Source organism: Barbus barbus (assembly GCF_936440315.1).
Source record: "Barbus barbus genome assembly, chromosome: 15".
In the NCBI taxonomy this organism is placed as follows: domain Eukaryota; kingdom Metazoa; phylum Chordata; class Actinopteri; order Cypriniformes; family Cyprinidae; genus Barbus; species Barbus barbus.
Genome location: NC_136743.1, coordinates 20821270 through 20893358, shown reverse-complemented (window position 1 = coordinate 20893358; position 72089 = coordinate 20821270). Strand labels below are relative to the sequence as shown.

Here is a 72089-nt window from a genome sequence, read left to right as displayed (position 1 = left end):
CCTGATGGTGCATCACGACGGCGCAGGATGTGCTGGATCACCTCAGTCTGCTTTTGCATTGCCAAGAACTGCTGGGCAAAGCCCTCGACAGTGTCGCCGAACAGCCCAGCCTGGGAGATGGGAGCGTCGAGAAAACGTACTTTGTCGACATCCTTCATCTCTGCCAGGTCGTTGCCCGGAGGGTGAAGTCAGTCACCGTGCGCAGCTCCTGTATCAACCCCGGGTCGGGACTACCCTCGTGCATTTGTTTTAGATCCTTAGCTTGGTGAACCTGCAGGATAGCCATGGCATGCAAGGCTGAGGCAGCCTGGCCCGCAACACTGTAAGCTTTGGCTGCGAGAGCGGCCGTCAGCTTACAGGCTTTGGATGGGAGATGTGGACGGTTCCTCCAAGTGGCGGCGTTTTGCGGGTACAAGTGCACCGCAATCGCTCTCTCCACCTTGGGAATCTCCTTGTACCCCCTGGCTGCCCCACCATCGAGGGTAGTGGGGACGGAGGAGGCAGACGAGCGCTTCTGGCCATGAAAGGGGCCGTCCACGACTTCGTCAGCTCCTCATGCACCTCCGGGAAGAAAGGCACTGGAGTAGAACGCGGTTGTGAGCCGCGTCCCGTACCGATAAACCAATCATCCAGCCACAGGCTGCCCTGGCAAGCATGGCCGACAATTCCGGGTCCGGTTCGGTAGTGGCGACCACACCCAAGATGGGCAGCCCTGCCAAACCTTCATCTTCGGAGGACGAAAGCCCATCCCCTGATGCTGCGATCGACATCTGATCCTCAGGCAGTGCACCGGATGAAATGCTGGCGGCCCCGAGGGACGTACCAGCAAAAATCACCCGGCAACCGGACGGGACGATCGAGTAAGGGGTGACGAGGAGTAAGAGGTCCGTGGGGACGTACCCGGCGGAGAAGCTCTTACTGTGACCCTTAGATCTCCCAGAGCGCCAACCGACATTCCTCTGCTCGAGTTAGAAAGACCGGGGCGGGTGGCGGCAGAGGGTGCCAATCTTTTCAGAAAAGAAAGGCGAGATCGCAGCGCCGTCATGTTCATACGCCCACAACAGGCGCATGACTCATCCACGAACACGTCTTCAGCGTGTTGGATGCCCAGACACTGAAGACAACGATCGTGTCCGTCATCCGCGGACAGGTAACGAACGCAACCTAGAGGACACAGACGGAATGGGATCTTGAAAAAGATGCGAGCCGTCCGTGATTTGCTCTTTTAGAATTTGCTCTTTCAGTTGAAGTGCCCAGGGGAATCGCTGCTGCGAGGGACTCTGCTGATCACACCGTAACGCCAACCGGGAACAAAATAAAGAGGTGGAAAGGCTTTGTGGAGATCAGCACTCTTCACATCCACTCGGCTCCGAAGCAAAAAGTGGATGCACCTGTCGCCCTTTTATACCCGTATGCACGGGGAGTGTCTCAGGTATGCAAAATCCACTAGCCAATTTCATTGACGTTTTCTCTTATCAGAGGTGATCGGGGCTCCCAGGTAATACCCTAATGTCGTCACGACATAACTCGTAGTGACCGACAGATAGGGAACTCTGTAAATACTATATACACACATTTAAGAAAATAAAGAAATTAAATAAAATTGACAAATGCATACAACAACATTTCAATACTAAACATTTAAATGACAACAATTCAAAATATTAAAACAACAAAAGGTATGAGTATAATAATGCTTCTAACATAACACTAAGCCAAACACCAAAAAAACCTGCATGTGTATGTACAGCCACACACATATACATACATATAAAAATTAATTCAATATACTGTATTATTTCATTTCCATATAGAATAAAGTACTAAAATAACTAAAATTAAATAAAACTAAAACTGAATAAACAACCTATACAGACATCAACACTGAGCCAAGCACACGTTTTAAAACAACAACAACAACTTACGTACACATAGTAAGAAATGGTTATAAAAATAGAAGTGAAACAAGTTGTAGGAAAGAGGAAAAATAAAAAGCGATACTTATATCCTTTGCCGGTGTCCCTGTCTGGTGAAGTTGCACGGTAGAGTCGATGGTCTTTACACTCTTCGGTCTTCACACGAGGAGGGCTTTACACGATGGCTGCTGCGGTATAATAACCTATTTTATACCTATCTAACAAACCACTATTTGAATTCAGCTGGACCCACTTTCCTGTTTATCACAAAAAATGGCCAAGCAAGTGCAGACACTGACAAGATACGCGATATAGCATGAGACCAAACGCGATATCAGCACGTCTCCACACAGTAAACAAAATAAGCGTTTCCTAGCAACGGCAACTGCGCTAAACACTGAAACAAGTAAATACATTTACGAGCTGTTTTTAACTTCCGCTGATAGACTGCTTCTCTTAAAGACTATTTAATTACACTGCCTTCTGCTGGCGCTTGAACACACTTTCCTGTTTATCACAAAAAATGGCCAAGCAAGTGCAGACACTGACAAGATACGCGATACAATATGAGACCAAACGCGATTTCAGCAACTCTCAACACAGTAAAAAAAATAAGCGTTATTTGTGTTAAAAATTTTATATTGTTGCGATCACATTCCATGATACCTCTCTAAGCTATGGCGGGAACATCCATATTTTCATCCATATACACGGGAAGTCGTGGCCTAATGGTTAGAGAATTGGACTCGTAAGCGAAAGGTTGCGGGTTCGAGTCCCCGGCCGGCAGGGATTGTAGGTGGGGGGAGTGAATGTCCAGCGCTCTCTCCGCCCTCAATACCACGACTGAGGTGCCCTTGAGCAAGGCACTGAACCCCCAACTGCTCCCCGGGCGCCGCAGCATAAATGGCTGCCCACTGCTCCGGGTGTGTGTTCACGGTGTGTGTGTGTGTGTGTGTGTGTGTGTGCATTTGTTCACTACTCACTGTTGTGTGTGTGCACTTGGATGGGTTAAATGCAGAGCACCAATTTCGAGTATGGGTCACCATACTTGACAATACGTCACGACTTTATTTTGTTACAAATGCATTTTCTAAAACTCAATTAAATATGTATTTTAAAAGAAAAAAATTTAACTATTAATAGTGCACAAATTGTGCTTACCCTACAGAACACAAACATGCAAACATTATGATTTATTGGTATGTAAAGTTTATTTCAACTGTTGCAAAGTAGAGGGACACCACTTGCCACCACAAATGAAGAATGACCTATATGGAAGGCTATTGCGCTGCAGTTTTGTTTGGAAATATTTTCATTTTTGGAGAAAAAAATTTTACTGGCAATTTTGCTTCTAAAATGTAAATAGGAAAATAAATATTGCTTCTAAAATGTAAGTTACATAAGGGATAATCAACGGCTAGCCGTGCATTAAAGGGTAGTTGCCTCCACAAAGTGCATTTAAAATCCTTTAATGCATGGCTAGCCTTTGATTATCCCGCTTATTCCATGCCAATTTGCCAAGTTATAGACAAGTTACAACTAGTATTGCTCTTTGCAGCATTCTGCCCGCTTCAAATCATACACAGAGATGAAATAGTGAGGTAAGACCACATTTATTTGAATGAATTATAGCATGTATTTCAATTAATTATCGATCAATAGTTTGAGAGACGGAGAGAGAGAGACGACAGTTGTGTTTACCTGCTTGCTGCATCTGCGCGTTTCTCTACTACAATCAATTACTTCAAAAACCGCTATTTTACCACCTTGTTGCTGGGGAGCATAATGTAGCGATGCAGGGGTGGACTGGCCATCTGGCAGACCGGGCATTTTCCTGTTGGGCCGACATACTTTTTGGGCCTATACATCTTCTCATACCATATTTGTCTGATCGGCCCATAAAACTCTTAGCAGCCTATAGTTTTTTTCTGCCTAAATAGTTGACGGCGCTGTGGTCTTTGTGGCTGTTTAATGTATTTGTCAAAAAAAATGTTGGTTTAGGATTTTTTTCCCCCCAGACAGACCGGCCCATGAGACATTTAATCAGCAGCCCATTGGTTATTTTCTTAATTGACATTGGGCTGACCCAATCACATCTTTAAAGAACTCCCCAGTCGAGTCTGGGGTGTGCGATATACAGTATATCTTCTGCAATAATAGGGTAAGTGTTGTTGTAATGATGTGTGATCTGACATTATCAAGTAGGCTATATCATCAAATCACACACACACGTTGATTTATTAATGTATTAAAAAATTCCAGGCATTCTAAATTCAAATCGACAAAAATGCTTCTGTATGCTTTTTATATTTATATAATATACATTTACATTTTACATTTAGTCATTTGGCAGACGCTTTTATCCAAAGCGACTTACAATTGGGGAATACAAAAAGCGATTCATCTGGAAGAGGCAATCAGACAGAGGAAGTGCTCGTAACACCAAGTCTCAGTCATTGTTCAAATAAGTACAAGCTAGTAAGCGGAGAGAAAGATAGAGGGAAAGAGTGTTTTTTTTTTTTTTTTAATTTAGGATGAAGTCAAGTACTGCCGAAAGAGATGAGTTTTCAGTTGTTGCTTGAAGATTTCCAGGGATCTGGCGTTCCGGATAGGGGTGGGAAGATTATTCCACCAGCCAGGAATGGTGAACCAGAATGTTCTGGAGAGTGATTTTGAGCCTCTCTGTGATGGTACAACAAGGCGTCGCTCACTAGCAGATCTCAGACTTCTGGAGGGGATGTAGGTTCGTAATAGTGAGTGGACGTAGGAGGGTGCTGAGCCTGTGGTAGTTCTGTACGGAAGCATCAGTGTCTTGAACTTGATGCGAGCTGCCACTGGTAGCCAGTGCAAGGAGATGAAGAGAGGTGTAACATGCGCTCTTTTGGGCTCGTTGAAGATCAGTCGTGCCGCTGCATTCTGAATCATTTGTAGAGGTTTGATTGTGTTTGATGGCAGACCAGCCAGAAGAGCATTGCAGTACTCCAGTCTAGAAACGACAAGGGCCTGGACAAGAAGTTGTGCAGCATCCTCTGTCAGAAAGGGCCTGATCTTTCTGATGTTGTGTAGTGCAAACCTGCAGGATCGAGCAGTCTTTGCAATGTGCTCTTTGAAGGTCAGCTGGTCATCAAAGATTACACCAAGATTTCTGACCGAAGATGATGGGGTAATCATTGTTGAGCCTAACTGAATCGTGAAGTCATGCTGTAGAGTTGGAGTGGCAGGGAAGACAAGAAGTTCCGTCTTTGCCAGGTTGAGCTGTAGGTGATGTTCTTTCATCCATGCCGAGATGTCCGCCAGGCAGCCTGAGATCCGTGCAGCTACCGTTGGGTCATCTGGTTGAAAAGAGAGATAGAGCTGTGTGTCATCGGCGTAGCAGTGATAGGAGAAGCCATGTGCATGTATGATGGGACCCAGCGATGTAGTGTATGTGGAGACGAGGAGGGGTCCAAGAACCGATCCCTGAGGAACTCCAGTGACCAGTTGATGTGGTTTGGATACCTCCCCTCCCCAGGCCACACTGAAGGATCTACCGGTGAGATAGGATTCAAACCAGCGAAGTGGAATCCCAGTGATGCCCAGTGATGAGAGGGTAGACAGGAGAATCTGATGATTGACAGTGTCAAAAGCAGCAGAAAGATCCAGCAGAATGAGGACTGATGATTTGGAATCAGCCTTTGCAGTTCGCAGGGCTTCAGTGACTGAAAGTAGCGCAGTCTCTGTTGAATGGCCACTCCTGAAATCTGACTGTTTAGCATCGAGTTTGTTGTACTGTGAAAGAAACCGTGAGAGCTGGTTGAAGACAACTCGTTTGAGTGTTTTCCCTATGAATGGAAGGAGAGAGACAGGTCTGTAGTTATCTAAAAGAGAAGTGTTTAATGTAGGTTTTTTGATCAGTGGGGTTACCTGAGCCTGCTTGAATGCTGTGGGGAAGATGCCTGTGAGGAGAGATGTGTTGATAATGTGTGTGAGTGCCGGTAAGAGTGTGGGAGAGATTGTTTGGAGAAGGTGTGAGGGGATTGGGTCGAGTGGACATGTTGTAGGATGGTTGGAGAGGAGAAGTTTGGATACTTCTGCCTCGGTGAGGGGACAGAAGGAGAAGATGGGAGTTAGAGCAGTGGATGTGGTTGATTGGAGGTCCTGTGGAGTTGAGAACTGGTTACTGATTGTTCTAGTTTTGTCTGTGAAAAAAGAGGCTAAGTCGTTAGCGGTTATCAAAGTGGTGGGAGGTGGAGGAGGAGGGGGACAGAGGAGAGAATTAAATGTTCTGAAGAGATTACGCATGTCTGGAGCGCTGTTGATCTTGTTGTGGAAATGTGAGGATTTGGCAGTGTGGACTTCAGTAGAGAAAGATGATAACAAAGACTGATACCTACTCAGGTCCGATGGATTGTTCGATTTGCACCATTTTCTCTCTGCCACTCTGAGTTTGGTCCGATTCTCACGAAGAACATCAGATAACCAGGGGTTAGAAGGGGCAGCCCGTGCTGGCCTGAAGGAGAGAGGACAGATGTCGTCTAGACAAGAGGTTAAGGTAGAGCATAAAGTGTCAGTGGCTGCATTTACATCCAGAGAAGAGAAATGGGTAGGCGAGGGAAGAGAGGAGGATACTACAGAGGAAATAAGGGAGGGGGAAAGGGAGCGTAGGTTGCATCTGAAAGTAACCGGTAAGGGAGATGGTGGCACCTGGGTAGCAAAATGTAAAGTAAATGTAATGAAGAAAGGGTCAAAGATATGTAGTGGTTGTATCAGAATGTTATCTGTAGAACAATTGAGTGTGTAAATTAAGTCGAGTTGGTTACCTGATTTGTGCGTGCTAATAGTGGTGAGGCGTTTGAGATAAAATGAAGTTAGGAGTGACTGGAAGTCTGTAGCATAAGGCCTGTCTAGATGAATGTTGAAATCGCCGAAGACTAAGAGTGGAGTGCCATCCTCAGTGACAGAGGACAGCAGTCCGTCCAGCTCATCTAGGAAGGTAGGTAGAATTTGGCCTGGGGGACGATAGATTACCACAATCTGGAGTCTTATAGGAGCTGTTACAGTAACGGCATGAGATTCAAATAAGTTGAGATTGCCTAGGGGAGAGTGGGTAGAGTATTTCCAATTGTTAGAAATGAGCAAGCCAGTGCCCCCACCCCGGCCAACTTGCCTAGGGGTGTGAGAGAAAGATAAATTGTGAGAGAGAGCAGCTGGGGTTGCCGAGTCTTCTGGACGAATCCAGGTCTCAGTCAAGCCCAGGATGCTGAGTGTGGAATGTAAGGAAAAAGCAGAAATGAAGTCGGCTTTGTTGACAGCTGACTGGCAATTCCAAAGACCTACAGAGAAAGAAAGGTGCAGTGGAAGATGTAGAGCTAGTGCGCAGGTTAGCAGGGTTACGTAACCTTCTGCGTGTGTTTTTAGAGCGAGTTTGAGAGAAAACCGGAATGGTTTGGAAACACATGATAGACGTGGAAGGATAGAGGATAGGAAAGTGTGAGGGAAGATAAAAAACGATACTTAAGTGTGTGCTCGGTGTTGTTGCTCGGTCAAAGTCGCGCAGGAAAAAGTCGTCTGTCTTTACACTCGTTGGTCTTCACACGAGGAGGCTGAACGCTTCCCGCTCTGACATCAAATAAATACAGTCTAAGAACCTAGAGTGAAAACAGCTGTGGCCGGCTTCTGATCAGCCCAGCCAATAAGGTAGGACTGCTAATAGCTCAAGACGAAACTAACACTTTGCACAATCACACAGGCTCATTCTCAGCTGAGGCGCAAATTATTCTAATTACCAGTAAGTGCAATCAAACAGAAAAACCAACGAAATATAGTTAACTTCTATATCTATATCACACAAAGAGTTCCGTTTTTCTGCAGATATCAGCATGAACATTTAATAATAATTTTATACAAGTTCAGTAAAGCAATAAGTGACTTACATTTTAGACGTATTGCTTGTTTTTGCTACATTTTGCCAACGAAAATAGTTTCAAACAAAGATTACAGCACTATTTTGCGTCTCTGAGCAATGGACGGTGTACTTATTGAATTAATCAGCTTTTTGAACAAATCAGTTGAATAAATGATTCAGTGATTCACTCATTAACACAGTCAAATGCTCTGTTCCTGAATGAATCAGTCGTTTGAATGAATCGGTTGAATCTCAATCACTCACTCATTAATGGTCACTTTCTGTCACCAAAGTCTTTGCTGTCACCTATTAGCGGTTTTAATTTCACATTTTGACTATTTTTTCATGTTTTAAATTATTTCAAATATCAGTATTCAACGTTTTATGTTAAAAACAACATTAGGCCTATTTATGCATCTGTAACTGCAGTTTAAATGCATCCATGTCCCCTGTGAGATACGTTAAACTGTGTAAATACATCTAAATGTTTTCTTATGTTGGAATGAAAGACACTAAGTACCGGATGAAGTGCTTCTTATTCTTACCCAAAAATACAAAATGGAAGAAAGAGTTAAAACTGAACACAATCTTGCTACTAAAGCCGTATGAATATTTTTTTATATATATAGTTATTTGATTCTTTTCCATTTTGCATTTACTTGTACTTTTACTTTCAATACTTAAAAGTAAAAATACTTTTCATACTTAAGTACAATAAATATCATATACTTTAAGACTTTTACTCAAGTAATATTCTAAACGAAGACTTCAACTTTTACCAAAGTCATTTTTTGGTAAGATACCTGTACTTTTACTTGAGTATGGCTTTCGGGTACTTTATACACCACTGCACACACACACACAAACACACAGGATGCCTTCTTATGCTTTTAAAGGTTCAGCCAAGGAGTTAACAAATTTGACTAAGTAAGTTTACAGTTTATTTAATGCTATACTATGGGAAACAGTGATCATCTGATCGACTATTTATCATGTCTCTTCCATTTCTCCCCAAACACACAGGCACACACAAGATGGATGTCATAACTATATAGGCCTATAGTTTTAGGATTCATCAGTGTGGATTATAGTTTTATTATATTAATAAATTACAATTTTTATAAATTTTTAATGTGTCAACTCTCATTCATTCTTATTATAGGCAACGGCTATTTGCACTAAGTGCAAATAGCAATAGATGCTATTTACACCAAGTGCAAATAGCATATTTTTTTGGCAGCGGCTATTTGCACTAAGTGTAAATAGCGATAGATGCTATTTACACTAAGTGCAAATAGCAATAGATGCTATTTACACCAAGTGCAAATAGCATATTTGTTTTAGTGACAGATGCTATTTACACTAAGTGCAAATAGCGATGGATTCTATTTACACTAAGTGCAAATAGCAATAGATTATATTTACACTGTTAAAATAACAAGATTTTCTGCTATTTATACTACTTATTGCAAATAGTGGCAATTATCTGCACCTCAGTATTGTAGTACATTATAAAACAGTACGCAATAATAACGTACTGAGTGTAAATTATAATTTTAATTCAAATTTATTAAATGAATGCCGCCTTATTGGGACAATAAAGCCCTCCCTACACCTACCCTAACCCTAATAGGAGCTGGTATACATATTCAAGGGCGTGCAAAGATGGGTAGTATTTTGATCGTATGTAGTGGGCCGGTCTGGGCCAAAATGCCAGGGTCGATTTTTTTGTCCCAGTCCAGCCCTGTAGCGATGTAGCATCTAGGCTGTCTTAATAAAAATCGTGGGGAAGCATTGTTTATGTGTGTGTGCAGCGCAATCAGAGATCTCCGGCCTCTCTCTCTCTCTCTCTCTCTCTCTCTCTCTCTGTGTGTGTGTGTACATCAACTAAAGCAGCGCATTAATATGGAACGGTGATTAAACTGACTTGGAACTACCTGTGCATTAAAAGGTTTTACTGCACACCTGCCAGCCAATCAGAATCCAGTATTCAGACAGACCATGGAATAATCAATATTAACTTCTTGTTTATTGAGCTGTTGTACGCAAAACACTCGCAATAGTGCTGTATTTGTTTTGCTTTTGTTTTTTTAATATTGTAAAAAAAAAAAAAGACCTCATATTGTTAGCTTACACAACATTATAGTGTCTTGGCATTTATTTAAGACTTTAGTAACACCGCACACTGTTCATATCAAAGTGTATTTATACAAAATTATTATAATAAAGGAAAGAAAAGGACGTGACTGTGATCTCTTAATTGTAATACTTTAGGTTGGGGTGCAGTTCATAAAGTGTCCACAAACGACTGTATTATTATATATAGGCTGTTTTTACTTTATTATGCACTCTTCTGTCTGAGTGAATAAAGCTGCTTTCGTCTGTCTTCGCTTTTTGAGATTTAAAACGTCTCATTATTTATGGACGCCTCTTTGTGATCATACAGCACAACACCACAGTGACGTTTGGCCAAATATGGTGACCCATACTTGGAATTTGTGCTCTGATTTAAAACCATCCAAGTGAACACACACAGCAGTGAGAAGTGAACAAACACACACAGTGAACAGTGAGCAGCCATATTGTTGCAGAGCCTGGGAAGCAGTTATGGTGCCTTGCTCAAGGGTCTCACCTCAGTCATGCTATTGAAGGTGGAAGAGAGCGCTGGTTATTCACTCCCCACACCAAGACTCGAACCCACAACCTTTGAGTTACAAGTCCAACTCTCAAACCATTAGGCCATGACTGCTCTAGTCATAATATTGTTAGATGCATTTTTCCATATCATCTTTCCATAAATCTATTACCTACGTGTTAAAATGACAAGAACAAAAAAACTTGAGCAAAATAAAATTACTGCTGTAATTATTTATATTTACATGTAATATGTAACAGAAAACAGAGGTTGTTGTCATATGTTTTACTCCAGTAAATATGTGACATCTAGCTCCAAACGCCCCTATAACATGGACACAGTTTGGTAAACTGAGACCACTTTTGTGTAGGTTAAACAAGACAAATTTCCAGGCAGCTGTATCGATGCCGCAGGGCCATGATGTCTTTGAGAGAATGAATGTTAGGTTGGATGGGAGATGGTGTGCTGGGAATGTTTTACATGCAGGAGTCGGAGAGTGTCTGCATAAAGATATTGATTACTGCTGGGATCACCGGGCAATGAGCATATCTCTGTCCAACAATGTAATCATCCAAACACCAATTGTAATTCACTAGATGCTATAGCCGCATCAAAATGAGCCGTGTAATGGAACCGGGGAGGGGGGCTGACAGAGGCTGAATGCATTTGCCCTCAGATGTCCTTCAGCTCATTAAAGTATCATAGCACAAAAGTTTATGCTCCCAGCTTACAATGCCAAACTAACAGGGAAAACATAACGATTAAGGTCATGGATATATGTTTATATATGTAAAATATGCTATTTACATATAGCCAACAGCCACACATCTGATTATGTATTTAATTTCTTTAGAAATATAGAGAAAACAGCGAATGTTCATATCTTTGATTAAACACATAGATCACTCATAAATCCATTAAATATTCTGTTATTATTTATTCACCCTCATATCATTTTAAACCTGTAAGAACAAACGTAGTGAAGTTCTTCAGAATCAGCACTTTTTAGAGTGTTCTATCCTAACGGTCTGAATGATTCGTTAACAAATTGATCTGATCTGGTTCAATTCACTGATTCAGTGTTCTGGACACAGTGTTTAGCAACCCGCTGGAGATGATTACCAATGACCAATTATTTAAATTTCAATTTTAATCAAAGGTATGCCTTCAGAAACCTTGGATTATATTGGAATATTTGTTTTTTCTTGGGTGCTTTTGCAACCCGTTTTCAGGCTTGAAAGCTCCGGTCCCCATTTTCTTTGTAATTGCATGGAAAAGAGTAACCAGTACATTCTTCAAAGTTTCTCCTTTTGTTTTTATCCTAAGAATGAAAGTCATAAGTTTGCAACAGCGTAAAATGGAATAAATTATTACATAAATAATGTTTCTTTTTGGTTGAATTAATCCTTAAAGTCTCACAAAATCTAATCTTTACTCATAATTACAAAAAAGGCATCAATTAAACAAGATTATTTAGACTTTATGCCTATAGAATTATTTGACCTCTGAAAAGTGTGTGGGGGATGGGGGGAAGAGATGCTCGCCTGTCATCAGCTCAATTGATCCCTTGACAGGCATCACCTAACAACAAGTCAATCCAAAAAAGTTGCAGGCAGCAGCAGATTGTCAATACTCAATCAAGAAATGCCTTCTGGTGGTTAATGCTCGGGCTTGATCCTGGATAATAATGATATCCAGCTTCAGGTGAGGGCGAGGTTGTGAAGGTCTATCCTCCCTGGGTGTTCTGAATTGGCAGCAGGAATTAATCCTCTGCACATGCACTCTGCCGACTGCCTCGTGAAACACAAAGTGTGGATTGCGTGACCAATGTTTGGACAAGGGGGGAATAATTTCAAGGCTTGGAATAGGACAGAACTTTGCATGTTTAAAAATGATAAGAGCAAAGTGTTGGCAGGAGAAGAAAAGGCGTAATTATTTTGCTGATAAATGGCAGGAATGTTGGCAAAACCCACCGACCTGCATAAGATGATTTACGAAATAATAGTGGCTTGGTGACTGAAAACGGTAGAAAACAGACCAGATATGTACTGAAAGGCTATAGTGATTGAACTATATGGAGCAACTGCTTTGCGCTGCTTACCTTGTTGTTTTTAGCTTGTGTGTGCTTGTTTGTGACTGTGTAGTAAAGCATAGCTAATCGTCTTCAGCATATTGCCCCTTTTTGATGCCCACTACTAAATCAAGAAGGCATTTTGCACCTAGAATCCCCTTTTTTCATTTGTTCATCAAATGCCTCTATTTCAGTAAAATGGAGCCTCTGTTAGTCAGGCCTGTCAAAGAAAAGTAAACAAACCTGAAACGCAGCTGTTCAAACTCACACAGAAATGCACAAGAGAACAGAGCAAAACAAACCACCAACACAAATGCTGTAAAGCAGAGATTGTTCTAAAAGTGCTGTCATGTGCTAGAGCGTTGGGAGTTTCGGATGGGATATGTCATCTATTAGCGCATACCACATCATATTACTTACATATTGAATATATGTATTCACTGGCAGCCAAAAGGAATTTTGATTTATTTTAATTTTTTTTTTTTTACATCGCTTATGCTCTTCAAGGCTGCATTTATTTGATTGAAAGTACAGTAAAACAGTAATATTGGGAAATAGTATTACAATTAAAATAATTGTTTTCTATCTGAACATATTTTAAAATGTAATTCCTGTGATGGTAAAGCTGAATTTTTTCTTCAGTGTCACATGATCCCGCCAAAATCATTCTAATATGCTGATTTGGTGCTCAAAACATTTCTTATTTCTTACATTTATCAATGTTGAAAACAATTTTTACTACTTAATATTTTTATAGAAACCATGACACAACACCAATCAAACGTTAATTATTTAGCAAGGATGCATTAATTAAATCAGAGGAAAATCTTTTTTTCTATTTAGTCTGTCTAGAAACCTTTTTAAACTCAGCTGCTTTTGTGACAAGACCATTTAGTTTGGTGCTTCGTCTACTGCCTCTCAGCACTAAAAGGAAGTCACATTCACCACAGTGCAGTGTTGAACTAGACAGCCATGAATTAATTGTTGCTGCAGCAAGGTGCTGTTTCTAGGTAACATATTGATTTAATGGTTAAGTATGCAAAACATCAGTTACACTTTAAGAAGAAAAACATCACAGTTTATAAGAATTGGCTCTGTGATTAATAGCTCCCTCCACAGGAATATGTCAGCATGGCAAACTGAGTTTGGTTTTACCCATGAACATTGGAGACTTGAGCTGAATGTGGAGCATACTGTATGCCATTTGTGAACACACTAAAGATTTACTGAAAAAAAAAGGTTTTGTTTGGACTAATTTAGTTTTTGTTAGTTTATCATTAAGAAATTATATTGCATCAGAACAACTATGAATTCCTGAGGGATTCCTAAGGAATAATGCAGCAGAAAGATTCTGCATATGAAAACTTTCTTGTATGTGACAAATTTTGTGGCCTGAATCTCAGATTTAAATTTAATTTTATACACAGTTAGCCTAATCATTGAATAAACAGATGTCATGGTTTAATACTATATTGTAAAAAGCCCATTAGGGTATAATTAAACTACCGTTCAAAAGTTTGGGGTCAGTATTTATTATTATTATTATTATTATTACTATTATTACTATTATTATTAATTTTTTAAAAATGAATTTTTATTTTTCAGCAAAGACATTAAATTAATCAAGGTGACAGTAAATACTTTTACATTGTTACAAAATATTTCTATTTCAAAGAAATGCTGTTCTTTTGAACATCAAGGATCCTGAAAAAAAAGTATCACAGTTTCCACAAAAATATTAAGCAGCACAACTGTTCCCTATCTGTCGGTCACTGCGAGTTATGTCGTGACGACATAGGGGATTTACTTGGAAGCTCCAAACATCTCTGACTTAAGAGAAAACGCCAATGAAAATTGGCTAGTGGATTTCGCATACTTGAGCCACACCCCGTACATACAGGTATAAAAGTGTGACAGGTGCATCCACGGAGCCAAGTGGATGAAGACTGTGCTGCTCTCCACAAAGCTTCATCTTTGTTTTGTTCCTGGTTGGCGTCACGGTGCAGACAGCGGAGTCCCTTTCACCAGCGATTCCCCTGGGCACTTCAACTGACAGAGCAAATCTAAAAGAGCAAATCACGGATGATCGCGTCTTTTTCAAGATGCCGTTTTGTCCGTGTCCTCTTTGTTGTGGTCGTTTTCTGTCCGCGGATGACGGACACGATCGTTGTCTTCAGTGTCTGGGTCTCCAGCATGCTGAAGCTGTGTTCGTGGATGACTCATGCGTCTGTTGTGGGCATATGAGCATGACATCGCTGCGATCTCGCCTTTCCTTTCTGAAAGGATTGGCACCCTCTGCCGCCACCCGTCCAGGTCTCTCTGGATCGAGCAGAGGACCGCCGGCTGGCGCTCTGGGAGATCTGAGGTTTACAGTAAGTGCCTCTCCGTCGGGTACGTCCCCACGGACCTCTTACTCCTCACGCAGCGAATGTCCCGTCCGGCTCCCGGGTGATTTCGCTGGTTCGTCCCACGGGATGCCCAGCATTTCATTCGGTGCGCCGCCCGAGGATAGGATGTCGATCGCAGCATCGGGGGACGGGTTTACGTCCTCTGAGGATGAAGGTGCAGCGAGGCTGCCCCCCTCGGGTGTGGTCGCCACCGCTGCACCGGACCCAGAGTTGACGACCATGCTTGCCCGGGCAGCCGTGAGACCGCCCAGTCCTGAGCCCTCACGGCTGGATGATTGGTTTCTCGGAGCAGGGTGCGGCTCACAACCGCGTTCTACTCCAGTGCCTTTCTTCCCGGAGGTGCATGAGGAGCTGACGAAGTCGTGGATGGCCCCTTTCACGGCCAGAAGCCACTCGTCTGTCTCCTCCGTCATTCGCCATTCCCCCTCACCCGGGGATACGAGCACCTTTTTTCCTTCTCCAGTTCAGTTCCCTGGACGGCGAACCCTGGTGGAGTTCCTCCAGCACCCCCGGCAGTCAGACTGGGCGGAGCAGTCTGACGCCAGGCCCAGTACTCGGCTAGGTGTCCGTATGGCCTGATTCCCTTCAGGTAATCCCACACGTGTATTCATCCACGGTACGGTTTCCCTCACGGTAAACCCGTGTCTTCCCTTTGACAGAGCTCTGTCAGGCCCTGCTGGCAGCCCTCCTCCCTACTCCTAGATAGGATCTGTCCCAGGGTCCAGTCGCATGTAGTACTGCCCCAGGCCCGGGCCAGTCCATATCAGTGTCTCCACATGTTACCTCCCTTCGGGCAGGATGTGGCCTCCGTAGCGCCCTTCTCCGGAAGGCTCACTTCCCCATCGTTACTGCCAAGCTGTAACAACAAATAGGAAATACTTGAAGTGGTCTTTCAAGGTTGAAATCCCTTCCGATTTCTTGGGGAAAGGAATAGCGGCTTGGCTATCTCAAGCAGCAATGTACTCAGTGGTCCCAGCGGGCACCAAGGTTAGCGAATTTGAGCTGGGGCGATGGGACGGTTGCGACCGTCGCATGACATTTGTCTGTCACGCGCTAGCTTGTCAAAATCTGCATGCCACAAGGTCGTGACGGGGTTCAGGTTGTGGCGCTTTCCATATGACCCCTATGTCGTCACGACATAAATCGTAGTGACCGACAGATAGGGAACGTCTCGGTTACGTACGTAACCCTCGTTCCCTGATGGAGGGAACGGAGACGTTATGTCCCCATGCCACAATCTTGAACCATCGCTGGTTGCCTAGGACTCGTTCTTGGCTCATCAGCGGGTAAAACCTGATGAGTGGATGCACCTGTCGCCCTTTTATACCCGTATGTACGGGGAGTGACTCAGGTATGCAAAATCCACAAGCCAATTTTCATTGCCGTTTTCTCTTAAGTCAGAGATGTTTGGGGCTTCCAAGTAAATCCCCTATGTCGTCAAGTCATAACGTCTCCATTCCCTCCATCAGGGAACGAGGGTTACGTACGTAACCGAGACGTTTTCAACATTGATAATAACAAACATTTTGCTTAATTGAGCACCAAATAAGAATGAAAAAATAAAGGTGCTTCAAGAGGTTCTTCAAGCGATGCCATAAAGAACCTTTGACTGAATGGTTCTTTGTGGAACCAAAAAGGGTTCTTCTAAGGAATCTTTTTTTATAATCTGAAGAACCTTCTTACAACACAAAGAACCTTTTGTGAAACAGAAAGGTTCTTCAGATGTTAAAGGTTCTTTATGGAACCATTTAGACAAAAAGGTTATTCTATGGCATCGTGAAGCACCTTTATTTTTAAGAGTGCATGTGAGACTGACGACTGGAGAATTGGCTCAAAAAAATTAAATCAATCAATCAATCAATCAATCACACTATTGCAGTTTTTACTGTATCTTTGATAAAAAAAAATGTAGCCTTGGTGAGCGTAAAATACTTTTTTTCAAAAGAAAAAAATAGTTGTAGGGACCCCAAACTTTTTGAAAGCTAGTGCATATTGCTCATTGTAGAGATGTCATTTCATTTGAACTCTTTTCACATTTCTGAGTTTGAAGAGGAGGAAATAGCAGGGTTGACAGTACAGCTTGAATAGGTAAATAGAAGATCAAATGTTATTGCAAAAGAGCTCAAGTGAAGATGTTTCCACAAAAGTATAGAGCAAAAGATGTTTCCACACCTTTTTTGCAAACCAGAAAAAAAAATGAATTAGAGCAGGCACAGGAAAGGAAGGAAACACATTTACTGTCACTTCCTCAGCAACTCTATTAGAAACCATATGTGATGGCATTTGGAAGGTTTATAACCTAGTTAATTTTGCGACACTATTAAATAATTTATTCTTACATCATATATATCTAATTATATCACATTTGTCTAATAACATGAATTGCTTGCAATTCTAGCAACTTAGCTAACAAATAAAACAAGAAATTCAGGCACCTGCTGTCACTAATCATGGGGTGTCGCTAAAGCCATTTGTTTAGTGATGCATAAACTCCACTGCAGCAGTGTTGAATATTTTACTAAATTTAACCTGCTAAATTAGTATAGACATGTAAAAATGGTCCACGGCAACATGGTCCATTGAAACAGTTTACAAATAATTAACTACTGTGTTTTGTGTGAACATCCCACCAGGACGCCTTGGTCTAGATGGGTAAAATAGCAAAAACGGGAAAAGACTTTTGCACACTTGGGTGTGAAAACATTAGTCACATTTCCGTTGTACCTTTAAATAGAAAAATTTGTCTAGCTCTCAGATATTTCCTGCCTTTTTTTTTTTTTTTAACTGTGATGTATTTCCATGTGATCCCATGATTCCTTATCCTAGGGCCAGAGTGTATCTTCATCTCCTCGGGGAGCAGAGCTGTGTCATCTTAGTGGGATGAGATCAGAGCTTGGCCTCTGCAGCGCTGATGCTGCTTCATCTCCTCACCCAGGTGGCATTAACATCAACCAGATCCCTGAGATGGCCTGCAGATTGAACCTCCGCTCATCTGCTGCTCAGGAAGCCATTGATTCTGAAGCTCAGCGTGGGTAAGGAAGAACATGATCACATATTCTCTTTGTATGCTTTTGCCACCGTTCTGTGTGGATGACTTTTAGATTTGAAATTCTAATGCAGAATCAGCACAGTTATAGTTGCGATGAATCGGAAGTAGCAACCGTTTCTTCCATATTGAGTAATCTGAAAAGGGGGGAAAAAAAAGTAGGACAGGGTCTTGGTTCTATCCACTGGATGGAGGCAGATATGACTTTGAGATTGTAATTGATTGTAAGTAAACCACAGGATTTAAGTAGACTAAATGATTGGAGAATTCATAGGAGAGTGTCATATGTCATAGGAGAGAAGTATGTTGATTCACATTGATTAATTTTTTAGTAGACGTTATGTACTCAAAAATGGATGAATTGCTCACAATAATACCAATACGATGCATTTAGAAAAGAGGGTAATTAACTTTTACATTTAGACTTTAAAGAACTGGATTAAACATTGGCCATCATGCTGGCTCTTATTACAGATGAGCTCCAATATTATTAATTACAAACCTTTTTGACCAATACGAATAAAGTATGTAATTTATTGCCTTATTGCAATGTTTTTTTTTTATAACATATTATAGTCTACAATAAAGGTATCACAGTATTATTCTGTATTAAATAAAATCATTTTTTTCCTTTTTATAATAAAGCAGTCATTTAGCTTACAGTTAAAAGAATAATTCACCCCCAAAAATTGAAAGTTTGAGCTTCAGGACTGGTTATCTTTGGCTGTGGATTACAGGTAACAATGTTATGAACAGTATTCAGTTTTTTTTTGCACAGACTGATCATTTAGCTTTTAACATATCATTAGGAGTCACAATTATTAATTTTGTACTTCAAGTATTTGCGGCATCCCATGACTTGCATACTGTAGACACAAAGGACAATGGATTCAGCTTGAATGTTTCTTCAGTGTTCTACTGAAGAAAGAAAGTCAGCTGCTTTCTAAAATCCTAGGGTGTGTTTCCCAAAACCATCATTTGCTAACTATGGTCGTCAGTTCCACTGAACTCTATTGGTAATGGAACTTAGTTGCTTTTGGGAAACAAACACCAGGTTGGTCTGAGGGTGAGTAAATTAAAAGCAAAGTTTCATATCTGGGTGAACTGTTCATTTAATTGCTAGTGTTCAGGTACTAAATAGTCAACAACAAAAAAAAAATTTAAGACCTGAGAAGGACAGATTTCTTGCCTAAATAGCAAAATAGTAATATTTATTCATGGATAGATTTGCATCAATTATATATGCACCAATTTTATTTTATTTTTTAAATTTATTTATTGATTGATTGGTATTTTATATCCTCTTAAAGTTTCACTGGTATTATTATTATTATTATTATGATTTTAGTCCAGCCATATATCACAAGCTGATTATACAGTGCAAAACCGTTGCTTATTGTTTAATGGGTTGGTGAGTCAAATCAAAAGGGCCTTTTTTCATAGCCCTGTTGTACAATACAATTTAGAGCAAGAGGCTATTTAATAAGATGCTAGAATTTAATAAATTATTCCACGATTCTTATAGTTTCAGAAAATCAATAATCATTATCACCGTGTAACTACATTGTGACCCACAAGCATCCAGGACTCACCTGATGCTGATGTGAATTATTTAAAAGACAGCTGAGGAGAATAAATAGACTGAATGCATGACAAACCACTCCAATCTGAAGCCTGTAATGGGCCCCTAGTGGCTTTACCCTGCAGAGAAGATTTGCTCTGCTTACCCTTCCCAGCTCTGATAACATGCTGTTTTCAAAAACTTGACCTTGGGCGCTCAGGCATAACCAGTCAAATCGCAGTGCTTCAGTCCAGTCGGGTAACGTTTTATCTCAGGATGAGCCCGTAATAAATATTTCAAATGTTGTGGGGACCACAGTCCAGACTGTTTGGCCATCTGATATGTTTGTGTGAGTGTTTGTTGCTGGATACAAAAGTTTACTTTGTGCCGTATGACTAAGCAGAGATGTATTGTACCAAAGAACACACCAGAGCCTTAATTACTTCTAAATTACAAAGTGACCTGTCATATTAACGGTAGTTAATATAATTTGGTAACAGTTAATTATTTAAAATAGATGCACAAATGGTATCACACATGTGCATTTGAGCTAAAGCTTTAATTTCTTTAAGGAGATTATGATGCAGATCATATTTTGAAGAAGAGTTTGAAGAATTCAAACTCAGATCCTTTTTCTTTGTGTTGTCTGTTAAAGCAGGCCAAAATTCCCAGTAAAGAAGGCAGAGTATAAATAAATAAATGAAATAATGAATGTCCTCATGGATAAACAGCCCATAAATAAATGAATTTTCATACTGGGTCGAAGAAAAGATGATAGACAGGTGGAATACTTGTTCAAAGTATTTTTGTCTTTTGGGGACGCTGCGGAGAAGCAGTTTCCCTGACAACAACTCAGTCATAAATTATTGTGAAATTCCATCAATCTGTCAACCCCATCGTTTTTAAATTTTGTTCTTTTTTATAAGACTTTCAAAAGTATCTCATAGCGGACCAAATTATCATATCTGTCATATTTCTGTCCCAATCGCTCAGCTATTCAGAAATTCTGAATAATTTCCAGCAGTGTATAATGGAGAAACACACAACATGTTATGATCAGACACAGCAATGACATGTCAGTCAGTGAACCGATGACACAGGCAGCACCGCACACACATATAAAAGTAAAATCCCCAAATATTCAACATTCCTAAACGTAAAAACACAATGATTAGAATGAAATGGCTATTTCTGCCTTGGACTTCATGCAAGAGAAGCGAACCACATTTGGCTTAGTTTCATGTAGGATTAACACAGGTGTGCAGGAGTCATTGTGAGTTTTCATTAAAACGTGTGTCATCTCCCACTCACCCCCCTTTCTTCTCCAGCTTGCCCTGCTGTAACCATATGGACCCAATACAGAGACCCATTATACTGGGAGAGTGAATTAACTTCCAGGAGAGAGAGAGAGAGAGAGAGAGAGAGTCTGCTTCGTGTCTTTTCTACAGCAGATTTATAATCAGCTCTCAATAATGTGTGTGCTTTGCCAAGAGATTGCAGACTGATTAATTTCCTCTGCTAAAAAGAATATTTAATATGTACTTGTAAAATAACACACTTTATTGAAGGACAGAACACAGAGGTAGTTTGTAATGGCTAAAAGCGGTGATATATTACATTGGATTTTCCTTTTATTTTTTTAGTTGATTAATCTAATCATCTTTGTGCATTGCACTTAAAATCTTTGTATGCTACGTTTTAGAAATTTCAGAAATGTTTTTGTGAATAGAACAAAAGTATCCCAAAATCTGATTTAGCATGTCCAGACAACTGGTGGACTTTCAATATTATGGATAGATCACAAAAATCAGTATGTTTATCTTGTTTTCTATTAAAAATGTGAATTAAATAAAAGTTATATAAATAAAATAGTTAATAAAACATTCGTAAGACAAGATTTGCAGTTCTTGAGTATAATCATATCATATCCTTTTCTTTGTGAATGGCATTTTGTTTAAAAAGAGGGAAATGTAAAATCTCCCAGTTGACTTTTGCCAAAATTCACCTGTCCTATAGAGGATTTTAGTTGATGGCAAAGATTGCCATTATCTCCGAAGCAAATAGGATCTTCCCAGAATATGCCGTCCCAACACTACTTTCATTTGGGCACCTGTCATTGAGGTACCAATCCTCTTAGACCTAATCAATCAAGCTGCTGGCATATAGACACTAAAGAGCAGCTCTCAGCAGAGACATTGGGACAAGCACTGCCTACACACAGCTTTAAGAAATCAAATAAGTGCAGCGAAAAATTTGTAATTGTAGTTGGAATAAAGCATCATTAATCTGAAAATAACATATTCTTATTACATGCAAACATGTGAATAAGAGACGTAGTTGATTGTGATTTAATGGATCTCCTGGATTACCTGGTTAATGTTTCCTGGCACAGTGTAAGTTATTCCAACAACTGTACTTTCTCATTTTTATATATATATATATAAAAAAAAATGCCATGATGTTGTCACACTATTAGAGGTAAGTTGTCACGGTGGAACCTGCCATTAAACAGGCTTTTCAGCAAAATGTTATCAATAAAACAATTATAAAACAAAATAATTCTTGAAAAAATAATCAAAAATGTAAAATGTATGCATATGTAAATTTACATATATAATATATTGCTGTAGCCAACAAATAGTATGTGTAACAACTTTTGTAACGTGATGTATTTTCTCCAATGACACATTTGTGTAATTGGACTTTAGACTTAAATCAGTGTTTAGGATCATTGATATACTATTACAAATTATTATTTTTTTTGCTAGTATTTTACATTCAATTTTATATTCTATTTTCTGTTTTCATACTAACTTTAACATTTTAGTAAATTTGCTGTGTTTTTGTTATTTTTATTAAGTTTTATATATAATTTATATATAGGGTTTTTATAAAACTTTTATAAAAGTTATTTTAATACACAAAGTTTTTTAATATTGTATTTAAGTTAATGTTTATTTTATTTTTATTTTTATTTTACAAGAGGTTTTTTAATATTTTATTTCAGTTAATGTTTATTTTATTTTATTTTTTTATTTATTTTTTTAGTTAATGGTAATAAGCCTGAATCAAACCCTTCTAGTTACTGATATGCAACTGATTTCTGCGTAATAACTGGCCCTGGTCTTTCTCTCTCTCTACTGTATATTGTATATTTCTTTCAACTTTGTTGAAATGTATGTTTTGGGTGTATGTGCGCATTAAAAACAATATCAAATAATTTGCTTTTAAAGTTGCACGTGTTGGGAATAAGCATGGTGGTTTATACTGATGGTGAAAATCATGTGGCAGGTATTTGCCACAGTTTATGTGTGTGAAATCTAAACTGCAATGCAGTGCAGTGCGGTGTCCTGGATAGATGGGTCACAAACAGGTTTTGACATATTCTAAAGCTAGTGGACCCAGCCATACAGTTTTAATGGATTGTGTTGCTGTAGGGAGTCATATATTATTTAAATATTTATCTGGGCTTCCCTCTTGTTGAAAATGGCAAATTTGAAAAAAAAAATGGTTGGAGATATCATTTTAAAACTGATGAAGCAGTTAGCACAGGGGTTCTCAAAGTCTACATTCAAAGGTCCAAATCTGAATTTTCATCAGTGTCAAAGGTCCGGAACAATTGGTTATTACAAAACGTGTTTTTAATAAACATACATAACATATAACAAATAAACACTCATTAAAAAAAAAAAAAGGTTTCCTTTGCATTCAAAATACTTTAATAACAAGTGCAAAAGTGGCAAAACAATTAATTTAAGTGTCAGCAGTAGAAGTCGACCTATAATGTTTTTTCTCTGGCCAATGCCAATATTTAGAAATCAGGGCAGCCTATGGCCGATATATGATGCTGATTTTTTGGGAAGATTTTCTCTTTTTTTCCCTTTATATCAAAAGAGAGTTTGCGTAAATGGTTATTGCAGGGCACAAGATAGTAATAGTAGTAGTAGTAGCCTAATTCATAGTAATAATACATGGCTCAAAACTTAAGCACCTTCTCAAAACAGTTCTGAAGCATGCTTTTTTGTTTATGTTTGCTGACAGACACCAGTGTTTCCCGCAGACTAGCAAATGCAAGTTGATTCTCTGCCAGCAGGAGGCGCTGTTGGAGCGTGATATATAGCTGTTTCCCCGGTAACGACTGTAATCAAATAAGCGCTACTTTATCAGCCATTACAGGAAAGACCAAATGAAAATTGACATCAAAGCTTTTCTGAAGAAAACGGACGGTTCTTTTAAAAGATACATTCATATAAAAACACCCGCGCAGCATTTTATTTTTGAAACGCGCAGTGCTCAGTTTATTCAACAAAGTATAAGCCTTTTGGGAAATCTATTTGTAGCGGTCAGTTTTGATATTGTGACAAGCCGCCACAAATAAATGTATACACTGGGCACTGCTATAAGACAAATTGCCATAATATAAGTGATAGCAAAACAAAACAAAAAAAATAAAAATATTAGCGGTGAAACTCTCACTAGGATGAGAGTTGCTGAAATCGCGTTTGGTCTCGTACTGTATCGTGTATCTTGTCAGTGTGTGCACTTGCTTGGCCATTTGTAGTTGATAAACAGGAAAGTGGGTCCAGCTGAATTGAAATGATCATTTGTTGGTTTGGTATAATAAAGGTTATTATACCGCGGCAGCGGTCGCGGCAGTCGTCGTGTGAAGCCCTCTTAGTGTGAAGACCAAAGAGTGTAAAGACCATCGACTCTACCGTGCGACTCCACCGGGCAGGGACACCGGCAAGGGATAGTAGTAGCTTTTTATTTAATTTTTTCATTGATATGTTTATTATTGAAATGTTGTTGTTATATGCATGTGTTAATTTTATTTAATTTCTTTATTTTCTTAAATATGTGGGTAGATAGTATTTATAGAGTTGTCACTTTTTAGTTTTAGTTACTTTTTCTTATTTGTAAGTCGCTTTGGACAAAAGCGTCTGCTAAATGACAAAAGTAAAAAAGTAAAGAGTGTAAAGACCATCGACTCTACCGTGCGACTCCACCGGGCAGGGACACCGGCAAGGGATAGTAGTAGCTTTTTATTTAATTTTTTCATTGATATGTTTATTATTGAAATGTTGTTGTTATATGCATGTGTTAATTTTATTTAATTTCTTTATTTTCTTAAATATGTGGGTAGATAGTATTTATAGAGTTGTCACTTTTTAGTTTTAGTTACTTTTTCTTATTTGTAAGTCGCTTTGGACAAAAGCGTCTGCTAAATGACAAAAGTAAAGTAAGTAAAGTAAGTAAATGTCGCCCGATTACGTCAAACGTCATACGCTCACTGGATGTCATGATGACAACAAATGTCATGAAGGAAAAGTTTCAATATCTCGCCTGCAATTTCGGACCTTCTCCAAAAAGACATAAAAAATAAGAATAAATAAACAAATGATTTACAAGTTTAACGTGCGTTTATCAAAGTAGGAAATATAATTAGTGTTCTTGAAATATGAAATAGAAGCGGGTCCGGATTGAATTCCCTCCGGGTCCGGATCCGGACCGGAGTCCGGACTTTGAGAAGCACTGAGTTAGCATCATGTTTTGATTAATTTATATGGTTTGATATTCTTTAAAAATCAATGCAAGCAGATACTTTGTAATCTATTCCTTTACATGTCAAGCCTTCCATCCTATTTACATTACAATATAGTATGTAATCTATCGGTGTGTGATTCATTGCTATGTGATTCTGCATGTGCCATTGTGTGTCTGATGGCGATGTCATGATTCTGTGCAGAATTGCATTCCAAGTTTGTAATCACATTCCTGGTGACAACATATAAATAAAGTTTTGCCTCCTGGCTATTCCTGAACTACGAGACCCTGTTTTAATCTACCCACCTGCCGATATGTTTTCTGTGATTATACACGTTCATAAATATTTAACCTTTTTTTTTTTTCTTGGCTCCAGTGGTGTCAAAATAACTGATCTGACGAGTCACAAAATAGTTGTGCTAGCTTTATTCATGGTGTCACAGGTGGTGACAGCATAGACCTGATCTATTTTTGCACAGCCTCCAGTTATGTCAACTAATATCATTAAAATCGGCACTTTAAAATTGACTGTTATTCAAGTGGGAGGCTCCCTGTGAAATACAATATTACAGATAGCATTTCTCCATATATTTTTTAGAGTGGTGACAGGTTCATTGTGATACTTTTCTAATATCCACATTGTCATTAAAAGTACGGTTCAGCCAAAAAATTTTACATTAAAGGCATAGTTCACTCAAAAATACAAATTCTGTCATAATTTTGTCCCAAACCTTGATGAGTTTCCTTCTTCTGCTGGAAACAAAATAAGGTATTTTGAAAAACGTTTGTAACAATCAGTTGATGGTAGACTTCCACAGTATGTATGTATGTATGTATTGTATATATATATTTCAATCATGACAACTCTCAGAAGATTTTAGCATGGTGGTGGATATGACAGTGTTAATGTATTTGGTCTTGGTGGAATAGATCTGCTACGCTGCTGCTGCTGCTGAATTGCTGCTGTTGGTTATTGCTGTAGTTGTAGATTATTGCTGCTGGAACTTGCTACTGCCAATGCATATGGCGATACGGTAACATGAGTACTTAAGATATACTGCTACTGCACAAATAGCATATAAAATAAACAGTAGCAGATCTATACAGGTGGAGCTGGGGAAGGTGAAGGGTTTCAGAGAAACTCTGAAAGTGCGCTGCAGGAATCTCAAGTGAATGCTAGCCAGCCATGTAAATGCAAGGCAGTATAAGCTCATTGGCTGCATATGCAGCATGAACCAATCAGCTTGTGCCAAGTCGTTTAACTCTCTGAATATCATCAGTCATGTTAACAACCCATCAGCCTGCGCCATCTAGACTTTCACGACTGAACAATATATATATATATATATATATATATATATATATATATATATATATACTGTATATACACTCCTGAACAAAATCTTAAGACTGGGAGAAACCAGGTTGTAAGCACTGCTTCAAAATGCCAAAAGAAGAAACAGGTGCAAGAGACAAAAAATAGAGAATAGGCAATTTATTGAAAACTGCATTTAAACTCAAACAGGCTGTTCATCAGCTGATCAAAAGTTTAAGACCATAGCCTTAAAAAGTTAAAATCTGCACAAAAATATTTCTTGTCATTGTTCTTCAGGCAATCACACTGTCGTGATCTCCTGATGGCAAAGGCAAAAAGTCTTTCTGTCTTTGAATGTGGCAGGATGGTTGAGTTGCACAAGCAAAGGACGCAGTAAGACAGTCATTTAATATTTCTGAGAGTTATGGGACAAATAAGTTAAGTGGTAGACCCAAAAAAAGATCAGGGGAACATGCAGGATGCTCAAAAAGAGCAACGCTATTCTCCTGGAAGAAGTCCTTCGTCAGGCGTTTGTGGTGAACAGCAGCATTGTCCTGTCAAAAGACCCAGTTATTACCGCACAAACAAGGGCCCTCAGTCAAGAGGGATGCCCTCTGCAACATGTCCATATAGCTAGCCGTCGTTTGATGCCCCTGCACAACCTAAAGATCCATTATCCCATTGAACGAAAAAGCACCCCAGATCACGATGGATCAAGTTTGTGGTGTGGGAGGTGACGTGGCCTTTGAAGACCCTTTCTCTTCTTTTAAGCCCTTCTCTCGCAGATACATACGAAATGCAAATACTTGTAAGGTTTCCCTCAGTCTTAAGATTTTGTATATAATATATATACACACACACACACACACACTGTGGATGTCAATGGCTACCGTCAGCTGGTTACCAACATTCTTCAAATTATCTTCTTTTGTGTTTGGCAGCTGAAAGAAATTCTTACAGGCTTGGAATAAGTGGAGGGTGAATAAATGGTGACATAATTTTCTTTTTTGGGTGAACTATTCCTTTAATCTCTTTGTGAGTTGCATGCTGGTAAAAATAATACCATATGTGTGCACATAGAAATTTTGGGATGTTCGATTAATTTGCCAAGCATGCATCTGAAATACAGTCCAATCAGGTTTGGACTGTATCCTTTTGTTTTCTATTTTTAAGTGAACTAGGACTATATGTAATACTTTCTTTTTTTGGACCAAAGGAACCAAGAGAACCAAACTACAAGTGTAAACACACCCAAAGTCAACACCCCAATCATCGGAAATCATGTGACCTTTGTGTGAGACGCCAGTATGAGTCAAGCCACCTGTAATGTGTATATGTGAAGTTAAAAAAGTAATAAAGCAGCTGCAATATGTGGCTGTGATTATAACCTGATGGAAAATCATCTGTCAGAAGTGTGTGATGGGGTTTTAAGCACATGGGTAATGAGAGCAGAGGCCGTGATATGGGAGAGGTAGTGGAGGGTGGGCATGCGCTGCAGTACTCATGCTTCCATCTGCTCCTTCTCATCGCAGCTCGCTCTGCAGAGAGCTCAACTGGCCCTAGGAGCATTTGGAACAGGGCCCAGGGTCCGCCTCCAACATCGCTGGCAATTACTGGATAAACTCATTTGAATAAGTGCCTGTATTTGGACACTGTGGTGTTGTCATATCAGCTGCTGTCGGCTGTCAGCAAACAGTCCATGGAAACGGCTGTTCAAACAGTGGAGAGGGGAACAGCATAGCTAGACCATATAGTCTGTAGAAAGTTCCTTAAAATATTTTAGCCACGTGTTGTGTAAATGTTTGAATAGTATTGGCAGGGCATATGAGGATGCTTTTTTTCCTCCATAAAGGGATGTTATGAAGACATTTTTGGAAAATCTTTTTATGAAAGGAACAATATGGTTTTATTTGTTTCTTCCTTCCCTTTGACTTTTTCTGTGGTTCAGCTCCATTCCACCTCCACCTTTCACCCCTGAGGTGACTGTGAAGAATCAGAAAATTGAGCAGATGAAATGATTAAACCAGAGCCAGTGGGAGGTACAGAAGACACCTGATACCCTCAACAACCTAACACATATCAAAATATGAGGACATTGCAGGGGTGCATAAGATAAAAAGTTCAAGTTCAGAACGCTCATTTGTATGCCGATATTGTTGACAGCTGTTCATGCACAATCACAAGAAAATCAATCAAGAAAATGAAAATATTGGCACTGTATTTTTAAGTGTACTAATAATTTTAGTTTTAGTTTTAAAATATAATAGTATTATCACACTTATTATTTTGGTTATTGTTTTATTTTAAAAACTAACTAAATAAAATAATAATAATAATAATACAAATTATTTTATTTGTATAGTTATTTTTATTTTTATTTAATGTGATTTTACCAAATCTCCAGGTGCACTCATGAGAACCAGACTGAAAAACTATGTGCATCCCTGTTTCTTATATCCAACAGGAGGTCAGATAGATTTCCATTTTTTTCAGCAGTACTGGTGGTTAAAATTACAGTGAGAGGCAGCATCTCTTTTTTTAATAGACCCCCTAAAACATGCTGTGGGTTTGATTGGGGGGTAATTTAGAATAAATGGGAAACGTTATCACAAGATCTCATGCTATTGTTGATCTATTAAGCTGTTGCACCTCTTATTTTTGTGTGCATTCCATGTGTGCAAATTGGTCTGAATTAATAACTAATGGTGTTAATGGGAAGATTAATTTAAAAGTAAGTGAACAACTCAGCCACACAGATATTACCACTTTTTTGTCACATCACATTCAAACTTGACATGACTTGAAAACATGTTCCCTGAGGGGCTTTTAGTGCAAATCAACTATATATATATTAACATGTTTACTTCAGATTTCTTTACGTTAAGCATAAGTTAAGCAAATGTTATGCATTGGCTGCAAATGCAACAGAGACGGCTTGTGCAATATTGTGATGATGTAGTTATTTGCAGATTGCATTAAGGATCAGTCTGTTCTAGTTTCATGTATAAACTAGATATTTCTCAATTAATTTGATGAGAAACATACTTTGTTAGGTCACACTTTATTTAAAGGAGCAATTCTTGCTATTAACAAACCATTAACTATGACATTTGCCTCAGTAAACTCCTTATTTGTTGCTTATTTATAGTTGTTAAGTTTAGGTATAAGGTAGGATTAGGGATGTAGTTAATTGTCATGCAGGATATGTGCTTTATAAGCAATAATAAACTGCCAATATGTTAATAATAGGCAAAATCAAATCAAATCAAATCACTTTTATTGTCACATCACCACAGCACATGTGCCTTCGTGAGTGAAATTCTTGAGAGCGTGCTCCAGACAGTGCAGAAACAATTTACATATAGACATTACCATACATACGTAGACTTATACAGATGACAATGTGTAATATACACATACATAAACTCAGTACACACAGTGTACTATTTGACAGACATACAGTTATCGATACACATTATACACAGTATGTAGTACACATTCTACGTTATATACACACAGTAATATGCGAAGATGCAGCAGATTATATATAAACCGGGTGTGCAAATGTCATGGATGTGCATTGGATGGTATCCAGTGCTGGCAAAAAGATTGTTGTATTTGTGCAGTAGTGTACTGGTAGTCCAGTTTGAACTGTATGGAATTAAAGTGCAGTGCGTGGTATATTGTAAAGTGGGAGTGTGCTGTAGGGTGTATTAGTTTTGATTGTTCATTAGCCTGATAGCCTGAGGAAAAAAGCTATCCCTCAGTCGGCTAGTGCGGGATCGGATGCTGCGGAGACGTCTTCCTGAGGGCAGCAGAGAGAGCAGTCTGTGGGACGGGTGGTTGGAGTCATTGATGATCCTCCGGGCTTTCTTTATACACTGCCTGGTGTAGATGTCCTGGAGGGAGGGAAGCTCACCTCCAACAATGTGACGGGCAGTTCGCACGACTCTTTGCAGAGCTTTGCGGTTGCCAGCAGTGCTGTTTCCAAACCAGGCGGTGATGCAGCCTGTCAGGATGCTCTCCACAGTGCAGGTGTAGAATGATCTGAGGATGCTGGGTCTCATTCCAAACTTCCTCAGCCGTCTCAGGAAGAAGAGGCGTTGGTGTGTCTTCTTCAGCACTGCATCTGTGTGAGCGGACCATGTGAGATCCTCAGTGATGTGAACACCGAGGAATTTGAAGTTGTTTACTCGCTCCACAGGTGTCATGTCGATGGTGATGGGTGTGTGTTCTCTGCTCTGTCTCCTGAAATCCACCACCAGTTCCTTGGTCTTATCGATGTTGAGTGAGAGGTGGTTCTCTTGACACCATTTAGTCAGGGTTCTCACCTCCTCTCTGTAGGCCGTCTCATCGTTGTCAGTGATCAGGCCTATCACCGTTGTGTCGTCTGCAAATTTGACGATGACGTTGGAGCTGTGTGTTGCTGTACAGTCATGTGTGTACAGGGAGTACAGGAGTGGGCTGAGGACGCAGCCCTGAGGAGCACCAGTGTTGAGGGTCAGCGGGGATGAAGTGTTGCTAATAAGCAAGTAGTTAATAGTGAGAACTGGTCCCTATACAAAAGTGTTATCATTTGTTTGAACAAATAAAACTGTTGGAGAGACTTTTGGACTGTTAGGTTCTGATTGGGTAGTTGATGAGCAAACCCCCCTGGGTGCTGGTCAGAGCACCAATAATGATGAGACAGGTGATCAGCTTTAGATGGTGCATTGGCAGAGAAAGGTAGGGCCACAGTACAATAAAAAGTGAAGATAGTCTGCAAAAAATAATTAGTACAATAAAGAAATGAATAAACTAAATTATATAAACAACAGTAAACATTAACTGTTACATAATGAAGCCAAAGTATTCCTAATTCACATCAGTGATATTTCTCTATGAAACATACGGTTAAATGAAGGGAAAGAAGGTCTTTCACCGAGTACTACAAGCCATGAGTAATAATTTGTCACTATGAACCTACAGCTCCCATGTATGGATAGAATTGTGGCGCATATGAGCAGCATTTACATAAACATAACGCTCATCACTCATTCGGTAATTTAACAGCTCAACAGAACAACATCGCGTCATTAAACATCTTTAAGAAACACTGCAACACATAACACTGGTTTACAACCAGATAATGAATGAATAATCACAAGTTAAGTAACATTCCCAGGCTGAATAATACAGAACGATCGTTACAGGACATGTCTGGCAAGGATATTATAGTTTTGAATTTTTAAATTAGTTTTTATTTTAATATAGTTTTCAAATTTCCTATAATTTCAGTTTAGCTTTAGTTAGTTTCATTTATGGTTTTGTTAGTTTTAGTTTAGTTTTTATTTTGTGAACACATTTCTATTCAGTTTTTATATATTTTAGTTTCAGTTTTAGTTTTAGTTAATGGAACACTTCCAGTGTTGACCAAACCAAGGCATTTAATTTGAGCAAAGTTGAATGTTTGCAGCTTACAGTTAACTCTTGTACAAACCTCTTAATACTGAAAATAAAATAATTATTTACAATTCAACAAAAAACTAAAATATGCAACATATGTATACAATTTATTAATTCACATTCATGTTCATATTCATTCATATTGTAATCTTGTTTAATATGCCAATAGTTTACAAACAACAAGCTAATCAAGGTTTTCAGAGTTACTAGACAGTATCAGGCAGTTGAGTTTTTATCAGGGTTGGGGCTAAATTCTGCAGGACAGTGCTGGATTTGAGGAAACATGCCCTGCATCCCAATGTGCATACTATCCACCCTATCTGCCCTAAATAGTATTAAAAATTACTAATATCACATAGCATGTTCTTTGCAATCGTCATTGAAACTCTGTAAACTTTATTTTTGTCCATCTGTGTTTTCAATGCATTCATTGGATCTTTTGCACCGCGCCACCGGTGCACACTACTGTATCTCTCCCTCTATGAACGTACACAATAAGAAGAAACAATCTAAAATGCTTTGAAACCTCAAACTGCTCAAAAATAAATGCGATATGGTGATTTAAATGATGTTTGCACTTTACTTCGACGAGCCGCAGCGCGCACGCGCTTCAGATGAGCAACGCAATCAATCCCGGTTCTAAAGCCCCTTTTACACAACAGGGCAAGCGCTGATAACACAGCGCGGCTATCGCTTTCTCTCATTTTGGAAGAGTTTTGTACAGTCAATGCGGTGCTCGTGTCATGGACTCGAGGCGGACGTTACCATAGTAATCGCAAAGCGTGATAAATGACTGTTCCCTAAAGTCAGCTCATCAAAAAAAAATATTTCTGTGTCCGTTAATGCACTCTCATGTTGTTCTCGCACGTCAAGCACGCTTTGAAACGTCATATTTTATAGTTATTTCCCCATTTCATAGCCCGTGTCTTTTTTTTTTTTTTTTTTTTTTAATGCAAAAACGCATTCTCTGTGAATAGGATGCAGCTCAGTGCATGAAGCCTCTATTTCCCTAAACAACCCCAGGTCCGATTTTCTGACACGAACACGATTATTTATTTTGTTTGTTTATTGTTGTTAGTTTCGATTAGTTTTAGTTTTTCATTTATTTTGAAATTTTAATTTTATTTCAGTTTACAAAAATTTTTTTTGACCAATAGTTTTAGTCTCAGTTTTCTTTTACGAAAATAACCTTGATGTCTGGGCAGGTTCGTCGGATACAGACGCATATAACACTGTTCCGATCACTGTTAACACAAGTAAAATCGGCTTACAGTGCGGTCAGTGACTAACACCTTGATATTAAATCTGTAGCAATCACCACGAATAAACTCGAATAATCATCCTTTCAGCCATTGGCTCGAACAGATCACACGAACACGGCAAGCAACGACAGCTCAATGAACTACACTGCCCCCCTCTTCCGTCATACTACTACCACTACAGTTTCAAATTAAAAGTCCCTCTTGCAGGAGCCTTTAATACAAAAACATTATGGTAACACTTTATTTTAGGGTCTCTTAACTAGTTGCTTATTAGCATGCATATTACTAGACTATTAGCCATTTATTAGTACTTAAGCATATTATGCCTTATTCTACTTGACCTTATGCTACATCCCTAATCCTACCCTAAATTTAACAACTACCTTACTAACTATTAAGCAGCAAATTAGGAATTTGTTGAGGGAAAAGTCATAGTTAATAGCAAATAAGTGTTCCCTATTCTAAAGTTTTACCAACATTAATTACATAGTAAAAATACTATTGGTTGTTGTTTTCTTGGTAGTGTAAATAATGTTTGACCTGAAAAGTGTGCCAAAGTTATGTGTAACTGGTACGTGAATTTATTTAAAATAAATGTGAAAACTCTGCCTCCTCATTTCAGAACACCACTGCACAGAAATCTATATTTAGAGAACCCTTCACAGTATTAAAAATGCAGCCTTAATCTAAATTCATCCATCTAGATTATTCAATTATTTTTTTTTTTTATATATAAGCATAATATTTGGACCTTCTGGAAACTGTTCCCTCGTTCCCACCTTTAGTTGATTAGGAAAAAAAGTTTGTGGTTAGGCAGTCTACCATATGTGCACTGACAGTCAAGTTCACTGTGAGCATAATAAATTATAGAGCAAGGAACAGGGGTGTAGATACAAGGGACAGTGTTGACTGCAATGTCAAAAAACATCAGTAAAAATGACAAGTCCAAGCTTCTGACCTGCAACAGTGACACTTGAGCTTCTAATCGGAAGGTACAGCTCTCCCCTCTGTCCAACTCAGACAGACACAGGGCAGTTCAATTATTTATTGAATCCAAGTGCTGTGTCGTCTTATAATAAACTAAAAAGTAAAAAATTCAATGTCATTAAAAATATATAATAAAATATAATTTCTAATTAAAATGTGCTTATATATAGCATTTAATAAACGTAATGTTAAATTTTAGTATTTATTATTAAAATCAAAAGTTGTAATTGTTACAAATATTAATAAATATTGTAAGAAATATACAATATTACGTTAAAGAACATTAAATAATGAGACCTTATAACGTGTTACAATATACACACACAAACACTGTTTTATATATACAGTAAAATAAAGAGTGTGAAACAAAGGTTACTCCCTCTTCATATATGTGTATAATAAAGTTATTTTTTTCAAGATTGTCATCAGACCAGAGTTGCCATGACGACAAAGTGGGATGGTGTGGTGAATGTCACCTTTGCTGTCTAAACTCTCATGTCTGGAGCTCAGGTCTGTGTGTGTGTATATGTCGAGCTCTTGAGTGTGTGTGACGGGGCGCGGAGGGTGGCCCCCTGGGCCCCTGCTGCCCTGACGCCCCTGCCACAGCTGCACTCAGGTGAAACCGACGTGGTGGCAGCAGCATGAAAGCTCCAAAAACAGAAAGAAAACGTCCCTGCAAGATCAAAGACTGAACTCTGTTTCTCGGTAGCCAAATAGCCGATCTTGTGTCTAGATGTGGTGCTGTAGTAAAAACAACCAGAGTGCTTGTGAGGGCTAAAATGAGATGCGTTGAGTGCAATACAGTGCTTTTTTTTTTTCAATGATTCTTACAAGAATTTTGGAGGAGGCAAACTTGACAAAGTCCAGTCCAGAACATTTTCTTTTTAAAGTCTGAATGGAGAAAAACAAGCTGTCATTTCAATGCTGTTTGCATTTCCCCTCACAAATTCATATGAATTAGACCTGCCAGCAAAAATTTTTTAAAAGTAATACAAAATAATGCAAAATAAAAATAAATAAAAACATGTTCTCAGATCTTTAAGGCCATTGCACACTGAGTCCGAATTTTTCGTCCGAAATTTTCGCACGTTGAAAAATAAATACGACCTCACGTTTTGTCAATCACGTTTGCACACTGCCTCCGAAATTTTCGTCCGTCAAAAAAAAATTCGGATCGGGTTCGATTTTTTGCGTTTTTCGCATCCGTATAAAGCATTTTGAGATGCTTTGAGAAGGTGTTTTGACAATTCAGAGCCACCGTACAAGCGAAAGCCAAAATCCAAAATAGTGTCAGACAAATTAATACATTTCGTCTTGCAGCACAGCGCACTTTATGACAAACAAATTGCGGAATACAAAGATACAGAATATAAAGAACTGCTGTAGCCTATTTTTTTATGCCTGGCGCGCACCTTTCCGATGCAGCAGTTCGGGGTGTGTGTGTGTGTGTGTGTGTGTGTGTCTGTGGGTGTATCCATACCTCAGACAGTCTCTGTTCAGGATAAATTGGTTCACGGAAATTGGTGGTCTTCTTTTTAATATGTGGATTCAGTATCGCTAGCAAAGTATCAATCTGAGGCACTGACATCCTGAAATAAACTTTGAATCTCTCGAGATAATCCCGCTGCTCTTTGATAAGGATGTGGAACTCTCCTTCCTCTCTGCGCAATCTAAGGATTGGATGGACCCAATATTTCCTTTTTTCTTTTTCTTTTTTTAAAAAGAGAGAGGACAACAAAATCATCCTCACTGCTTGAAGACATTTTGTATAGTTTTGCGAATTTTTTCGCAACGGATTAATTAAAACGCATCGGACTCAGTGTGCAAGGTCTCTGTGCATGACGAATTTTTAAGATTGCGAATGCGAAAAAACGCATGCGAAAATTTCGGACTCAGTGTGCAGAGACCTTTAATGCTAAAAAACTAACTGAGCATTTTTAGAAATTATATTTTTGCGGTTTACCTACATTTCAGAATAACTTACAACATTCTGGAACATGAGTAAAGCGTGTAAAACAATAGGTGCTTAGATTAATTGTTAACACTTACCAATAAGGATCAGTTTAACTAATTAGCTAATGCACTAGGTGTCACAAATGGGCCAGACACAAACAGGTAAGTGAATAGCAAGCAGGTTTATTGATAAGCAGCAGATGGGAGATTGTGGACAGCAATGGCAGGTGAGTGTGAATCATGAAACCAGTCCTTTGAAAACTTTGCTGAATAATGACAGTCTCTATTTTTGCAGGATAGTTGAAGCTGAGGAGTCCGGGAATGAGAGGTATCTACATGGGAGAATCGCTGGAGTAACTCAGGAGTATCATCAGGAAACTGGAAGGTAAGTATAAACAGGTTAGTAGCACAAGGGAGTCAGGTACAGTTCGGGGTAGTGAACGGTAGACCGGATGATGATAGACTGGGTGCAGCGTGCTTTTGAAGGTGACTTGATTGATCAGAACACAGGTGAGTTAGATCGGGTGTAAGTGGTAGTTGATGACTGTGGTGACGGTGGAGGCTGTGACGGCATGACCCCCTTCTCCAGGGGCAGCTCCTGACGCACTTAAACGGCGGCGGGGGCATCATGGGATCCAGGATATCGTCCCAGACCACCAAGGAACGTTCCTCTAGTCCATATCCTTCCCAGTCGACCAGGTACTCGAGCCGGCCACCGCGAGTCCATGATGTTCTTGACCTGGTAGACTGAAGGCTGGTCTAGGATTTCTGGAGGAGGAGGCTCGTCGGGTTCCCTGGATTCTGATGAGGAAGGAGAGAAGTGTTTAAGGAGGGGCACGTGAAAGGTGGGGTGAATTCTGTACCTGGGTGGTAGGTGGAGCTGGTAAGGGACTTCATTTATCTGCCTCTGTATCCGGAACGGACCGATGTAACGGGGACTCAGCTTCTTGCAGGGCAGGCGGAGGCGCAGATCTCCGGTGGGCAACCAAACCCTTTGTCCTGGATGCTAGGTAGGAGCGGAGGAACGTCAAGCATCTGCAAATCTCTTTTGCCTCTGCACTGCCCGTTGGAGCTGGACGTGAGCTGAGTCCCACACTCTCTCACTCTCCCGGAACCAATAATCCACAGCTCTCCCGACCATGCACTGAAAGTGCGGAGTAATGCCGGAGGGAGTTTTGTGCATACTCGGCCCATGGGAGGAAGCGGCTCCAGCTGTGTTGGTCCCTGTGGCAGTATGCCCGGAGGTAATGTCCGAGTTCCTGGATCTTGTGCTCAATCTGGCCGTTCGTCTGGGGATGGTAGCTGGAGGACAAGCTCACAGTGACCCCTAGCAGTCTGAAGAAGGCTTTCCAAACTCTGGAAATGAATTGCGGGCCTCGGTCCGAGAATATATCTCCGGGGATTCCGTAGTTCCGGAAGACGTGAGTGAACAGGATTTCAGCCGTTTCTAGGGCAGTTGGCAATCCGGAGAGAGAAACCAGCTTGCAGGCTTTAGAAAAGCGGTCCAAATACACAAGTGTTTCCTTCTGAGTTGGGTAAGTCAGTTACAAAATTGATCCCAATGTGTGACCACCGACGATGAGGAATGGGTGGGGGCAAAAGCTTGCCTACGGGGAGATGCCAAGGAGTCTTGGACTAGGCACAGACTGAGCAACTATGGACGTACCTGATGATGTCACGGGTCATACTGGGCCGCCAGTAACGGGTTTGGAGGAGCGAGAGGGTCCGTTGGCTGCCTGGATGTCCAGAGCAGAACTGAGCCCAGAAGGGACTGCCGTTGTGAGCTGAGAACATACGTTTTCCCTTCTGGGCCTCCCAGCAGAGCAGGTTCAGTCAGAGTGGGGGCTCGGATGTCCTTGTCGATGTTCCACTGAATGGGGCTCACGATTAGGGCTGGAGGGAGTATTGGCTAAGGATCGAATGGTGCATCGGGAGAGTGCAGGAAAGGGCGTCTGCCTTGCAGTTGCAATTCCCTGGACGGTAGGTGATGGTGAAGTGGAATCTTGTAAAGAATAACGCCCAGCGGGCCTGGCGGGGATTGAGCCGTTTGGCGTCATGAAAATATTGGAGATTCTTATGGTCGGTAATTACCACGAATGGATGGTTGGCTCTCTCCAGCCAATGCCGCCACTCCTCTAAGGCAAGCTTGATGGCAAGTAACTCACGATTACCGATATCATAATTTTGCTCTGCTGGGGACAGTTTTTTGGAGTAGTGTGCGCAAGGCTGGAGGCATGGAGGCTCACCAAACTGTTGTGAGAGCACTGCCCCCACTTCGATGTTTGTGGAGGCATCCACTTCCACCACAAACGGCACATGAGGATCTGGATGTGAAGGATGGGGGACGTGCTAAATGCAGTCTTCAGGTTTTCGAATGCTTAGTGGGCACTGGTGTTCCAGGACAGGGACTTGGGCTTTCCGCAGAGCAATGACGTCAGTGGGGCGGTGTGCTGGCTGAAATCCTTGATGAATTGCCGAAAGAAATTTGCGAAGCCAAAAAATCTCTTCACCGTCTGGGGGCAAGGCCATTCCTTGATGACTGTTACCTTCCCCTGGTCCATCTGGATTCCATTCTGGCCGATGATGTGGATCTGGAACAATGAATGTTGATGGAGCCTCTGAAGGACCTGCTTCATGTGGCGGCTATGGTCGGCCAGGTTCCAGGAGCAAATTAGTATATCATCGATGTAAACAATCACGAACTGGTGGAGGAACTCCCGGAAGACCTCGTTCATGAATCTTTGGAAGACGGATGGGGCGTTGGAAAGGCTGAACAGCATATCGAGATTCTCATAGTGGCCAGTAGGGGTGATGAAAGCCGTCTTCCATTCGTCGCCCTCCCGGATTCGAACGAGGAGTTCCTCTAGTGCCGCCGGGACCAGGGGAAGAGGATACGGGAGTTTCACTGTTTAGGAGTTCAGGGCTCTACAATCAATGCATGGCCCAAGCCCATGTCCTTTTTGCCCACAAAGAAGAAACTGGATGCCGCTGGAGATGTAGAAGGACGAATGAAACCTTGATTAAGATCCTCCTTGATGTATTCCTCCATAGCCTTGCGCTCTGGGATGGACAATGGATAGACTCGACCCTTAGGAGTTTCGCACCAGGCACCAAGTCGATGGCACAGTCCCATGGCCGGTGAGGTGGTAAATGAATGGCCGCTTGCTTACTGAAGACATCCTGGAACGCCGCATAATCAGGTGGGATCGAGGGTGTCTCCAGAGGTGCCGGAGTTTCAATGCTGGTGGAAGCGATCTGGGCGGTGAAGGACCGACCGAGCAGTTGGGGAAGAACCGACAGGCAGTGATGGTGGCAGTACTCGCTCCAGCAAGTAACCTCACAGGAGTCCCACCTGATTTCTGGAGAGTGGAGAACGAGCCAGGGGCGTCCCAACATGACATCTACCGTGGGTCCCTCCAGTACCAGAAAGGTGATCTCTTCTTCATGCAAGGTGCCAATTTTGAGCTTCACGGGAGGTGCTCGAAATCTCACTCGCTCGGAGCTCCTGGGCTTAGCAGGCTCTGAGCAGATGAAGATGGTTTAGAAGGTCTTGGGAGATAAAGTTCCCAGAAGAGCCGAGTCGACAAGGGCTGGGACTGTAACAGAGCATTCTGGAGTGAATAGTTGCACTGATAACAAGGAAAGGGAAGCAATGGCTGGTTCCAATTGTAAAGTACTCACCGCTGGGCATGGGGGTCTGACTGGGCAGGTTCAGATGAAGTGGTCTGCGGAGGCACAATATAAGCAGAGTCCTGCCGCAAGTTGTTGAGCACGTTCTGCATGAGGGAGTCTAGTGGAGTGCAGTTGCATGGGCTCTGGTACTGGAGGACTGGTGGCGGGTGCGCCAGACTGGTGAGCTGCTTCCACTGTATGGCAGGCTGACAAGCGTTGGGCAATGCGATTGGCTTTCTGCATAAAGCTCTCTAGACCAACTGAATCATCATAGATCACCATCTGAGTACGGATGTGGGGATCTATGCCTTGTCGGTAGGCGCTGAGGAGCGCTGCCTCATTCCACCCTCTGGTCGCCGCCAGCGTCCGAAAGTGCACAGTATATTCAATGGTGGACGTAGCACGCTGGTGCAGATGAAGCAGCTGGTCAGACATTTGTGCTTTATTTATATTACATTTCATTTACATTTGATCGTGTTTAGTAAATTTAGTAGTAAAATTTAATTAATTAAAGAGATTAAAATTATTTAATTATTTCTGTCATTAATTACTCATCCTCATGTTGTTCCAATCCCCTAAGACTTTCATTCATCCTTGATTGAATTCCAAGAGGTGTCTGTCCCTCAGCGGCTAGAGTTCTTACCAGGCCAAGAAAATATGATCACATTACCCCAATTTTACAGTCTCTGCACTGGCTACCTATTAAGTTCCGTATCATTTACAAAATATTATTACTTGCCTATAAGGCCCTAAATGGTTTAGCTTCTGCGTACCTAACTCGTCTTCTACCACGCTACAATCCAACCCGCTCTCTAAGGTCGCAAAACTCTGGACTTTTGGTAGTACCTAGGATAGCAAAGTCCACTAAAGGAGGTAGAGCTTTTTCACATTTGGCTCCCAAACTCTGGAATAACTTTCCTGATAATGTTTGGGGTTCAGACACACTCTCTCTGTTTAAATCTAGATTAAAGACACATCTCTGTAGCCAATCATTCACATAATGCATCTTATACTCTTGTACTGCAGTTATATCTTATCAAATGTACATTATTATTCTTTAGCTTGGGTTGAACAAATCATTTTTGCTTAGATGGAACAGCAGCTACGCTAATTATGTCTTTATTTGTTTCTCTGTTTCTGTTAATCCCGTGGTTACTAGGAATTACAGAAGCTTCAGTCTGGATCCAACACTTAAATGATTTGAGATGACCGAACACCTGAGAAAAGATGATGACAACCCCTCAGAGGACCTCAGAGGATGCCAACGCTCAGACAACATACAGAATTACCAAATTTTGCCATAAGTTAAATATATTAAGTTTATGCAATATATTAATATATTGTGGAAACTTAATTTCCTGTAGAGCTGCTTTGCAACGATTTGTTTCGTAAAAAGCGCTATACAAATAAACTTGAACTTGAACTTAATTAGTGACACAATTTTAATTTTTGGGTGAACTATCCCTTTAAATTTAGTACATTTAAAATTTGTTAGTAACAGTTACTTGGTTGTTACCCTTGATGTGTTTCATGTATTTTAGGTATTAAAACCATATACTGAAGACATTTACTTAAAATAATTAAGTATTAAAAAAACTGTTGCCTTTATTTAAAAAAAAGAAAAAGTTCTCAAACAGCTGAGTTTTAACTGTGTGTTTTATTGACATTATACACGGTTAGGACTCATCAAAAGATGCTCTCTACGCTATTAAAGGCTATTGTTTAAGGGAATACATTTGTGTCACATTTGATGTGAGACAGGAAATAGATTATGCATTATCTTGGGCCCTTTGGGTGTACTAGTCCATCTCAGTATTCGTTAAGGCAAGACCCTGTAGACCAGCTAGGTTATGTTCTGCAGTGTGTGGCCAGTATCTCTGACAGGTCATTATTGGCCATCATGCTGAGTGACGGACTGCAAGGACCGAGCTTGCATTCATTTCTTTCACCATTATTGAGGAAAAGAAGCAGCTTTTTTTCTCTCAGGCTTCATCAGAATGATCAGAGAGCAGTGAAAGTACACTGTTTTCAAACTATCACAAGGATACTGATGCGTAAGACACAATTGCAGCCCATTACTGGACACACAGCTTATTTTAAAGAAGCTATTTTATTATCATAATTTGATTGTTGTACCTTCATGGTTATATTGATGTATTTAGAATTACTTAAATATTTAGATATTTATTTAAAAATTTTTAGTTATCATTGTACTGCTTTTATAATACGTAGGCTGAATGGAATTTGGAATAATTCTTAAAGACATGCATACATACATACATACATTCATATATATATATATATATATATATATATATATATACATACTCATTAATAATACTCAAATTCTAAAGACAAACTGAAAATGCACTTTTTGCAAATGGAGCCAAAAGGACGAAACCATGTAAAAAATTACAGTAGTTATAACTTGCATGCTACTTGTTTATATAAATAGTGTCATTTAAAGTTTGGAGTCAGCGTGAATGGCGATAAATGGGTCTTCTTCCTGGTTGTTTGAAGGTAGCACGTCCATCTCCTCCAACCATCACCTGTTTCCCAGTACATCTGCCACTTTACTTCTGACCAGAGATCACATCACAGTAGGTGCCTCCTGGCAGACCGGTGTTTAGGGTCACGTTCAGCTCCCTAAAGCACAAGTAAATATTATAGATTATATACTTTAGATAACTGTGACTGTAGCTAGATACACAGCACATACTATATTAGCTTGTTTTAAATACAGTTACATCTCCCAATAGAAGTACAAACTAAAATCTTCTCTCATATTGTAGTACCTTTCTATAAAAATAGATTCTTACAGTCATCGTTGTTAATGACAAGGACATCGTTGTTAATGACAAATTAATGTTTATTTTGAAAGTCTTAAAAAACAAACTTTAACAACATAAGGGCAGATCCATTTTGCGCAGCTGATGACGCTCTAAAGCAGGGGTTCTCAAAGTCTACATTCAAAGGTCCAAATCTGAATTTTCATCAGTGTCAAAGGTCCGGAACAATTGGTTATTACAAAACGTGTTTTTAATAAACATACATAACATATAACAAATAAACACTCATTAAAAAAAAAAAAAAGGTTCCCTTTGCATTCAAAATACTTTAATAACAAGTGCAAAAGTGGCAAAACAATTAATTTAAGTGTCAGCAGTAGAAGTCGACCTATAATGTTTTTTCTCTGGCCAATGCCAATATTTAGAAATCAGGGCAGCCTATGGCCGATATATGATGCTGATTTTTTGGGCCGATTTTCTCTTTTTTTCCCTTTATATCAAAAGAGAGTTTGCGTAAATGGTTATTGCAGGGCACAAGATAGTAATAGTAGTAGTAGTAGCCTAATTCATAGTAATAATACATGGCTCAAAACTTAAGCACCTTCTCAAAACAGTTCTGAAGCATGCTTTTTTGTTTATGTTTGCTGACAGACACCAGTGTTTCCCGCAGACTAGCAAATGCAAGTTGATTCTCTGCCAGCAGGAGGCGCTGTTGGAGCGTGATATATAGCTGTTTCCCCGGTAACGACTGTAATCAAATAAGCACTACTTTATCAGCCATTACAGGAAAGACCAAATGAAAATTGACATCAAAGCTTTTCTGAAGAAAACGGACGGTTCTTTTAAAAGATACATTAATATAAAAACACCCGCGCAGCATTTTATTTTTGAAACGCGCAGTGCTCAGTTTATACAACAAAGTATTTTGCCTTTTGGAAAATCTATTTGTAGCGGTCAGTTTTGATATTGTGACAAGCCGCCACAAATAAATGTATACACTGGGCACTGCTATAAGACAAATTGCCATAATATAAGTGATAGCAAAACAAAACAAAAAAAAATAAAAATATTAGCGGTGAAATGTCGCCCGATTACGTCAAACGTCATACGCTCACTGGATGTCATGATGACAACAAATGTCATGAAGGAAAAGTTTCAATATCTCGCCTGCAATTTCGGACCTTCTCCAAAAAGACATAAAAAATAAGAATAAATAAACAAATGATTTACAAGTTTAACGTGCGTTTATCAAAGTAGGAAATATAATTAGTGTTCTTGAAATATGAAATAGAAGCGGGTCCGGATTGAATTCCCTCCGGGTCCGGATCCGGACCGGAGTCCGGACTTTGAGAAGCACTGCTCTAAAGTGATGCTAAAGGGAGCGAGGATATATCACTTGATTCAATTCCTCCATCCTCGCGTCTTTTATGTGCATCCTTCCCTCGTATCCTGAAGGGGTGGAGCTAAGATGCGAGGAAAGGACGCAAGGAAAGGAAACGAGGATGCACAAATAAGAATTGAGAAGCACCCCTAGTGAGAGAAAGAGAGAAGACGAACACGATTTATGGCGACAGGAAACGAGAGGAAATTTACAGATTTTAAGTTAACAGAGTGATAAAAGTGAGTGTATTAGCAAGTTAAAGAACAAACACAGAAGACAGAATAAGGAGGAGCAACTGAGAGTTTGGAAAACCCACGTTTTCCATCTGTATTTGTCTCGGTAAGCTATTGAACTGCATGATGTTGATATTGCTTGCTAACTGTGATACAAAGTTTACAAAGAGCACAGAAATAGCAAGCTGATATTTAAGTTACCTGAATACAGCTGTTTTTTTGTTCATTTGTTTTGTTTTAAGAAATAGATGTGTGAATTACACAGCATTTCTATTGAAGAGAATGTTATAAAAAAAATACTATATGGTGTCTATGATGATTTTATTTTAATGTTGTGAGGGAAATGTTAAACTTAATGTTTAAATTCTGCTGTGAGTAGATAAAACATTTTGTCGTCAACGTCTGGCTCCTCTACAGGCGGCACTGCCAAGCTCTCAGGATGCCAAAGAAGGAGATGCTGAACATGAGAAAGTTCCAGGCACAGCTAGCATCCTCTCTCATCCTGGTAATTATCTATTTCTGCTATTTGCCTTGTTTGTGATATATTAGACTAGTATCTTCATGTGCGTTTGAGATGTATATGAATTGAAATATTTATTCTTTTTTTTTCTAATCAGGTGGACACAACACTCAAAACTCCAAAGAGAGGACGACCATCTTCAGGCAATGGAAGCCCAGTCGCAGCAGGGAGCCCTTTGAATGCTGGAAAGAGACCATCCTTAGGTGATGGGAGTCCAAACGGTCCCTCTTCCAAAAAATCATGTGCACACCCCCCTCTGGATGTGCGCACGGACCTCACTGGACATTTTCCACTGAAGACAAAGAGAGGACGCTGCAGAAATTGCAGTAAAGGGTATACTAATACCCAGTGCAGCAAGTGTGATGTCCGCCTCTGTTTTTCAGAGGACAAGAACTGCTTCTGGGACTATCACTGTAAATAATGTAAATAAATGTCAAAGTTCTTGTTGTTGGAATAAATGACTCTTCATAACAACATGACTGAGATTATTATTCATGTTATATACTGGTTTGGGAAAAGCAAAAGCCTGCAAATGAATCCTTAGTTCTGTATTGTTGCTCAGACAGTGAGTGAAAATACAGGATATTCTGCTCCCCATTAAGCCTAATGTTGCAATATTACAACATTTCTGTAAAAACTTACTAAAACATAACATTTTTGAAAACACTCAATTTTCAGCCCCAAAGGCCTCCTACAACAACATCTGAATGGTTGAAAAAAATTGTTTGTGTGTTTTTCTATATTTGGGTTTTACAGGGTTAAAGGGGTACTCTTATTAGAGTATTAATATTGCAACTACAGCTATGTGTTGCAAACTTAACTTATGTAGAGCCTGTATTGTTTACAGTTTTTCTCTAATCCAGGGATATAAGAGTATGCCATTTTGTTGATTTATTATCAACTGTTATTAATTCAGTATAAGGTTGTGCATGTTATATTCTAGATATTGAGTTGAGATTTGAAGTTTGAACTAAAGTGTGATAAATAGGCCTGAACATGTGATCATTTAGTATTATGCAGCATGTGATGCTTAATGTTACATGGTTGTTATGCTTTAGTATGACTGTTGTACAACATATATAGAACATTATTTTAAATGTCCTGTTTAAAAAAAAAACAGGTCAGGTCTTATGGACAGAGTGAAACTACTTGGAAGATCCTTTTCTATTGATGGCGAGCCTCCCAGTCTGATCGTGAAGAGACTCAGACCAACTCATCGAACGTTTCCCCTGGTGGTAGGAAAGTATCAGTCGCCTGAGCTGGTACCCACTCTTTCATCCAAGTGCCCATTTCCTTTTTAAAAGGAGAAACTGTCACAGACCTGGTGACACTCATTTTTGACACCGAACTATTGACAGGACTGACTAATACAGAAAGTGATCACAAAACAGACTTTAACGACTACAAAAGGACAAAACCAGAGACTCAATTGTTTCAAAGGGCCCAATTTTTATTTTTCATATACATGTTATGCAATTGTGTTTCAACTGTATTTGGGAATTTAATGTGAGTAAAATATATTGGTTACTACTTACCTGGTCTGATACTTCCTTTTATGGGTACAGTTTATATCACTTAGCTCCTTTCGAACCTAGCACAGTGTTAGTTCACGTTTAGAGTGTAGCACGGTTACACAAACAAGTGGAGTAAAACAAACAGTGAAAAGTCCCAGTGCTGTTGGACTGTGCTGAATAATTAATAGACATGTAAATCCATAACTGTACTTACTTGACGTAGGACAGTTTTTCTCCATTCCATTTGCGGATGACATTGCCCAGCTTGGCACCATACTTGAACTCTGTCACCTTTCCAATTCCAGTGTATTCACCTGATGTAATGGGCTCTCCACCGAGATCAATAACCTAATAACATACCAAGTAAGTCACCAACATATTTTGCCACCTTTATATATTTCTTTTGGAAATGAATGGATATACCTCTTGGAAGATAAAAGGCCTGGAACCAGATGGAAACCACATTGTGTTCAGATTACTGAGGCGGCCATAGACAGCAGAAAGATCACCAGGCCACATGTGCTTGCAGGCATCCACTCTGAACCCAGCCACTCCCATGTCAATAAGCTTGTTCATGTAGTCAGCCGCCTTACCACGCACATAGTCCTTCTCCAGAGCCAAGTCCAGAAGACCAACCAGCCTACAGTTTCTCACCTGTCATCATCACAGCGCACAAGATGCACAAACAACAAGAGTCCACTCTGCACAATAAATCAATGATTGAAATGAACACTTTGACATAATATCATCTCATACTTGATTGATATCCTGGTAGTTCTCAATGTTTCCACTGCCAGTGTTGCATTTGCCATCATTGAAGTCTAAGCTAGAGTAAGGAACTGTGGGGAAGTCCTTCTTGTTGGCATCAAAATATGAACCACAACTTGAGTGGGTACCGGATCCACCACCTGCTCCACACATGTGGTTGATGACTGCATCGACATAGATGTTCACCTACAAAACAAACAAAAGTCTATGAATTTTACACAGGACAAATAAATACACTATTTATACTCTATTTGTCATTCATATTTACCCCAACATTGTTGCACCTAGTGATCATGTCTCTCAGCTCATTTTCATTTCCTGATCTGGAACACAGATTGTAACCGATTGGCTGAAATCTCTGCCACCAAGGGTGCTAGGGATTTGTGACAACAATGCTCTCACTTGGAGGGGAGATCTGAAATGGAAAATCAATGTTATAAATATTACTTTTTTTTTCTCTCTAAAAAAAAGCATCTATAATTATGAACTGCAAATGAAGTCCTTGCAGGCTTAACTATAATACTGCATTTAAAAATACCTGAACTCCACCAAAGCCATTTGGTCCAAGGTAGCGCTCGCACTCTGCTGCGATATCAGCCCAGCGCCACTCAAACAGGTGGACGATGGCAGTCCTTCCATTTTTAGGCAATTGAATCACCTGCTATGTAATGAGGTAGTCTTTTATATTTTCACAAATATTATGCAATAAAATAAATGAAAGAAAACACCATATTTATCTTGAAACATCAAGATACTTGGTTATATACAAACACTCATTTGACTGTGCTTTAAAAGTTTTTTATTTTCTTACTTAAAAAAATGTTAACTACTACTACTAATATAATTAACTACTATAATACGTGTTTATATATATAAATAAACCTCTCTAAATTATGTTATATTTGTGTTAAAAAAATAGGGGTAAATGTATCTTGCCAAATTACAAGAAAAGTAGGATAAATATGCTATTTTTATTGATATGTACACAATATAATTGAATTTTATAAATGAAAAATCTATTCATATATTTTATAATACAAAATTTACTTCAGTCTATGGCCCTCAATCAAGTTTGATTTTTGTCTCTTTGTTGCAAAAAGTCTGGCCATGAGACTGATTTATATTATTATTAATTTGCTGTATATAAAAACAAAAAGCTAGTGCGATGTTCCCTTAAAGATAGCTAAGTAAGCATGTATGCATTTTTGTATGTGTGTACCTACTTACCATATTCAATAAATTTTTGGGATCAAATTTGTACCCAAAAGTGAGTTAAAAACATTACAAAGTCTCCTAAAGCCTTCATTTTGATACATCCTCATTTGTAAAAACAGTATACAAATAAAGTAAAACAAGTTTATTTTTTAAATTTAAAAAATGCAGAATGTTTCCTGTTGGTTAAGATCAGGTTATAGTATATATATATGACCAACTTTATGTAAAAGCAACATAAGTCTATGGGATGTCCTTATTTAGATACATAAGTAAATGCGGTGTGTGTGTGTGTGTGTGTGTGTGTGTGTGTGTGTGTGTGTAAGTGAGCCTGTACAGTCTGTAACTGTACAAACTGTACGATTTGATGGAGGCTCTTTCAGATTTGAATTAGGAGAAGAGGTGTGAGAAGGCGTTACAGTTGGAAACAGAGCTTATATGGGCTCTGCAGTCAGAGAATTCAAGCCACACCAAAACGTATAAACTAAATCTTTCTCTCTCTATCCATATTACCTTACAAAAGAAAAGGGCACTGAGAAACAATACATAGGATGATACAAGTAGTCTGTTGGTGATCAAATGGTTCAAATGTGGTTTGTTAGTGCTCTCCTTGAAAATACCTCAGAGCAATCACTTTCCCAACTCTTTCCACTAGAGGACACCCCACACAATCAAATGCCATATCAGATAATAATAGTGAGCAGAATTCTTAGACTGTTTTTAGTACTTTTTTTTTTTTTTTTATCAGAACGGCTATCATTCTCCCCAAAGAAAAAGATGAAGAAAAAAAAAAACAGGGTGACGCAGTGTGATTCGTTCAGAAATAGTCATTAAAAGTTGCCTAACTTGACAGACTTCAGCTCTTCAGCTTTGTTTGAACATGTTTCCCATTGTGTGCCAAGCAGTATTTAGCCTGGCACCAGGGGGCACATCCCTAACACTCATTTAGATAGGGCAGACCATTTTGTTTGCCTTCACTGACACACTGAACCGCTGCTCCCCCTGACATTATGCATTTTTCATGACTACAGGGTTCCCAAACATATTTAAGACTATAAGACTAAACCAACCACATATGTGCAAACATTGTAAAGGCATTCATTGACCCACTGGTATCATGATTGTCCATCGCAGGGATTTTAAAACTGTATAAGCCTGACAAAGCCACAATAGATTGGAATATGGTTTCATACTGAAGCTTCTGCTCCACCAAAGCCACTGCCATCATGCAAAGTGTCTTTGAAAGCATTTTTGCAATAAGAAAAATGCAGTGTTGGGGAAGCTACTCTGAAAGCTACTCATAAGTTAAAGTAGTTAAGCTACAGTCAAGCTACCCTTCTGAAAAAGTAACTAGCTACACTACAAATTACTACTAAAAAGCAGTTAGCTACATTGAAACATTTTTCCACAATGACATATATTACAAATAACTGAATAAACGTTCATAGGGGTGATTTAGGTAAAGTATTTGATATTTAAAACAACAATGGTGTACAATTATGGTTTCAAAGACTATTTTTAGTAACTTAAATTTAGCACACAGAAGCATTTTCGCAAAAATACTGTGTGACAGATGGCTGTATTATGGCAAAAAAATATACGCTATGAGCCTTTTATGCATCCACTGTTGTAACAACTCCTGTACGCTTCTACACGCTAGAGAAAAACATGGATTATTATGTGTTTTCTTCAAATTTATTTAGAGAGAAGAATTGTTTTTCCTATTTATGCCCAAAAATAGGACTGAGTGCGCATTACTGAGTCCTAAACACATGTAATTTCTGTTTCATTCATACTGGGCTCATTTGCGCAAAAACTCCATATGTGCATCACAGAAGAAATAGAACTCATAACACTCCAGTAAATCCCTAATATGGCCAAAATGATAAAAGATGGAAATGCTTGAACTGATTACACATAAAGACCCAGTAAACCCACGACTGTGACAATATATGGTTTGTCTGTGTTCTTCAAGCCACCTTGTGTATTTTCATAATAATAAAGTACATTTATAATCTGCCTCATTATGTGATAAAAAGCTACATCAGATCAGAAAAAAAGTTATTTCAACTCTTGACCACGTTGTGGAGTAAAATCATGTTAATAAATGTTCTCTTTGTTGAAAATCAGGTATATAAATACTTCTCATTAAGTTTGGGAAGATGTTTGGTGCATATTGCTCTTTTCAGCGACTCAAACTCACAGCGCTTGCAGAGATGAGCAGCACTTCTGCGAGATATACAGTACCAATAGATGGTGGTAATGCACTATTTTAGTATGTGATCTAGTAAGAAGCTGCACTGCTTCAATCTATTAGAGGTTCACAAAATAAAATATTGTCATGCTACACCGTTATTTGCTGAAAAAAGTAGTTATTCACTGGAAAAACACTTTTTTTTAAAAGCTACTGTCAAGCTACTGAAGAATGTAGTTATGTTAGCAGTGTTGCTATTTGTAGCTAGCTACTCACAAAATGTATGTACAAATGAAATATGCTGAATGTTATAATTGCTGCTTTGGGAAGATTTCTTCGGTGGGAGACATGTTCGGTTCACTTATTTTTGTCGTGGCCACGACATAATAACTAGTGGGAATGAGATAATATGTCGTGGCCACGAGATATTAATTCGTGGGAACGTCATATTATGTCATGGCCATGAGATAATTTTGTTGAGGTAACGACATCCTTATGTCGTGGCCTCGAGATGCTATGTTGAGGGAATGACATCAATTTCTGATAATCCAAGGTTGCTATGGTCATGCAGGTTTGTTTATGCATTAAACTCGTGGCCACGAGAAAAATATGTTGTTCCCTCAACATAAGAAGGCGTGGCCACAAGTTTAATGCATAAACAAACCTGCATGACCATAGCAACCTTGGATTATCAGAGATGGAGTCATTAATATTTTTATTTTAAATTAAGAAATTATTATTTTATTTATTATAGAAATGATTACATTATTAAATTATTATATTAACCATAGGCCTTGGCTACCGGATTGTATTACGTGCGATAGTCAGCATTCAAATTAAGTTTATCATGAATAATTGTTATATAAAGTGCATTATATAAAATAGGCCTACAAGAAAACATTTTTATCCATCCCACAGTCTTGTAAGTCCATTAACTGATAGTCTTTTTCCCGTAATATTTGTTTCTTATTATTATTATTAGCCTATTATTGTCACGAATCTGGTCCATGCTCTCCCGGTCAACCACCACTAGAGGTCACCCGTTCACCACAGTGACTATTTTCACTCACAAGCACATTGGACTCCATTTCCCACCATCCATTGCACTCCCTAATCACGCACAGCTGTTCTCAATTATCACACCCACACCTGATCACCATTTCACAATCACCACCACTCACTACTTAAGCCTGGGACTTGCTCTTGCTCACGGCCGAGTATTGTTAGCCTGTCTGCACTACAAAGCGTTCTCTGTTCATAGTTTTCCTCGTTGTTTTCCTGTGTTTTGATTCCTGCCCGTGTTCCTGGATTATTCTCTCTGCCTTGCCCTGTTTGGATATTGTACGCCGATCGTCGACCACGCCTGTTTACTGACCACTCTTCTGTCTTGCCCTCAACATACCTGTTTGCTGGTTATTCGACCCTGCATGTCTTGACCATGTTTCATAATAAAGCTTTGCACATGGATCCACACGTCTCACGTCTCGTCAGCCCCGTAACAGAATACTCGGCCATAAGAGGATCCAGCAGCTTTCCAGAGGATCAGGAGGAAGGTATGGACACAGCTTTTCGTTTGCTGCGTTTTAAGCAGGGTATCCGATCGCTGGAGGAGTGCATTGAGGAATTTTTAAATCTAGCCAGTGACTCAGATCTGCCGGACTATTTTTTGATCCATCTGTTTGGTGATGGCCTTAATAAACCTCTCAGAGGTAGCCTCTTTAGAGAGGGTCTGCGTTCATCACTCGCTGAGTTCATGGACTATGCCTTGAGGTTGGTGGGTTCTCCTTTTACTGTGGGTGTCGCGGAGGGAGACACCGCACCCAATTGGTCCATGAGAACTGCGCAAAAATCAAGTCAAGCTCCAGTTGATCGTCACGAGTCAAGCCAAGCCACAGTTGGTCGTCACGAGTCAAGCCAAGCCACAGTTGGTCGTCACGAGTCAAGCCAAGCCACAGTTGATCGTCACGAGTCAAGCCAAGCCACAGTTGATCGTCACGAGTCAAGCCAAGCCACAGTTGATCGTCACGAGTCAAGCCAAGCCACAGTTGATCGTCACGAGTCAAGCCAAGCCACAGTTGATCATCACGAGTCAAGCCAAGCCACAGTTGATCGTCACGTCGTCGGAGTCAAGCCAAGCCACAGTTGATCGTCACGTCGTCGCTGTCAAGCCACAGTTGATCGTCACGTCGTCGCTGTCAAGCCAGAGTCTGCTCACGTCGTCGCTGTCAAGCCAGAGTCTGCTCACGTCGTCGCTGTCAAGCCAGAGTCTGCCTGTGTCTTGATTCCTTCCCGTGTTCCTGGATTATTCTCTCTGCCTTGCCCTGTCTGGATATTGTATGCCGATCGTCGACCCTCGCTTGTTCCACGGATTGCTCTGTCTTGCCTCTGCCATACCTGTTTGCTGTCTCCCGACCCTGCCTGTATGACCACGTTTTACAATAAAGCTTTGCAAATGGATCCGTACGTCTCACGTCTCGTCAGCCCTGTAACAATTATCATTGGTTATATTTTTATATTCATTTATATACATTTTTCCCTTCATTTCAGTCTCTTTACTTAACGTTCAGATGCAAATGATTCACAAAATGGGTGTAGGATATCAGAGACTGAATCAGACAAATTTAAGATTCGATCAGAACATCGAAACATGAGGAGCCGAAATTCCAGAGAGGCCCAACAGGAAGTCATAAATCGGATTCCTAGCTTCAGCCCGTCGGAAGAAAGCCTAACCAGCAAGCCTCTTTCACAGAACATCTTGCAACATTAAAACAAAAGGAACACTTATTTATAATTTGATAAATTGATAATTCCAACTCAGGAAGGAGACTGTTAAATTTGTGGGCAAGTAATCAAGACTGATGGTCAAAGAGATGGCCATCAAATGTGTTCCACAATAGAAATCACGAGCTTCCTTAGATTGACTTTCCCCCCACATAGACACAGACCAGACTGAAATTACTTTGTTCACAGAACATGCCTATGTCCTACACAGAACTTCACAGAGACTTTTCCATATGCACCTAAAATCATCTTAAAAGACTTAAGACTTAATCATTTCTATGCATAACTCCATATTATGTATGTAACCCACATATTAGACTATCATGTTTTAATCACATATTATGTATGTCTTTTTAATAACTATTGAATGACTTTAAGGATTTATAGTCGTGTTTGGTATGTATGAGTTTGAAAAATCATGCTTTAAACGTTTCTTCCAATCAATTCTTTGTCAAATGTATCATAGTCTTGTTATAGAAATCACGTCCAAAATTATATTCTACAAGAGCGTGTAAAATTCGGACAGTGTGACTGACCACGACATGTTGATTTATTGATCGGGTGGAGAAACAAAGCAACACCCCGACCCAGGATAGGATCTAATTGGTCAAGACAACCATTGGGAGGTGTCAAAAAGCAGAGTTTAAAAACTCAGGACACCTTCTCTTTCCCTCTCTGCTCTTCTAATTTTTAGCCATGCTTTTTGTAATTACTTTCTGTGTTCTTTGAGCGCCATTCCAGCGTGCTTCGGCCTGCACGCCAGCTGCTACCACGATGAGAAGAAAAAACACCTAGTCTCGTTACATCATTTTATTCTTTTACTTTAGTTTCTTTTCTTTCCGTTGAGTTTCGTGTTCAAAAGTTAAGTTTGCCGCAAAGTCTAGTTCGACTGCACCCGGTTCAAACTTCAACTAGCAACTGACTCTGAAACCATCTCCAGCCAACGCCCAAGATTGGCTTCCCAAGACATCACTACAAACGACCACTGAACTGTCAGCCAATCAGCAACCTTGGGAAACCCCCTTTCCCCTTTCTATAGCACATATTACTGTAAACTTGGGATTTCACATTTTAATTTTCTTAAACTCATCCTTTCCTCACTTTCTCTCTTTCTGCAACGTGTGAATGTGTTAGATTAGTTTACATGTCTTAGATTTATCAAATAAAGCCTTATTTATATTGAAAAGAGAAGTATCTTGTGTTTTGTGCTTACAAGTTAATGTCTTAAACTGCCGATCTTGTTACTGTGCTATTTAATAGTGTTTTCACTATAATTTGGATTTTAATATCCAGTGCAGAGTTGATGTTATACGGCTTGTTCAGTGAATCGCTGACCGACTCAGTGATCAGCCGTGAAACAGTGATTCTGTTCAAATTCCCTATGAAACCTTAAATGATTCCCTTTGAGCTAAATTGACCTGTTTCCCTTTACATTACATATTACCTTACATGGGTGAGAAATATATAGAGTGAAATAGAAAAAATAGTGCAAATGATCTTTATGAACTATATTAGTATTATTTACATAATAAAACAGCCAAATGGATCGATCCGCTGGCTGCACTCTGCGTCAGAATTGATTTTACCGGGATATCGCCTTGCGACGCGAATACCTAAATTCCAGTGCTTTATCCGATATGTACCGCTGTTTCATCCTTGCTTTTGGTTTGTTTTATTCCAAAGTGATCTGTCCTGTGTTGTTCTGGGCTTTTTCAGTGAGTGCTTTTTGTTTTCATGCACGCACGACACACTTTACTTTCACTTTGCGTTTGCTCAAATTCCCAAAGAAACACACTAATAGTGATGGGTCATTCTTGAACGATTTGTTCATTTTGAACGAATCTTTAATGTGACTCGGGAAGAACGAGTCGTCTCGGGGAGTGATTTGTTCAGTTGCGCATGCGCAACATCTTATAGGTTCTACACTGAATTTGTTCAACTGTTTCGAGTCTTCGGGTTTTTCCGAGTCGTTCGTTCATCACATGACAGCCCCATAAGCTAAACCTATGCAGTCTGAGAGAAAAAGACTTAATAATAATAATATTCAACTCTTTAGTTTATTACCTTTATTAAAAGAACCATCATGATAGAAATTCACACATTTATAAACTGTAAGAAATAAAAAAGCTTTAATTTGAGACCAGAAACGCATCCCGTAACTGTAAGAGTAAATAATAATAATAATAACTATGCAGCCGTTTGTAAGGAAGGTTGTAAATGAACTAATTTCTCTATCCAATGCTGTCACATCACGTGACAAAAGAATGAACGACTCGAAAGACTCGAGAGATGAACTAATCAATTCTCTTTCTGGCTCTGACTGCATTGGTTAAGTTTACAGGGCTGTCACATGATGACAGAACGATGATAAACTCAGGAACTAGAGCTCTCTCTGGGCTAGACTCGGTATCTGAGGCCCTCTCTGGGCCTGACGTGAGCACAACAGCCATCCTTGGCCTGGACGTGGAGTCAGGGGCCCTCTCAGGGGTAGACTCAGCAACCGCTTTCATAGCGGCAACAGGAGAAGCAAGCGGCTTGGGAATGGCCTCCGTGGCCATGACAAGAGAAGCAGCTCACTTCAGAAGAGTCTATATGGACAAGACAAGACCGACAGGACCTTCTCTCTGGATAATACAAGGCTTATAAGCTGGCTTTAGGGGACCCCTTGCATGAGGCGGACGGGCACAGGGAGTGCATCGCCTGTCTTGGCAGCGCCCATGCAGAGTCTGCACTCACTGACGGCTCATGCTCCCATTGCGAGAGTACGAGTTTTTCCCTTCTCCGCTTGTGGATCGCCTCTTTTCCCGAAGGTGGTCCCCCTCGCTCAGCTCTCCCGTTTCCTTTCTCTCCTAAGAGAAAGAAACAGCGGAGCAGCGGATCCTTCTCAACGGCTTCAAGCGGTGTCACGTTTGCTCAGTCTCACCAGTGTGTTTCACACAAGAAGACCAGCACCCCTCTTCGGCTGCAAGCAGCCTGGTCTCTTTTGGCGCATCTGAAGAGGACGTCATTATCCAGGACATTATCGCCGACAACTTCATGTCCTTGGCAGCGTCTGATGAACAAGAGTGAGGAGGTTCACAGAAAGAACTTCCCTCATTAAGGGCAGTTCATGTGCCGGGCAGATTGAACCTTGGTGAGGATATGCTGTCTAGAGGCAAGGTAGCCCCAGGTGAATGGGTGCTACACCCTCAAACAGTTCAAGAGATCTGGTCAATCTTCGGGAAGGCAGAGGTCAACCTCTTTGCCATTGCCCTGATCCCCCAGGTCATTAGGCGGATCAGGGAGACCAAGTGCTCTCTCCTCCTAGTGGCCTTGCTCTGGAGGAACCAGGCCTGGAGCTAGTGCAGCTCTCAGCAGCAGCCCCATGGCCCATTCCTCTGAGGAGGAACTCTCTCTCGCAAGCGAAAGGCATGATTTTGCATCCCTGGCCAGAGCTGTGGAACCTTCATGTATGGTACCTCGACGGGAGTTTAATCAGCTCCCAGCGAGGGTAAGCAATAGCATTTTGGAGGCAAGAGCACCGTCTACAAGATGGCTGTACAGCCTAAAATGGTCAGTCTTCCTTAACTGGTGTTCTGCTTCGAAGTTTGGACCCAATGTCATGTGACGTATCCCACGTGCCCCCTCCACGCACCGGCTGGTCGTCGCCATCCACAGTTTTTATAACTTAGACGCCCCTGCTTTACAGGCGCGAGTTCTATCTGTTTGATGTTCCACTCTTTCCCCTTCGGCAAAGTGGGTTATATTGGTACTTCTCAGCTACTAGCTTGGGGCACAATGTGCTCAGGTTTTAAAGCGGTCCTTATTTGTGCTCCGGGACTGGGCTCGCAGAGGAGGATGTCCTGTATCTGCTCATAACTTGGCGTGATTGGACGCGTTCCCCATACACACAACGTGAAGTGAACGTTCGAACGTTCGAAAGAACGTTTACTGACGTAACCTTGGTCCCTGAGATAAGGCCACGAGCGCCATGTCACTTGCCATGCTATAAGCTGCACGTGAATCGATGACTGTCGCTTCATTCATATCTGATGAAATGGCGCTGTGAGCCGACTTATATACACTTATATGCTTTACACAACGTGAAGTGAACATTCGAAAGGGAACGGCAGAGAGCAGAATTCAGTCAGCGAGCGCATGCACTGAACAAAAAAGTCGTCAGTCGTGACGTATTGTCAAGTATGGTGACCCATACTCGAAATTGGTGCTCTGCGTTTAACCCATCATTAAATTGGTGCTCTGCGTTTAACCTGAAACTCACTGCTATGTGTTTCAGGACACACAGCAGTGAGTAGTGAACAAATGCACACACACACACACACACACACACACACACACACACGCACACACACACACACACGCACACCCGGAGCAGTGGGCAGCCATGCTGCAGCGCCCGGGGAGCGGTTGGGGGTTCGGTGCCTTGCTCAAGGGCACCTCAGTCGTGGTATGATATATTGAGGGTGGAGAGAGCGCTGTACATTCACTCCCCCCACCTACAATCCCTGCCGGCCGGGGACTCGAACCCGCAACCTTTCGATTACGAGTCCGACTCTCTAACCATTAGGCCACGACTTCCCCCGGAAGTCATCTGAAGTGAATGTACTCATCCAAAGTGAATGAAGTGAAGCCATTGTACTCATAAGCTCAACAGAATCATGTGTGATTGGTTATAATGCGCAGTGCTCTAGGCTAGTAGCTAAAAAAATCTCTGGCTCCGTGCCAGCCAGCACTGCGGTCAGGCCAGCCTCCACTTTAAAAACATACGGTCATTCTAGCCACCACATTGTTTTTTGTTTGCGCATTTACAGTACTATGCGTTACGGTAATGTCGTGTAAAAACCCAGATCAGATGAAAAGCGATCTTTGGCTTTCATTTATTCAGCGAGTTTCTGTCAATAATGAATTAAAGAATGACAGAAGAAAAAAAATAAATAAATATAACTGTTGAGTAATATTAAATGCAGTTTCCAAATAATATAAAATAACTGTCTTATGAGACATAACAATATCAAAGCCTTTCATAAACTTGAAAATAACCATTTTATCTGTAAATTCATGTCAAGAATGTCTGATGTCCAATTACAAAATAAAAGCCCTCCAAAATCTCATAGATGACCAATTTTGTCTTTGATTTTGGATAGCTCTAAAAAGAGAACTCCCTGTTTGCACAGACTAATTCCAATTCAGATTGACAGTCCACTACCCCAGTGTGTCAATCAACCAATTTCAGGACTATCTGATGCAGCATTACAAAATAAAGGCCCTCCAAAACTCATATTCCACCTTCTCTGCCTCTGATTTTAGATAGCTCTAAAAATGAAACTCCCTGTTTTGCACAGACTAATTCCAATTCACATTGACAGTACACTACCCCAGGATGTCACTCAACCAGTTTCAGAACTGTCTGATGTAACATTACATAATAAAAGCCCTCCAAAAACTCATATATGACCAGCTTTGTCTGATTTCAGACAGCTCTAAAAAGGGAACTCCCTGTTTGCAGAAGACACATGTGGTACAGAATCTGTTACACTGAACCATTTTTTTTCACAAATTCACATTTAGGTATACTTAGAGCTGCTCCTTGTTTACCTATTATAATGTGCTGTGAGATTATTTAATTTTTTTGTCCTTCAGTTTCTTCCTGCCATTTCTTTTTCATTTTTTCATCCCTTTCAGGATCATATATCACTGTACAATGAAATTATGATTTTAGTAATTGTGCTTCTGGAATCTGTGCCTCAATAACCTTTCCCCATTTATTAATTGTCTGTCTCACATCTGGTCCTATCTGTCCTATCCAATAAGCATTTTCTTTTGGTTCTACAACTATGATTTGAGTTTCTATTCCTATTGTGTCTATATATACTCCTTATGGAGAACACCAAATTTGTAGCCCCAATTTACATAACGCATCTCTTCCTAACAAATTAACAGGAGTCTGATTTGACACAAGAATGGGCATTGTTACACTTTTATTTTTTGTTTGTAGATACACTGGAGCAGTCATTGCAATTAACTGCATTTGTCCCGAAAATCCCATTGTCTTTGCGAATTTTCCAAACAAGGGGAGATGTGAGGCATAATTTAAATTTACACAAATATAAACAGCTCCTGTGTCTACCATCATTGGTGTGGTCTTTCCCTCTATTTCAATTTGAAGAATAGGTTCTTGATCAGCTTTAGTTGTTAAAATTGGAAGCTGACTCTCCCCTGCAGGATTCTGTGGGCAAGCCTAATATCCTTGATTTGGACCTCCCCAAGGGTTTACTGGGCCCTGTGATGGACCCCGGGTGGGCTGCTGCCAACTCTCCCCCCACTCACCCCTAGGTGGCTGCTGCCATGGATTGGTGGGACAGTCATTTTTGTTATGTCCAAGTTCTCCACATCCCCAGCACACTCCTGGAGGACCATTATAAGTCTTGCCTCTTCCTCTCTGTCCTCTTTGTACTGGTTTTCTTTTCCATCCCATTGGCCCTGGCTGTTGAGTATAGACATTGACAATGGGTACAGGGATCTGGTGTGCATTTGGAGGGACTGCTGCTGGTGGGCTTGGCTGAATAACTGGTGGAGGAGCATTTACTGGAGACATCAATGTGGGACAGTATGGCTTGGGTTTGGAGCTGGAATTAGAGGCTGTCGACTCAGGAGTCTTAGCTACACTCTCACGTGTCAAGAGAACTGGCCTTGGCTGCTCTCTAGGATGAGGTGCTCCACTAGCTCTACCAGGGGCCTTCAGAGTTTCACTCTGGAACATAGCCACAGCCCTGTTTGAGATACGTTTCACTTGGGACTTGATTTGGAGCCAGTCTGTGAAATCAGGAAGTGTGTAGGTCTTGTCGGTGCCCATCTGGAGAATACCCCGGCTTAAGCAGTATTCAGCAAAACTGTTGTGATAGGCTGGTGGCAGTTTACTCAAAAGTTGGTCCACATGCGAGCCACACAAAAGCTCTTAACTATTCTGGCCCTCAAGAGTTCTCAGCATACCTACTAAAGACTGTACTGACAATGCAAATGAGTTGAAGGCGTTAGCATCACCCAACTTAAGAGGCGAGGTGCTTAGGATTGGCACCCAACTCGGACTGAACGAGCTGTCTTGGCTGTCCATATTTGTCTTGAAGTGAACACTGCTGGAGGCCGAGGTGCCACGTTCAACGTTAATGACAGAGTTTACTGGAACGGCAGTATGAGCAGATGGTGCGATGTCAGGGACTGGGGATGAGATTGCTTGTGGCCCTGGGTGGAGTGCGGCGGGCAAGGGTGCACCCGCAGAGTAAGTAGCAGGTGAGGCCCACTGTGGCAGTCTAGGTGATGGCAGGGACACCGCAGAGACATCAGGAACAGGCAGTTCAGTAGGACAGGGCAGCAGCGATGATGTCACAGCTGGCGACTGGAAGGGGAGCTGCTGAGGCTTGGAAGACATGAGCTGAGGTAAACAAGCCTGGTTGAGCTGCGCTGCAAGCTGTTGCGTGTTTTGGAGAACCAGAGTCTGTAGGAACTGGAGTGGTTGCACTAGAGTTTATAGAGAGCATGGAGGATACAAGCTTAGCTACTTCGAGTTCAGTCTCTGCTTGTTGAAGATTACTCTGTCATTCTAGGTGCTTCAACAGGGCCACCTTTGCGTCAAGCGCCTCCTCTTGCATGCGCTGGGCTTCTTTAGCTTGTGCCTGCAGTCTTTGGTGTTCCAGATCAATCAGTGAGTCCTCTTCTACTTTCTGCCATAGACTGTCATACTGGCTGTTTAATCTTCTCCTCCAACATTCAACCCGAATTCCGGAAATGTTGGGAATTTTTTTTTTTATTATTTGAATAAAATGAAAGCTAAAAGAATTTCAAATCTTTATTCAAATATTTTATTCACCGTGATGCAGCTTTAGCTATATGGAGTACACACAAGGCTAGATAATGATCTGGCTCTGCTGCAGAGTTTCAACACCATTAACATCAATTCCATGTGACAGTATTAAATCTAGAGGATGATTTTGACAATGAGTTGGTCATGACACGTGTTGTCTAACCCCAATAGAGATCAGAGAGTCTAAAAATGCATCTTTTTCATTATCAACATGGATATTAAAATCACCAACAATCAAGAGTTTATTGATTTGGTTTGATCATGATATGTTTTGGCCTGCTGTAAATGAGACCCTTGCAGTAGTGGCTCAGGACCAGGGTGTTTTCCTCAAGGGGCAACCCATTTCGCATGATAAGGTCTTGCGGCGATGCCTTCGTGCCTTAGTCATGTCGAAGAAGCCTTGGTTCCTGTTCCAGGGTTAGATGTTGGGAGCTCCTTGTTGTCGCATAATGCTTCCAATGGATACATCCCTCTTGGGCTGGGGAACAGTCAGGAGTGGTCACTCAGCTCTGGGTCTGTGGAGGGACCATCTTTCATGGCACATAAACTGCCTAGAGATGTTGGCCAATATTTTGAGCACTGAAACACTTCCTCCCAGACCTCAGAGGCCATCATGTGCTTGTTTGTACAGACAAAACTTTTCGAGGTCTCTTACATAAACTGACAGGGGGGTCTGCGCACCCACTTTTGAAAACTGGTACACTAGATCCTCCTGTCGGCCCAGGTAAAACTGCTCTCCCATTTGAAAGCACCCATCTCCCATTTGAAAGCACCATAACAAACATGCCCATACCCCTATAGGACCTCGCCCCTATTTTGATATCTCTGGCCCACACGTATGTACACAACCCTGGCAACGACGATGGCTGAATCTGCTATGCCTTGAGGGTATGATGTCACAAGTAAGTGAAAGCAATGTGTGTTACTATAGCCCCTTTCACACTGCACGTTGGTCCCGGAAAATTGCGTGCCTTCTGTGTGAACGCAAAGGATCGATCACGGGTTGGGGACATAGTAACATTGGATAGAGAGTTGGACTTGTAACCCGAAGGTCGTAGGTTCGAGTCTCAGGTCCGGCAGGGATTGTAGGTGGGGGAGTGAATAACCAACACTCTCTCCACCCTCAATACCACAACTGAGGTGAGACCCTTGAGCAAGGCACTGAACCCCCAACTGCTCCCCAGGCGCCGCAGCATTGGCTGCCCACTGCTCCGGGTGTATGTTCACTACTGTGTGTACAGTTGGATGGGTTAAATGCAGAGCACAAATTCCGAGTATGGGTCACCATACGTGGCCACACACCACTTCCCTTTCCCTTTCCCTATACGTCGAAATTCCATGTCCATTATTGTGAAACCCGCGAGACACAACAAAAACACAGCTCCGATCACAGCATCCTCCATCCTCCTGTTGTTAACGTTGCTCTTCTTTGTTTACGTTGTTGAACTTCTTAGTACCCACTGTCGGTGCGAATGCAACCCTTTAAATGGTACTGGGAAATAGTTCACGCAAAATCGCCCCAGTACTTTAGTACTGTACTTTTAGTTCTGGAACTAAAGCAGTGCAAAAGGCCCTTATGTTTTACAAACCGTTGCATGTTAAGCATCAAAATGACTGTCTTCTGATTCCCAGATTAATGGTGTATATTATGTCACCATAACTGGCACCATACACTTTTTTACTATACTTTGACTTAATTTTGGACAAATCCTCTAGACTACCATAAACCATGCAAATAAGGTGTTGCGTGAGACAAAGAAACATCTCCCGCTCAAAATTCCCACCTCTACACTGATCAGTCTGCCAAAGATGTTTGTGACCATGGACCGTTAAAAGTCCCTAACCCAAACCCTTCATTGCTCATTTCCTTTGAGACACACTTTCCAAGACTCATCACCCTTGAGTTTAACCTTCTGGCAGTTTTACCTTCAAGTAACTTTGTGGACTCACTGTGGACTTTCCTATCTTCAGAAGAACCAGAGGAAAATCTTCAGCTCACTCCTAAAGAAATCATCAAGAACCTCTTGTCTACCGCATCAGGAATCTTATTCAGCAAGAAAACCAATGCAAGTAACCGTTTACAACTATTTAGATGCGTGTTTAAGTTTGAACCCCTTTTAAGGTGAATTTTGATTCTCTGATGATTCTCAATATGGTTGTGGTTAAGAATATATTTAGCTATCACACAAAATAACTTGAGATTCACTTGTGAGTGCAGTTAAACAGTTTATTAGGATCAATCAAAGCGGTCTTTCAAAGCTGACTTTTTAGCATCATTACTCAAGTCACATGATCTTTCAGAAATCATTCTAATATTCTGATTTGCTGCTCAAAAAAAAAAAAAATATTATTATTATTATTATTATGTTGAAAAGTGTTAAGAAGAATTTTTTTTTTATGAATAGAAAGTTCAGAAGAACAGCATCGTTTGTAACATGATACATGTCTTTAACATCACTTGTGTGCTAAATAAAAGTTTTAATTTCTATATATACTGTCTCCAAGCTTTTGAACCTGGCATTTTCATAGTGTATATTGTTTATGTGCTCTGAAGGGGAAAAAAAAAACACATTTTGAAATTCTGGGTTATTTCTCTCAGCAGATCTTCTTTCAGAAACAGAAAGTAGCCGGGATGAACTTGTTTGTTTACGCTGAGGTGATGTGGGCGTTTACATTCGCGCACGCCTCACGTGGATGTTTGAATGTTAAAGGCGCGAACGGCAGGTGGCAGTTGAGACGGGAAAACTGGACATTGCGCTGGTTTCATACGAATGACTTTAACATAGAATATTTGTTTTGGACGTGACGTACTTCATTTAAAATTAAACATTTCAAGCTTTCTATACATATATTTCTCATGTATTTGAGGCGAGTATTCGCGGAGATTCGTGTTGTTTTATTTATACTTGTTCGTGAAGAGAGGTGACAGAGACAGAGCCGGCAGAGAACACAACCTGTTTATTTTCTCTATTTTTTAAAAGCACATTGTTTTGTTGTTATTATGACTATACACAAATAAAAGAAAATAAAAGAAAAAACAAATAAAATAAATAGACCCTTTGCCGTTTCAAATGATACCTTACACTTATCTGTACGATCAAAACTCGTGGATAATTTTTAGTTTGTTTCGTGTCATAAAGAAAAAACAAGACAGCCCGCACCGGTGTGGGCTTCGACCCCAGGGGGTTAAAGGCTAATGAAGAGCTTGATTTGCTTACCAAATGGCTAGAAGGTGAGTCCCTTCGACATGCTGTAAGAATAAGAGCAGCCCATGCATATGATCCAGAAGCAGGCCTCAGGCAGTGGCAACATCTAGAGAAAAAATATGGTTCACCAGAGGTGATTGAGGCATGTTTATAAGTGTTTAGAGAGTTTCACTAAGATTTCTCATAAAGATTTCAATCAGTTCTAAGAGCTTGCAGATCTGCTACTGGAAGTGCAGGCAGTGAAAGAGGAAGGCAGTCTACCTGATCTTGGATTCCTTGACACATCAAAGGGGATCAATTCTATAGTTGAGAAGCTACCTCATAGTCTTCAGGAGGCCTGGATAGTCAAGGGAACTAAATACAAGAAGGAATATCTACTTCATTATCCACCTTTTTCATACTTTTTGTTTGTCAACAAGCACGCTGATATGAGAACAGATCCCAGCTTCTCTTTTCAATCTTCCAACACATTTCCTCTTAAAGATGAAAGGATCCCAATGAAGCAGTCAAGGTCTCTGTCAACAAAACAGAAGTTGCATCGAATACATCTGTGAGTGTCAACACTGGTTCTGTTGACCTGACAAGACACTGTCCCCTCCATAAAAGGAATCATAGGTTTCAGAACGAAATCCTTAGCTGAAAGGAAGAGATTTCTCAAGGAGAATTCTATCTGTTACAAGTGCTGTGTTTCCTCAGATCATATGGCTAAAGAATGACTATACATTGTTCAGAATGCAATAGCCAGGACCATGTCTCTGCCCTTCATGATGGTCCCGCTCCGTGGTTCGAAAAGAGATCTACAGCACCAACAGAGGCTCAAAGCGGGGAGAGAAAGGAGACAACCTCCACGGTGACAACGTCTGTCTGCACAGAGATATGTGGAATAGGCCTAAAAGGAAAGCCATGCTCAAAAATCTGTCTAGTCAATGTTTACCCTGATGGTCATCCTGAGGATAAGAAGCGTATGTATGTCATGTTGGATGATCAGAGTAACCTCTCTTTAGCAAGGTCAGCCTTTATTCATATGTTCAATGTTCAAGGAGAAGTTTTCCCGTACACCATGAGAACATGCTCAGGAACAGTTGATACTAGTGGGAGGAGAGCAAAAGACTTTGTGCTTGGGAAAGTATCAATGATGCTTCCTACACTCGTAGAGTGCAATTTAATCCCTGACAACAGACAGGAAATTCCCACTCCTGAAGCCGCTGCTTACCACTCTTATCTTCAAGCCATTTCCTTTCAGATACCTCCTCTCGATCCTGCAGCTGACATTTTTATTCTCATTGGGAGAAATCTTATCCGTGCACATAAGGTCTGCAAACAACGAAATGGACCCCACAATGCTCCATATGCCCAACTGCTCGACCTGGTGTCGGTGATTGTAGGAGATGTGTGCTTCGGTGGAGCTCACAAATCCATGGTGAGCACTGCTGGCCCAGCTTCAAAAACAGCATCAGTTCTAAGGAAAGATTCACTGGTGAAGATCCCAGACTCTTTATAAGGAGCACCAAACGATCTCATGACATCGGGAAGCATATCTTCTAACAAACCAATGAGGACAATATGCTTGCACTATCCAGAGAGGATAAGGCTTTCCTGAATATTATGGACAGTGAATTCACCAAAGACGAAGCAAATAGTTGGGTGGCTCCACTCCCGTTTCGCTGTCCCAGAGAGCACCTGCCCAACAATAGGGACCAAGCTGTCAGTTGTCGCTTATCTCTTCGCCATACTCTGGAAAAGAAGGCAAACATGAAAGACCATTATATGGAATTCATGGAGACAATGTTAAAAAAAAAACATGCGGAGATTGCGCATTACAACAAGGAATGTTGGAACCTCCCAAGTTTTTGCATTTATCTCCCACAAAAGCCTGGGAAGATTAGGATAGTGTTTGATTCAAGTGCTCAATACAACAACATATACCTAAATCAAATTCTCCTCAATGGCCCAGATCTGAACAACAGCCTGATAGGTGTGCTCATCTGCTTCAGATCTGACTCTTATGCTGTAATGGCAGACATTGAGCAAATATTTCACAGTTTTCTGGTCAAAGAGGAACATCGAGATTATCTGTGCTTCTTGTGGTTTTGAGATCACAACCTTGATGGACATATTGTGGAGTACCGCATGAGGGTCCACGTTTTTGACAACTGCCCCTCCCCATCTGTAGCTGTATACGGACTCAAGAGAACAGCTAGACTAGTCGTTGAGTGCCATTTCTACATGGATGACAGGTTGAAATCATTCAGTTCAGAAGCTGAGGCTGTTGATGTATTGTGCAGAGCTCAACAGATGCTAGCACGATCCAACCTTCGCCTACACAAGATCTCATCTAACAGCCCCGTCATCATGAGAGCCTTCCCGAATGAAGATCTGGCAGCTACTCTACAGGGCCTCGATCTTGGTGCAAACTCACCAGCCATCCAACGAAGCTTAGGATTGTACTGGGACTTGTCAACAGATACATTTGTATTTCAATTATCCATAAGCGACAAACCTTACACTAAGAGAGGAGTGCTATCTACCATCAACAGCTTGTATGATCCTCTAGAATTTATAATACCTGTAAGCATTGGGGTCGCTCCATTCTGAGAGACATCTCTGGAGGTGCAGATGATTAGGATGTTGTTTTGCCCAAAGAGAAACAAGAGCGATGGCAGAAATGGAAGGATTCCCTCAAACATCTCCAAGGACTAAAAATCCCAAGGATGTATACATCCACTTTGTTGTCTACTGCACACAGAGAAGAGATCATTGTCTTTTGTGACGCTTCTACTAAAGCTGTAGGCACAGTAGCTTACTTGAAAATGACAAACGCAGATGGTCTCAGTGAAGTGGGTTTCCTCTTCAGCAGAGCAAAACTAGCTCCAAAGCCAGATGTCACTGTTCCTCGACTTGAGTTGTGTGCAGCTGTACTAGCAGTTGAAGTAGCAGAAATGCTTCAAGAACAGCTGGACACAATACTGGATGATGTGAGATTCTACACTGATTCTAAGGTAGTGCTAGGATACATCTTCAATGAAACAAGGCGTTTCTACGTCTACATTCACAACCGAGTACAGCGCATTAGACACTCAACACAGCCACATCAAAGGCACTTTTTGCCTAATCACCTTAATCCAGCTGATGCTGCTAGCAGAGGCCTCCCTTCCGAGCAACTGACTTCATTGTTTTGGTTTAGAAGCAGAGCTTCGTCCTTAATGCATTTCCTGTGTTACTAACCTGTCACAAAGAAACCTTGGAAGTGAAAGGTTCCAGCGATTTTCAAGATGGAGCTCCCTGTTGAAGACTGTAGCACGGTTGCAACACATAGCCAAGTCCTTTAAGCTTGGGTCAAAAGGTGTCTGTCGTGGGTGGCACATTTGCAGCCAACATAAGGCGGAAGAGCAGTTAAAACAGGCTTGAGACAAAATCATCCAAACTGTCCAGAGAGAAGTCTACAGAGATGACTTTAAATGCCTAGAACAAGGTCAGTCTGTACAAAGTTAAGTCCTCTTAGCAAACTCTGTCCATTAATTGACACAGAAGGACTTCTCAACGTAGGAGGTCGACTGGGGAGAGCTCACCTACCATATGAAGGAATGCATCCAGCTCTTATACATGGTAAACATCATGTTACCCAGCTTTTGATTTAACACTTTCATGAGAAGGTGTCTCGCCAAGGCCGTCATCTTACAGAAGGTGCCATCAGGGCAGGAGGCTACTGGATTGTTGGAGGTAAAAGGCCAGTCAGCAGCTCCATCTTCAACTGTGTAACCTGTCGCAAAATTGAGAGGCAAACCAGAGGAGCAGATCATGGCATCATAAATTATCAATTGTCATCAATCTTTGCCATCAGAGGCCCCGCCAAGATCTTGAGGTCTGATTGTGGAACCAACTTTGTGAGAGCCTGCAAAGAGCTACAAATTGACAAGCAAGGTTGCACCAACACAAACATCCAAGCTTACTTGTCAGATAACAAATGTTGCTGGCAGTTCAATCCTCCACATGCTTCTCATATGGCAGGGTCTTGGGAGAACATGATTGGAGTTGCCCGACGTATGCTTGATGCTATGCTCCTGCAACACAGCCCTGCAAGACTCACTTATGAAGTTTTGGTAACATTCATGGCAGAAGTAAGTGCAATTGTGAATGCTCGTCTGCAGTCTCCACGGATCCGGAACTGCCAATGATACTAACACCAGCAATGCTGTTCACACAGAAAGTTGGAGCTCCACCTGTACAACCTGAGCAATTTGAAGATCATGACCTATACAGAGCACAGTGGCGTAGTGTTCAGTACTTAGCCAATGTCTTCTGGGGAAGATGGAAGAATGAATATGTGAGTGGACTTCAAGTACGTCGCAAGTGGCGCGCAGCTAGACCAAACCTACAGAATGGAGATGTGGTACTTTTGAAGGAGACTCGAAGGAGAAACGATTGGCCAGTTGGGCTCATAACTAAAACCTTCCCATTATCACCTCCTCTGCTGTATTATCACCTCCTCTGCTGCTATATATTTAATTCAAGTCATTTAATAAAGTGTTTATGGATTGTTTGAGAACTTACCGGTCTGTCCAGTGTGTGTTTCCCTGACAGACACAAGGGGGTTATCCTTTTTCCTTAGTGAATCTGTTTTTTTGTTTGTTTTTTGTTTTTTATTTCCTTGTATGTTATAGGTTGCACTTAGAAAATACAGCTGGATTAAACATTTCCTCTTCTTCATTTCAGGCTGCAAAGCAAGAAAATGTGATTATTTTAAAGTGGGGTGATTCTTTTCTATACCCACAGTAAGTTATTTAATTACAAACTCACTCTGACTTTTACTGTAAAGCTGCTTTGAATCAACTTGTATTGTATGAGGTGTTATATAAATAAAATTGTCATGACTTAATGACTAAAGAACTGGAAAAGTTGAAAACCAACACAAAATATATTTTAAATCATCAAGATTTATAGTCCCTTTCTTGTCTGGTTATACACAAACACCCTATTTTGTCTAGATATGTGACTGCTCTTAATTTATTTATTTTTTTATTAAGTACTACTAACATTATTAACTACTACAACAGTATATTACATATATCCTTATTGCTTAAAATATAAGCAACATACTAAAATAAACCAAGCAAAGCAAAACAACATTGAAATTATACACTAGTTGCACTTTCTTTGATACCTGTATAAATTATGAATATCAACTATGATACATACTTCTAATACTAATACTAATATGTACTTTACACATTTACTTACTTGAAATTTTAAATAAATAAATAGAGAATGTAATAACTAGAAAACAATAAATCAATACATGTATAAATAAAATGCACTAACGCTATCCTAACACTTATATGGGTTTCCATGAAGAAACTGAAGTGAACATGCTATATGACAGCAATACACAATATCTGGAGAGGCTTCACCAGAGGATATGGGTTTTCAGGCAAGCTCTCTAGAAAAATAGACTTTTCACTAAGAAGGGTGTGCTAAAGGTTCTTGAAAGGTCATTGATGGTGTTTACAATCAGGAATATTAAGATGTGCATTAATTGCTTCTATATTGGACATGGGAGATGTTTTGCCCTTGCACCAGGCCTCAAGTGGTCAAACCTGTCTGTAAAATATCTTTCCTAAAATATCATATTGTTGATAGGAAATTACTGTATATTACAAATGATTAACATAATATTCTCTGCAAAAAGGTATATTATTAAATAGTAATAAATCATTGTAAATTTAAGTTGTCTTTTATCATGTTGTTCCAAGCCGAGACCATTATTGTAATAATTATAAGTATTATTGTTTATAATAACAACAACAACAACACTTTATTTATATTGCAAGAAATATTAACAATTATTTAATTGTCTATTTCATATATTTGAAATTACCAGGCATGTACTCTATGTCTGCTGTGAATTTGAATGTGTTGAGATTTGCAATGTGTCATTCACAAATTACATTCCTATAAAAATGGACTAGGCATGTGAGAGTGCACCAGCGCCACCATGAGACAAGAGAAGCTGTTACAGACCACATAACACATCTTGAAGTGATCATAAGACATATCAGAATATACTCACTAAACACATTTCCTTTGATTGCATAACTGTGAACTTTGAATTTAGTTCAAACTGATGAATGAGAGTCTGCAATAAGCAAGTTAATGTCTGGATGGCATCTGGATAAGGACAATGTCTACAAACTCTGTAAACAGCAATTAGTTTGACTTCACACACAAACAGCAGCATTAATCAGTCAAGCGTTGGTTGAGAGATGATGGTAGTAACATTCAGATGTCATTAATCTTTAGTAAATGTAGAACTGCCAAAAAGTACTTTTATGTTGTCCCAAAAGCCATGATAATTTACAACTTACAACTAGTTAAGTGTCAATGCATTCCATTCACCAACAGGGTACAGTGTTTAATGTTTCAGTTTAGTGAGGATTATTAAACGATTAGAAGCAATTATGGCACACACTTATATTATTTTGTTTTAGGTGAAACGCTCCAGGGTTCAAGGTTGTTGGTATACTATATGAACAGTTTGACAAAGATATACATCATAAGATAGAATATAAGATATCATATACGTTAGTATAGATTTTTGGCTGCATACAGATGGTAAATCTTTGTAAATAAAGAGAAACGTGCAGGAAAGGGGCTGAAGCATGTGCTGGTGGATGGAAAGTTATCCACAAATGTACAGATGGAATCAATTTAATGATCTCGTTTCATAGTAGTCAGCAGGAAACAGGGGCTTCACTCTTATGGACGCAAGCAGAAAGCATTCTCTCGTTCTCTCTCTTGTCTTGTCTAAAAATTTGAGCGCATTATTGATGAGGAAGTATCTTTGCCTTACACTTAAACTTCTAACACGTTTTTTATTTTTTTACTTTTCTGTTGTAGCCTGTGAAAGTTTGTCTCAAAAAAATGCAAAAGGTCAAAATTATGGCTTTCTTCATTTTATAGGTCTCTCTCTTGCTCTCTCTCTCTCTCTCGCTCATTCAACTCGCCACTCAAAAGTGTGTGGAGTTTTATTGTACTACACAACCCTAAAACAAAAACATAAAATGGATACAGCTATTTTGTAAAAACAGAAAATTCTCTGAAAAACTCTGAAAAACTCTCTCCTCCTAGTTTTCTAACTTCATAGCTTTTAAATGAAGCAATTGTATTAACAATAATTATTTTCACGCATGAAAAGATGCTAATAAAACAAAACCTTTCAGTATATCACCAGTAAAATAACTGAAAGTACACAGTTTTTGTGTTTAATGAAGCCTGCATAAATTCACACTACTTACTGATTCTACACATGGAAACATTTTAAAACCATCTTCATTTAACTGACTAGTGTCCTTCCAGATCTTATGTGCATTGTGCTGAGACCACGTTCACCAACAGTTGTCATAAATGCTCAAAAACAGTAACCAAAATGTATAGGTCAAACCCAATGCATTCATAATTTGACAATATTAGTGTCCCTGTTGGTTTCGAGTGGAAAGGGCGTCTGGAGCGAACAGAAGCTGACCAGATGATTCCGTGGCTGTGGAATTTGTTTGTTTTTGATCATGGATACAGTTCACAGTATGTTCACAGTTTTGCCCCTTTTTGGTCCAACTTTCTATCTTCGGCTGACCCCATTCCCCTCAAACACACTGCCATAACAGTAGCCAAGAGCGGTTTCTGTCAGAATGATTGGCACTGGCGCTCAGTCTTCTCAAGTATGGGGCAAAAAAAGGGACTTGCTTAGTACAGACAACATAGCTTCACATTGTCTTCAATCTCTCTGCTCTGTACTTTTAAACTGCGTGGTTAGCAGTTCCTATAAATGTATTTTCCAGTGGTTGTATTTGAGCGCACAATTCTTTTTCATTTCTCTTTTGCATCTTGTCCCGCTCCCTCTTTCTGAGTTCTGCTTTCTTTGAACTAAAATAAGACAGCGT

At 40.3% G+C, this 72089-nt stretch overlaps 1 pseudogene across 1 annotated transcript; it reads right to left on the bottom strand.

Annotated features, from left to right (window-relative positions):
- Positions 1 to 42160: 42160 nt before the first annotated feature.
- LOC306881576 (alpha-amylase-like) lies at positions 42161 to 55649 on the bottom strand (annotated as a pseudogene). Its single transcript has 7 exons — positions 55431 to 55649; positions 47443 to 47562; positions 47173 to 47319; positions 46893 to 47090; positions 46560 to 46790; positions 46351 to 46484; positions 42161 to 42345 (listed from the first exon to the last, which is right to left on the bottom strand). The product of its transcript is annotated as an alpha-amylase-like (transcript).
- Between the last annotated feature and the right edge of the window lie 16440 nt (positions 55650 to 72089).